Source organism: Thermobia domestica, chromosome 10 (assembly GCF_964235325.1).
Source record: "Thermobia domestica chromosome 10, izTheDome1.hap1.1, whole genome shotgun sequence".
Lineage (NCBI taxonomy): Eukaryota > Metazoa > Arthropoda > Insecta > Zygentoma > Lepismatidae > Thermobia > Thermobia domestica.
This window is the reverse complement of record NC_137463.1, coordinates 129,039,242-129,111,330: the sequence shown is the minus strand read 5'-3', so window position 1 is coordinate 129,111,330 and position 72,089 is coordinate 129,039,242. Positions and strand designations below refer to the sequence as shown.

General features: G+C 37.4%; 1 long non-coding RNA gene across 2 annotated transcripts; it reads left to right on the top strand.

The window, feature by feature from the left end:
• Window positions 1-29,079: 29,079 nt before the first annotated feature.
• Window positions 29,080-40,322, top strand: LOC145662081 (uncharacterized). Of its 2 annotated transcripts, none has more exons than XR_014126973.1 (3): window positions 29,080-29,301; window positions 38,737-38,882; window positions 39,861-40,322. It is a non-coding gene; the product is annotated as an uncharacterized LOC145662081 (long non-coding RNA). The 2 variants fall into 2 exon arrangements; XR_014126974.1 differs by lacking the exon at window positions 29,080-29,301 and adding an exon at window positions 30,979-31,052.
• Window positions 40,323-72,089: the final 31,767 nt, after the last annotated feature.

Sequence of the window (72,089 nt, the reverse complement as noted above, 5' to 3'; positions counted from 1 at the left end):
TTAATCTTAAATTTAGAAATATCGATTAAATGACCAATGTCCATAAGCCTCTTTTGTACGTTGCGGCGTGCGTCTGCCTCCGTAGGAGTGTACAACTGCCTGACCGTATTAACATTAAAGGAAGAGTCTGTGTCCGCTAGTACGGACCCGATAACTAAAGGAGTGCCTTTCGTCAGCGTCTTGGGATAAGGAGCTAAATTTACTACCGGGAAGAGAGGGTGTTCCCCGTTTACTGCGGTGTGCACAGTAAAACAGCCCTTAAGGGATGAATTGATAGGGGTATGGAGGCGGTATGAAGAATGCGGTGCACGGAAAGGAAAGTGCAAGGGGATAAGTGTGGCTGACCGGGGAGGTATTGTGCAGGTTCGGGCTGCAACAAAAGTGTACTGTGGCTGCCTTGCAAAACGTTGCACTAGAGCAGGTGAAAGTGTCGCCTGAGAGAGGTTGTTTTGTTGGGCTCGCGGTTTAAAGCCATGGTGGGATATTGTTAGCGTGCTATTCGAGTAATCTATGATGGCGTTATGAGCTCGTAAGAAATCATTTCCAAGTATAATTGGAAAGCCTTTAATTGGTATTAGTCTAAAAAGTAGTGTGTATTGTTTATCGTCCAAGAAAATTTTTAGAGAAACAGCTTCCGTCAAATGAACTGGGTCGTGGGAGATACCATTGAGTGTAGTATCCAGAGAAAACCGTTTAGCTTCCGTAGGCAATTTGTCAACAGGAAAAAGGGAAGTCTCTGCTCCGGTGTCTAGGCAAAATTTATAAGTTCGTCCGTAGGTGGAACCTGATATAAAAGCTAGTTCACGGTGATAGATAATTGGTAGTTCGAGGACCTGAGGGGTAGGGAGGGCCGCGGGGTTAGAACTACAACGCCCCGCGGGAGTTATGAGTTTTTTTGATCAGATGGAGGTTGAGCATTGGGGAGCGCGGGGAGCGAGGCTGGAAAAAGGAATCCGGGATGGGCGACTGGGGCGTAGGAATAAGAACTGTATGGGTTGAATGGGAAAGGAGGGATAAAAGGATGTTGAAAGGAAACTGCGCGGTGATTGGTTCGCCTTTGGAAAGGGCGTTTAGAAGCACGTGGTTGATGATTGCGTTGAGGATTGGTTGTGTGTGGGGGTGTAGTGTTGGAGGTAAGGTGTGAGGGACAGGTTACAGTGGACTGACATTTACAAGTTGAGTCTGGGGGGTGAGGTGAAGGAGATCGTGGAGTTTGGGTACAGGAGGGGCAGCGGTGAGAGCAAGGTTGCGTCGGGATTCGATCGCGTCTAGATTTACGGGAAGCGTTCGTTTGACGGGAATTGTGAGGGGAGAGGTCACGGCGATCGTGAGAGTCAAAGGAAGAATCGCGACTGCGGTTCGGAGTGGAGGAGGTAGAACGCGGAGAGCGGGACACGGTGGGAGGTTGGGCGAAGGCGACTACGGGTGATGGGGAGGAGGCGGAGTGGGAATTAATGTGAGTGTGAACCTGGAGTTGAAGGTTTTCGAGTTCAGTAGCCAAATCGTTCAATAATTCTTCATTAGGGGAAGGTGAGACTGTATAGTATGGCGTAGATGGGGAGGATGGTAGGGGAGGCGAAAGTTGCGCGAGGCGTTTTTTCGCCAGATGATCAGCGCGTTCTCGGAGCGTAGCAGCCTTAACAAGTGCAACAAAATCTGTAATGGTGTGCTGTGAAAATTCAATTATGAATTGAGGCAGCATGCCTGTGATAGTATCGGCGAGGAAGTCGTTAAAGGGCTGATTCGGTATAGCTTTATCAGCAAGGTACTTCTTTTCATAAATATAATGTGTTAGAGGTTCATCGGGTTGTTGAACTCGTGAACGATATACCTCAATAGCTGAAAGAGGTACTCTCTGCGGGCCGAAATGCTGAAGAAATTGTTTTTTGAGTTCAGACCAGGACAGAGAAGACAGAGAAGATGAGTTTGTTTCGTACCAGTACAACGGTGGGCCAGCTAAACAGAGCACAAAGATAGAGGCTTTCTTCTGATCAGACCAATTATTAATGGCAGCTAGACGTTCAAAATTAGTTAAGAACAGATCAACTTTTTCATGGGGGGCTGCAGAAAAATTTCAAGTGGAACGGATTGCATCATGAAAGGGTTGGAGTATTGGGGCGTGGTCTGTGAGGAAGTAATGGGAAGGGGCGTTGAGATGGGTGGGGAAGATGGAGTAGAGCCAGGAGGTGGTTGGGGGGTGGGAGTTAAACGGTTAGTTAAATTTGAACGGCGATGGTTAGGCATAGTGCAACGTAAAAAGAAACATGAAAACAAACCAGACTATATAAAAAAAGAAATATATAGGAAAAAATTATGATATTGCTATGGTGAGTATGAGCTGTGAATTAGGATCTAGTTTACGCCGGGGAGCTATGTTTCGATCCTTTAAATTATCTTTTCAATACTCGAAAGAGACAATTACAGAAACTACTTAAGTGTCAATGTTGTCTACTGAAAGGAATTATTTTAATTTAGACAGTAACTGGTTTATTGGCTATTGTATTACAGGTAGTATAGTGAGTTACAGTAGGTTATCCCCTCACGGGATACCGACTTTGCTATCCAAATCCACAGCTCATAAATCAGAGAGAGGATAGAGAAAATGACTTACACTGCAGGTTTCAGTCCCATACTCCAGGAAGGTCAGCTCTTCAATCACTTTGTTGAGAAGATTCACTGCGAAGAACGGCGATGAGAGTGAGAGTGAGTGTGAGATGCCCCCGCTGCTCCCACCCACCTTTTTATTTGGAATTTTATCTTTGTTTTTTCGTTTTATCTAGTTACTAAAACACTTTAATAGTCATTTATTTGAAGGTTGGGTGTTAGCATGCGGGGTCAGGTTTTATTCGGTTGCATACTGGTTTCCGTCGTTTTTAGTCATTTCCATATCTAGAACTGTTTTAATGCTTAGAGATAACAAAGAAAAAGATTTTTGTTTGTCCTTCCTGGCGGGTACGTGACAGTTGATTCATTTTGGCATCAAATCAATGCCTGCAGTAAAAATGAAGGGTACCATTTAATACGAACTTAACATCCTTTTTCATTACCGAGACATCTATCTCTTGTAAAAATACATTTCAGATAACTTTCTTCCATAGATTCAGTTTGCAAAATCTAAGGTTCTCATACGCAATTTCACCGTTTCTTCCCGCTTCACCCACTTATGGAGGGAGGTTAGAGCAATAATTTTCTAGGATTAGATTTCCTAGTTTGCATTCTGGCATTTTTACTCTAATCATCTCCTCTGTTGCAACATTCTCGAGCCATGGAATGATAAATAGCCTCTGTGATTTCCTATTCGAATTTTTGTTCTGTTCATTTATCTTTAACCGTTTTCATTCTATGAGCACTGGACGTTCTATCTGATACAGGTGCGTGTGTTGGTGGTCATTTTGAAATCGGTGACCCATATGAACAATCTTTTGCCAGAGCGCTCTTTAGTTTTTAAAGATTTCTCGAACGACGTATCACTCGGCCCATGTTTCCATTTAAAAATTTAAATTTGGGCCCTGGACTCCCATGAAGGGCGGCAATAGAGCACCGCAACAATACTATTCGATGTACCTCATCGCATTCCCTATTTGAGTTTTTTGTTCGATTTATTTATGTTCAACCGTTTTCGTATTAGCGGTACTGAACGTTTTATCTGATACGGGCACCATATCTTGGCGGCCATTTTGAATACGGTGATTGATATAAAAAATCTTTTGCCGCAACGCTTTTTAGTTTTTAAAGGTCTATCGAACGAAGTATCACTCTACCCTGTTGCTATTTGAAATTTTGAAATTGGCCCTGGGCCCTCATGAAGGACGGCCCTGGGGACAATGGCGATTACACCATTCGATGTGCCCCATGCCATTTCCTATTTGAGTTTTTGTTCGGTTCATTTATGTTCATGAAAAATGCTTTCGATTCAAAAAATATGATTTGAGTGATACCTCCAATCATTTATTTATTTTATTAACTTCGCGTTTTAAAATTTACTTTTTTCTTGTGAATAAATGATTAGAGGTATTACCCAAATCATATTTTAGAGTCGAAAGCTAGCTATCTTGCAAAATCCGCATTTTAACTACTCTCAAATGATTACGGAAGAAGTCTTGTAGATTTAAAAGTTCTCGTGTTTGATTCTGTCAATGCTGTAGTTTCATAAACATTTTTTGTTCAGAAATTAAATAAATCATAATATAAACAGCATTCAAATTATATTAACAGATGTGGTAAAGTAGCATAATTTCTTTTTCAATTTCTATAAGAGTTAGAGCTGTCATATATATTAGAAAAATATTATTTTACAATTATGCTTAGAGCAAACGAAGAATCGAATGATTTCCTAGAGTAACAACCAACACGGTAGCTTTCTTTTCCAGTAATTGAAAATCAAAATGTAGGAAGCTACATCAAGACACAATTTGCTAAAGAACATGCCTGGCGCAAAAGTGAAGTGCAATCACAATTAATCTTAGGTATTGAAGATGCAGTTGGCTATTTCTGGGAAGGGGGGGGGGCGGCAAAGCTTTTCGAAAGAAATACTATTACTCGTAACATATAAATATCAGTTGGGAACCGTTTCCCATTCGTATGTTGCATATTAGTTAAAGTGAAGAAAATCTTTTTCAATACCAATAGTTAATAAAATTTCGTCATCTTTAAAGATTAAAAGATTCTTATTGTCGATGTTCGTACCGTGTTGCGAATGTATTACATCGCTGGTATTTTCGTTAATCATTTTAAATATTCTTGGTTTTCTTATTTCCGATATCACATTCATGTACTATTCATGCTTTACTTGTCAACTTTATATGCCGTCTATGTTTCGGTGGTCAATGTTATAGGTATGATATTTTGAAATCGATTTTTGGTTACCCATTTTGGGTGCCTTGCTCTTTCATTGTTTTGATTGTCAATGATTTAGATGCCGAAGAGGGTTGTCGATGATTTGGTTGTCGATATCTTAGGTGCCGATGAGTTGGCTGTCGCTGATTTAGTTATCGATATTTTAGGTGTCGATATTTAGCTGTTGATGAATTGGTTCTCGATGAACTGGCTGTCAACAACTTGTGTATCAATGATTTAGTTATCGACGAGTCGGCTGTCATTGACTTGAATGTGGATGTTTTGTGCGTCAATCAGTTGGCTGTCGATGGTTAGGGTGTCAATGATTTGAATGTCAATATTTTAAGTGTTGATGAATTAGTTGTCAATGATTTGGCGTCATACCCGTTATCTGAGGTACACAAAACTCCAGAGATAGTGTACAAAACTGCACAAAATGAATGCTAACGATTGATGTGACTATTGCCCTAAATAGTGTTATGCGAACTCCAGTGCCTGACATACGCACTATTTTCAAGGGACTATGTGGACATTGAAAAAAGCTGAAATATCCAAACTGGAAGCATTTGAAATATCGTGTTGGCGCAGAATGCTGCGCATATCATAGATCGAAAGAAAAAGGAATGAAGACGTACTGAAATAAGCTAATGAAGGACGACAGATCATGAAGTTAACAGGAAAAAGAAGAAATAGCATTATTGGCCATCTTATTCGGGACTCTGATTGGATCACCGTGCTGATAGAGGAAAAGCCAGGAAGACCAAGGATAGAATATTTAGGTGCAATTACGAAGAAGAGGCCTTATCAAAGTATAAAACAGCTCTTCCAAGGGAGAGAGAAGCTTTAAAATTTCCATGTGGCCCTCCAACCTATGGTTGAGGTGAACAAGCAGAAGATATCTGTGTTATCTAAAGTGCACAAAACTCGGAAGTGGTGCACAAAATTGCAGAAAACACATCCTAAAGATTGGTGTTTTTTTTTTTTTCAATTTCACGGCAGGACAATCTCAGGCCTGGAATACAGTTAAAGAATTTAAATTTGAAAAATTTGCAGTTTCTTAAAGTGCACACAATTCGAGATGTGGTGTACAAAATTGCACAAAATTTGGTATAGGTTTTGTTGGGATCGGTTTCAAGCGAACTCTAAGGTAACGGATATTTCTAATACTGCAACTCAGAGAATGACTGGGATTCTTTGTGTTACATTTGCCTCTCTTTTCTGTATTAGGAAACCACTTGTTGACCATTACTGGATACTTGTGGATAAGTTTGCAGTTCATTTCATGGAGTTCAGCACTGTAATACTTACAATGATGGTTTCATCTAAACGGGAAGACATTATGAATATCCCCACTCCAACATAGACAACGATACTAGTAACAATACTTTCTGCGAATTGAATTGGAAACGATTCTTGATATTTAACACGATCCAACTACTGCCCTGTAATAGTAGATCCGTTTTTCAACAGAAGCCACAAATCGATTATTCCGTAACTCTGAGAATTGCTATCTTTGTTGCTAGGTGTCAAGTATTGTGGCACAGATAAGCCCAAAGTTCTCCCTTTACCAATTGCGCAGAATCACCGAACGACAGTGGTATGGTGTATACCTAATTCCTTCATTCCTCTGCAAGTGCACGAACTCCAAAGAGTCAGGCTAAACAAAATTACTAACGAGCTCATCAGAACACGCTATCAGTCGGAGGTCGTAGGACTAATTTTTAACATTTTGTCACCAGCAGGAAATTTAACAAATCAACGACGTATTGGACGTTCATTAACTACTTCCGCAAGAAATGTATTGTTCATGTTTCTCGCGGTTAGATTTGCAGAATATTCTAGTTTAGACAAGTAAAAAAAGCCCTCGAAATTGTGTGCTCTTCACTGTATACTTGCAAACATCGGTGTCCTTTGACTGACTTGGCACCGCAGCTTGTTTTCTGAACACGTACGGAGTTTGTGACTGTGTAGCGCAAACTCAGTCCATCCATTGGTTGCGTTGCAGAGGGTCGTTTCCCATCAGACGTAAAACCGTATATTTATAAGTTGTATACCCCTACTATATGATGAATATCCCTGTAGGTTTCGAATGGTACGTACATTTGTTCGATTCTTTGATCATAGATCTCTGACTTAGTGAGTTTTTACTTTCGAAAAAGAATTCTGAAGTGGTGTGATTGCGGTCTACAATTATTCATAAGCTCTCACATAACAGCGCATTGTCTACAAAAAAGACGTGGTTTGGATTGCACGTTAATCAGTAGGACTGTCTCATATAGCCTCAGTGCTGAAAGAGGCGTTAAAACTTAAAATCGCTTCACCTAACCTTACAGAAAAGAGAACTGCGAGATTGCCAATAGCGAAAAATATGCAGACAAATTTTACAAGCAGTGTAGCGTTATTTTGTTGAGGCAAAACACGTGGATTTCCCAATGCTGCAGTCACGTTCTGAAACAAGCTGAGAAAATGCTTTCTTACAGCCCTGACCATGACCTAACGAAGAAACTTCTAGCATCTATGTAATCCGTTCCGCTCGTTGCTTAAATAATAACATACGTTCTCTTCATCACGGTCACCTTTTCTGTCAATCAAATATGCTTTGTCTTATTTCTTATATAATTATTAAGTTTCACAATTATAAATTGCTGTACACTTCCTTTCCCACCTTAAGAATAATTAGATCTCCCCTTACATACACACAAAATTTTCAAATATGTACAAACCTTCTTTCATGGTACAAAAAAATCTATTTATTTATTTAAGATACTGATGTCGATTTATGTATGATAAAATCGGCGAATATATTTTGATATTTAATATATTGTTGGCAATATCATTTGGCACCAATTAAAAAGGATTTTTAACTAAAACACAATCTGTTAAACTTGCTAAAAATCTGCTGCAACTAGAAAATAATCTAGTATAGGTAGTTCCCTGCACTTCTGCCTTTCAATCCTTGTTCTCAAATGAGCTCTCTCGTAGCTACATGTTCTATAATAGCTGTACGCTTCTTTGGCATGGGAGACTTGGATTCGATTTCTGGTGGGAGCCCATGTGGTTCGCATGCCCTGTTAAGCAGTAGGTGAATATCTCATATAGCCTCGATGCTGAACGGACGTATAGTTCTAATCAATCAATCGTGCTCTCAAAAAGGTGGAACGAAAATACATACATTTGTGGCATCACTGGTATGCAAACCTGAAGAGTGAAATTAATCCGTGTCCATAAACGAATTACCTGTGCATAAAGGCTTCATTTAATCGACTTTGTCTTTAAGGAATCCAGTACGTCATTCTGTGTAGTCGCTCCTTGTCAATTCAATGGCTTAGATTACGTGTTGACAAATTGTACATTGAGGACGTTAGAACTGATAAGTTGCGCCCAGGATTTCGTAAATACTGAATTCAGAGCATAAAATACGGATCTGACCTGGGTTGCATTTAAATAAAATCAGACATATACAAAAGAGACAGATTGTGATGTCAAAAGGGGTTGAAATGGGTGAGAAGGGAATAGCGATCGGAATCGGTTAATCTACTAGTACTTACTTCTAAACCTCGGTGTTTATTCCTCGATGAATCCTTCAATGGGTCGATGTTCGTCCATTAATCTCTTTGGATTGCTGAGCGTCCAAGTAGCCGGGAGTTAAGGGGCAGCGAAGTCCAAACAAGAAAACTAACATCACGACGACGATTAATCCAATTAAAACCGAAATTGCTTCGTAATGAGCAGGGCCCGGATCTTGTTGACCTAAAAAAATTTAAAAAGTGACCTATAAAATGACACTAAAATTCCTGTAAAACGACCCTAAAAATCACAAAAATTGACCTTAAAACTTACGTTTTCTCAAACTTTTATTTCATTAAACATTGACATTTTTAAATATCCATTGGATTTTTAATTAACATTTCTCACTCATATTCAAAAAGTTTTGTTTCAGTTAGTTGCAGTTAAAAATGCAGTTTTTCCACTCCAATAGTCAGGAAGTAAGAAAAGAGATTATTCAATTTCGTCTTTTCCACATCCGTAAACCGTGTTCATTTAAAGATTTCCTTATGTAGAAAAAAGGAATAAAAAGACCATAAGTGACCTAAAAGTTATCTTAAAATATTAAAAAAATGACCTAAAATTTCAAAACAGCAAAAAGAGACCAAAAGTTGATCCTAAAAAACTATATTTTTAGAACCTAGAGTTGATGGATAACGTTTTTACTTGAACTGGCCTTCTCCTATGCGTAACAGAAGAAAGTTGACTTGTCAACAAGATCCGGGCCCTGGTAATGAGTAACTCATTGTGGTCAACAGCTACGCAACGTTAACTGAGACAAATGCTCTCTACGCTAAAGGAAGGTATGACTTTTTGGTAAGTTCGAAGTTGTAGTTCATGTTCTTACATCTCTCCTCGTCTGAAATTCAATGTCAACTACCTCTTCCAAAACTCTCTCAACGATTTTGTTTAACGTCCCTTCCGGGTTAATATCCTAGATCATTGACTTTCTTCTGTCTCATTGAAAAGTGCATACTACATAGATTAACCAAAGGTGAGGTGATGATAGGAATGTGAACGGAGAAACAATCTGTTGTTTTTATTAATTAAGAAATTACATGTGTAAGAAGGAAATGACAGATAGCAAGAAAACTTCCTTGTAGGAAAAATAAATGAACTGAAAAAATGAAATGTGACTCAGCATTAAACAGACGATGATGCTTTTCACTGTTGAATTTAAAATGAAATGTCCCAAAGTTCAAAATACAATGTTTCATAATGTATCCAAATACATACATCCTCACATCCCCCCCCTGAAATCAAAGTCCCGAATGAAAAAAATTGGAGACAAAATTTCACTTTTTTTCCTTTTTTTAAATATAAAAAACATCTTTGTATTTCCATTCAGTCTTCATGATATAAGTCACAGCAGCAAATATAGTCTGGAAAGAAATTATTTGGTAAGAAATGATGAATTTAGCTTAAATATTCACAACATGAACAAAGTTGATAGCAGGGTGGCGTGTTGTTTGCCAACACCACGATTTTGTAACAGTATTTGCATTCTGCTCTTATCGGACCTCATTATCGTAAAGATTCACACACACCTGGTTAAAAAGGAAGAGTTGTCAGGCACTTGTGTTTGTGATCTCCTGGAACAAGTGTTAAGTGTTCTTGCCTTAGGGGCGAGAGGGATATCATTAGACTCACTTCTGAAAGACAACATTAAGCTGCACACAAGTGAACACAAAACATCATTAATACCACAATAACTTAGTAAATTCTTATAATTGTATTTTCTCATTGATTATTGATACATAATGTATATAATTGACAGTGGCGTATTTAGGGGGGGCTTCCAGGCTTAATCCCCCCCGAAATCTTACTATAGTAAAGTATAGGGATGCGCACGAGACGAGTCGAGATGGAGTTTTCCTGAAAAAATTCGAGTCGAGACACAGGTCTTCCAATAGATAAATATATATTTTTCGAGTCGAGACGTCACTTTTACAGCACATTTTTGAGACGAGACAGCCTAAAATCTTGTTTCGTGCGCATCCCTAGTAAAGTACATGAAATATCTTGCAGAATTTACACATTTTCAGGCAAAGCCCCCCCCCCGAAAGTTAGCAAAGCCCCCTCCGAAACAAAATCGTAAATACGCCACTGATAACACTAGTTAACAAAGGTTTTGTTACATAAAAGGAAATACCTGTTCTTAAAGGAACTTTTTGCGCTGAATTCGAATATGCACTCGGTTTTTCTCCATCACGTACGATTTTCCCGTAACAGAGAGATTTTCGGGAAAATCCCTCAAAAATTTCCCTTTTCGTTTATTTTACACCCCAAGATCTTGTCCCCTTGCATATACTAACATAGAAATTATACCTAAGTATACTTTGATTCATATTTAACAAACCCTCCAAGTTTCGTAATAATCACTTTATTCTTTCTAGAGAAATAAATATGTTTGTATGTATACTGTGTGTACTGTTTATTGCACCTTATAGTAATGCTTTCAGATCTCTTAAGTTGAGGTAAAACGTTTTGCTTTATTACCACAAACACATATATAAAATATAATACAATATAATTTACAAGTGTGACAATTTACAATAAACAATAATACAAATGTACCAAAAGGTCATGAAAAGACAATCAAAACTATCACAATATATGAAACTTCCATTGGGTTACAAAAACGTACACTACTTCCTTCTTTTGTAAGAAATGTTGCATTCTCTAACAAGACCCCAACAATAGTCCCCCATCATTGAAGGATCCCATCGTCCCTGGTACCTTTTCTCCATTGCCATTATATCTTGGTGGAATCTTTCCCCCTGTTCGTCGCTGAGAGCACCTAGGTTAGCAAAAAAGAAGCTGAGGTGGGAGTGCAAAAAGTGGATTTTTAAAGACATCCTACAACCCAACTCTTTGTATTTCTGTATTATGTCCTGTACGATTTCTGTGTAACTCTCAGCTTTGTTATTGCCCAGAAAGTTGCGCACAACACACTTAAATGCTGTCCAGGCAGCTAGCTCAGCACTGTTTAACTTGCTGTCAAAGCTATCATCAAGCATTAATTTCCTAATTTGGGGACCAATAAACACTCCCGCTGAAATCTTAGCATCACTCAGGTTAGGGAACTTATCTCGCAAATATTTGAAACCTTCACCAGATGTGTCCATGGCTTTGACAAAGTTTTTCATAAGTCCTAACTTGATATGAAGTGGAGGTAGTAATATCTTATTAGGATCTACCAAAGGAGCGTATTTGACGTTGCATTCTCCAGGTACGTAATTCACTCTAGGTTCCCATTCCTTCACTTCATAATGTTTGTCATCAGCTCGGCTATCCCATAAACATAAAAAACATTGGTACTTCGTGTAATCGCACTGCAGTCCTAATAAAATACCAACTACCTTGAGATCACAACATATTTGCCAACAATGGTCCTTGTAATTTATAAGATTTAGCAAAGTTGACATGGTGTCATAGGATTCCTTAATCTTCACTGAGTGCGCAAGTGGTATAGAAGGTTTTTTATTTTCATTATGTAAAAGGACAGCTTTAAGGCTGACCTTTGACGCGTCGATAAATAACCTCCATTCTTCTGGAACGTAAGGAATTCCTAGCTCCGCCATCAACCCATTTATATCCGTACATACACACACATTATCTTGCATTGAGAAATAGCTTGAAAATTGAACATGCCTTTTCCTGTACACTGATATGTTCGTTTCTGCATCCAATAAGTTCCACTGCTGGAGCCTTGATCCCAGAAGTTCCGCCTCTTGTTTTGTCAGGTGCAAATCACGGACTAGGTCATTAAGTTCACATTGCCGGATGAAATGTGGCTCGCGAACACAGTCAGGGATGAACGTTGGATCCTTGGATGTGCATGTTGATGTCGATGGTTCATCAAGGTCATGATCATCATCAGAGTCTTTTGGCCATATCTCTTCCCAGTTGGTAGGGGGCTCGGGAAGTGGAAGTTCATCCCCGTGCGGAATAGGTCTAATTGCGGATTTAACGTTGGGATAACTTATTGTGTATTTGCTTTTTTTTTAGAATGTCCCTTAACTACTGTGAGACAAAAATAACAATCATCCAGATGGTTGGTGGGTTCTCTCCACACCATTGGTACAGCAAATTTCATGAACCTCCGTTTCCCTTTGGCCCATGCAAGTAAAGTGACGTAGCACGACGCAAAAATTATGTTTGATAACATAACATAACATTTGATAACAAATATTGATAACCATTTCATGAACAAAACGAAAAAACTTGGAGAATTGTATATATATGTATTAAGATATACATATACTGTACGTTTAAAAAAATATACGTTGGAAGTACATTCTATTTTTATACACGTTTCTAATTTACAGAGAGCAATACAAGTGTGTTGTTGACTATTGTAAATATTCATTTTTATGTCTGTGTTTGTAGTAATAAAGCAAATCGTTTTTACCCCAACTCAGGAGATCTGAAAGCATTACTATCAGGTGCAATAAACAGTGCACACAGTATACATACAAATATATTTATTTCTCTAGAAAGAACAAAGCGATTTTTACGAAACTTTTAGGGTTTATTAAATATAAATCAAGGTATACTTAGGTATAATTTCTATGTTACTATATGTAAGGGGACAGGAGCTAGGGGAATAAAATATCTGAAAAAGGGAAATTTTTGAGGGAATTTCCCGAAAATCCCTCTGTTACGGGAAAACTGTACGTGATGGAGAGAAACCGAGTGCATATTCGAATTCAGCGCAAAAAGTTCCTTTAAGATCAGGTGATTTTTCTCATGTAACAAACAAAAAGTTTAAATTTGTTAACTAGTGTAATTGATGTAATTGGAGTTCTTAATATTACCTCCTGTTACATAATGTTCTTTTTGCTATTATTCTACGCGACTACAGAACTGGATGTTATATATTTAAAAAATGAAATGAAATATTTCAGTTTCACGTCCCACGATTACGTCGTGTAAGATATAAGGATATGATGATGATGAGAATGAATGAAAAATTGTGTATTGAAAAAAGTGGGGGGAAACTGAAAAACCCCGAGAAAACTCACGCACACGGTGTTTGTCCGCTATAAAGCATTCTGAATTCTTATAGAAGCTGCCTAGAATTATGAACCAAACATGATGTGAAGTTATAATCATCACTCTACTGTATTTCATGCTTCTGGGTGCATAAATTCTACTCTATAGTATATTAAGTATGTAGAAAGCCTGATATTAGAAACGGGTTAGAAATAGCAGGTGAGCTATATGGCATCAACTTCGAGGTTCGTAAATTAACATATGTGTTACAGTTGACATTTTGTAAGTTTTCCTATTTGCGACCGCCTGAACTATTAAGTATATAGGGGCAAAGGGGCTCAGTGGTAAAGCATTCACCTCTGGTGATTGAAGTCTCCGGTTAGATTCCAGCTCGTATATGTCACCGTATGAGCCACCACGAATATCTCAATAGAATTAGCCTATACAAACTCATTAAAACATAAATTAATAATCGATCGAGTACTGTCTATTGTCAAACGATCAAAAGCATAAATCCACTAAAATAGCTAACGGTCCAAGTCAGAGTATACGAAATGGAACATTCAGACATAATTTAAATTTTGAGAATAAACTAAAATACTCCTAAAATACCTTTGGAGAGAAATGTCTAATGAATACTCAAAACTATGGTTACAGAAAAGAAGCAGTAACCGTGTTTGGGACCGTTTGTATAGTATGTACTCTGTTTATAAATAGGATATATACTCTAATAGATCTGATTGTTATAATATAATATCTGGCAATCCTCAGTTTATGAGTCAATTTTCTATAAATCTGGACGATTATGATATAAGATAAATCAGAGAGAACAACACCGTGGCAAACACCACCAAAATCGAGTCGTGGCAGACAACACGTACTCGATAGCAGAACAGCCAAGGCCAAATAACGTAAACACAGCAACGTCGATGTTGTAAACACAGCATCACTAAGCACAAAAAGTAGGACTGGAAATCACAGGTACAATGTCCTTACACATTTCATAACTGGAATGTTCATTCAGTACAAGTAGATGATAGGAGTAGGGTAGACAGGTTTATTATAGTAACATCACAAAAATTAGGGAATACAATCAATGACTGCCTAAAATTCGTAAGATATGAGAATGGGAAAAATAATTGGATAAAATAATGGAATGAATAAAAATCAACGAGAAATGAGAGGAAAAAATAAAAATTGCTAAAGAAATAATTAAACCCTAATCCATACGTACTATCTTTATATATAGTAAATGAAAACTCCATTTCCAATAAAAATTTGAATCTAAAAACAAAAATAATTATTACGCGGTAGAAGAAAATTAATCTAGCTACCCATAGAAAAAACAGATGAAACAACACAAAAGAATGTTGATTTCAGGTTTTAGGAAAAAAGAATTGTGGGGAATTTAGTTCCACAATGACCGAAGTATTGGTAAAGTTATAGCCCCCTGCACTGGCTATTAAAACCTTAACGAAATCAACAAGACAGGCTATCACCAAACACATTTCTAAATCCCTGACTAAAATATGCGATAAAAGAGAAAAAATATCTTCTTTCTTCTTACATGAAAGCAGAGAGATGTGGATCCACAAGAAAATGTGGAATCAAGTCTATTCTTCAAATATACAGAAATGCATGTTATATAAAACACAAATCTTCATCAATCGTAAATCCCAATCCTTCTTCATGATGAAATAAGTAAGTTTACTATATACATTGTAGCAATGAAAAATTGTCCATTCAAAAAATCACTAAAAATCACACAAAAAATTACGACAGTATATATTCCTTTCAAAAGAATACATTGACTTAATATGTTTCAAATAACTAGTAACAAGTCTTAGGGATCAAATCAAAATAATCCAGGAAAAGAAAACTTTATTCTTTTTCACATTCACATTTGAATCATAAGATGCCTCTTGAAAAATGCGAAAAAACGTAGGAAGTCCTTCTTCATTACTATCATAACATGGATAGCATACAAATATCAATTCACAGTTGCGTCTGTCTCCCTTTTCTTTCTTCTACAAAGCATAGTATGTCAATAGGATGTTGATTTGGCGCCAAAATACTAACTGTTCAGGTTATAAGCTGTTAATGAGATAACCAAAAAACGTGTTCTACAAAGTTACCCAACAGTTCTAAGTGACTGAGAAAACAATGATGTCTGTATGAGTACTCCTTTCTCTTCTTTTCTTCGTTGTAATTGTTATTGCCGGAAAGAAGAAACACAAACAAAAAATCCACAATGACATGGCCAGTGTCAAAACGAAATTCACCAACTGCTCAGATGTTCCTAATCCATCAAATCTTCCTTTGAGAACCGTCTTTTTTTAAAAAAAAAAAAAATTCATTGCAGATAAACAGCTTCCACTTCTTTTCCTTCTTCCAAGGGAAAATGCACAGGTAAAAGACGCTGATAGAGATCCCAATTCTCCTTGTCCAAAATACACAACACAATACGATCTATCGTTGTCCAAATGATCCTCTAAAAATTTTCGTGCACTTAACAATGCAATACTCGCAGCAGCTTCCTTAGGAAAATGACATGCACCAGCAGCTATGCAGGAAAAAACTACAGTCAAAAAATTATTTTTCAACACAAAATCAAAACAATTATTATAACAATTTTCCAAAGTCTTCTTGGTCACATTTATGAAACCACACGTCAACAATACATGATCAGCGGGAAGATTATATTCTGGAGCAATTTTCACTTGTCACGGTTTCAAAGAACGTATTTTCTCACAATCTTTACGAAATTCTTCTCCTGCAGCTTCTTGGATACTTCTATCTGATCCCCCTAGTGGAATAAGTAATTCATTCGTAGGGTTTACAACGGCATCAGCTTTAATTATAACAATGTCCCCACGAAAAACACTAATTTTCTTATTGATTGCAATATTGGCCCAAACTTCGGTTTCAAACCAGGACAATTCTTCCCTGTTTCAGCCCAAGTGGGTAATTGCTTAGCAATCACTACTTCACAAAATTTCACAGATGGAATATCTTCTTTTTCTATCATGTTCACAGCAGGATTGAAACCAATTTCGCAATATTCTTCTTCTTCTTTCTCTCTCTCTCTCTCTCTCTCTCTTCTGTTCATCTTTCTGTACTTCGACACGGCAAGCATTTGTAGTAGCATCCTCCACGTCTTGTATATCCATGTCGACGTCATCTTCTCCCTCTTCCTCGTTTTCCTTCTTCTGTTTCTCGTAGTACTTTTTCAATTTTTGTACTGCAATCGAATCGACCTTGAAACTTCCTTGCGCAGTCTTGAACTTGACAAAATAGGAATTTGGTGACCAATATCCTGAATAGTTCCTGGACCAAAATAACGTCCACTAAAAGCTCGGGTGGATCCTTTCTTCATTGTACTGTCCAAAGTCCATACCTTGTCTCCGATTTTGAAACTGGATTTGAATTACGCTTGTCATAAAATTCTGTCTCTCTGGAACCATTTGCCATGGGCTTTATCATGTATCTCTTCAAGTTGCCGCAAGCGTTCAAGGTTGTCCTGAAATTGACAGGGGGTGTTCACAATTGCTTCGTGGAGCATCCTACATCGGTATCCAAACAAAAGTTCAAAGGGGCAGTATCCAGATGATAAATTGACAGTCAAATTGCGGACCAACGCAACAGATGGCACAAGATCAACTCATTTTCCTTGATCTTTGTCACACAACGCGCATTTCAGCCTTTGTTCAATATTTTGGATGGCTATCTCGGCATTCCCGTTAGCGTAATGTGCTTGAACACTAACAAATCGAATCTTTGCTACAATCATTGCACACAACTCCTTAAACAAGTTATTAGTAAAGCATGGACCTTTGTCTTTTACTATTTCCTTAAAAATACCATATTTCAAAATTACGTTCTTATAAAGAAAACTACTTACAGAAGACACTGTAATATCTCCTAACGAACCACAAATAGTATAACGCGTAGAAGCATCAACTACAATTAAATATTTATTTCTCAAATATTACTCGCGGAATACACCCCTCCGATATCCAGAAACAGGCGATAGAAGGGAGGTACTTGTGAATACGTTTGGAATGTACCATAAGCAGAACCAGGTTTTTTTTGGTCGTCTGACGGATTAAACATTTCTGATAAATGTATTGTTTCATATTAGGGAAATACACAGATTTCACTAAAATATCACACGTCTTTGAAAAACCTCCATGACTTGAACCAATGGCAGAAGTATGTGCAACATTAAAAAACTTTATAACTTAATGAAACAGGTGCAGAAACTAAAAATTTCACACCATTAGATGTTTTTTGTTTTCTATACAAAATCCTTCTTTAACCGTAAAATAAAACCCTCGTCTTTCGATTTTCGGGTTTTTCTTTTCCTTGTCTTCTAACCAATCAAAAATATCCTTATAAAACGGGTCCGTCATTTGTTTGTCTCTAAGAGAGGGTTCGCCACTTAACATATTATTACACTCAGTAACAGTGGAAGAAAATATTCGAGGATCTTCCTCATTCTCTTATTCGTCAGAAATATCCCTGGAGGCACGAGAGAAACGTGAAAGGGCATCGGCATCTACATGGAAAATCCAGATATATATGCATTACAGTAAAGCTATATTGCTCAATGAAACTAAGCCATCTCGCAAATTTGCCTACATTTTTAGTCTGTTTCAGAAATAATAAGCTCTTACAGTCAGTTTTCAAGTAAAAGTGACGTCCCAGTAGAAAATAACGAAAAGATCGAAAGGCATATATAATGCTCAAAAGTTCAACTTCATAAGGATGTCTAAATTTTTCACTTTTACTTAAGATACGGCTACAGTAAGCAATGGATGCTAACTCTGGGTCATCTGGATAACTTATATGTTGTTTAAGCACAGCAACTAAACCACGAGTTGATGCACTACAGAACGGATATACAGGGTGTTTCGGATTGTAATGCATTAAATATAGCGACTTTATGATAATGTCTGTGATCTTCTCAAAAGCATTTTGTTGTTTTTGTGTCCACTTAAACGTTACATTCTTCCTAAGAAGCGAATTCAAAGGCTCCACGATTTCAGAAAAATTGGGTAAAAATCGTCTCACAAAACTAGCTAATCCTAGAAAACTTTTTACATGTTTTATCGCCTTCGGACTTTCATAATTACTAATAGAGTCAGTTATTCTCTTGGAAATTCTCAGGCCATCGTACAAAATATCGTGTACCAAAATTGTTAATGAAAGATAAGCCAATTTTGTTTTTTTCTGGGCAAGTTTGAGACCACGTTCCCTAATTCGCTAAAATAACTTCTTGGTGAGATTGATAACGTCCTCAAAAGTCTTTCCACCCCAAAAAATCATCAAGGTACCCAAAAGCTTGTTCAGATTCTAGTCCTTCTACTTTACTACTCTGTTTAAACGAGGGAAACTTGTGACAAGACCCTGTGGAAGAACTCGAAAACAAAAAGGACCAATTCCTGGGATTGCAGAGGCAGTGACATGTTGAAATTACTCAGCAATCCTCACTTGAAAAAACACTTAATAAATCAGTACTGCAGAGGTAGTGACACTTACTAAGACGCGAAATAATGTCCTCTATCGACAGTACTGGATAGCAGTCAGGTGCTATATGGCGGTTAATCCCTCTACCTTTCAAAATAAACCGAAACGATCGAGAATTCTTTTTCACGAGAAGAGTGGGTGAACTGCAACTAGAAACACATCTAATCACTCCTTGTTTAAGCAAAGCTTCAACCTGTCTTTTAACTTCTTCTCCTAAGTGGAAGGGAATAGGAAACTGATTCCTATTGACCGGGACGTTATCTAGCATTTTAATTTCATGTACGTAAACTTTAGCCACTCCAAAATCATCCTCTGACCAAGAAAAACAATCCCTATACTCCTCTATAACAGAATAAACCTTTTGCTTCTGACTATCAGAAAGTTGAGGGTTAATGTCCACACGCTTAACGTCAAAACCAGCAGGAAAGATATTGTTTTCTTGTTTACTAGCCAAATCATGATTTTGAACACTATATGTATCATTTGGGTAATGTGCAGCCGGCCTAATGTCAATAGCAGCACCTAAGTGAAGATTCTTCTCTAAATACAACTTTTTGTTAGTAGGGTTGACTACTCTTATGACAGGATTGGCAGAATCCACTCTAGATTCATTCACAAAAATTTGAGCCTTGGAGCAGATATTTCCATTTTGTTGCAAAATATTCTTAACGTCCACTAAATCATTAATTTTACGAACAAGTACAGAAACACTAGATTTTCGTGGTAAAGTAACAGATTTTGCCGTAATGAAATACGCTTGCATTAAGTTCGCTGTTTGTTCGGAAACTGTCAGAATCTATAGCATGACTCTCATGTAACATGTATTCAGTGGGTTTCCGAAACCTAACTATGAGAACACGTGAATGTCTTGGTTGATAGTGACATGTTCAGGAAGCAACCAATCATTCCCCAACAGAACAGAAGATGCAATTTGTCTACCATTCTGAAGGTGTGCATAAAAACTAGCCGTCTAATAGTACGTCTTTTAACAAGTTTGGTATTAGGAGGAAGAAGCTCCCTAGTACAGATGGAAGTTTGACTGCCAGAATACAACAGTGCCTATACTCCTTCTGTCCAATATTAATTTTGACGCAAGGCAGAATCCTATCCCTAAAAATTAGGCCTAGTAATGACCTGGGTCTTGAAAGTGGGTCTCTCTCTATTTCCTGAACTATTTTCTCTATTTAAAACATTACACTCATCGTTACCATTAAATTGAGCTATGTTACACACTAATATTTTGTTCGGGCAGTGTATATCATTATTTGCGTGAGACGTTCTATAATTTTCGTTCCGCTTGTTCTTAACAATAACAGAAGTATTCGCAGGAGAGCTCATTTTGTCATATTTATTATTATTCATGTCGCTCTTACATTCAGATGTATAAAACGAAGAGTAACAGTTACATTTCTGTTGATCAAGCGAGATAGAATCTACAGACTGTTGATTACTGCATTCTTTCCCAACGTATAAGATATCATAAGCCTCTAAAAGTGCAAGCTTTTTTTTCTTTGCTGTTGTTCATCAAGAGGAAATGAGACATGGGAGTTATCACGCAGCGAAACATCAGCTATCTTTGCGATAAATTCCGGTGTGCTATACTGCAAGAGTTGTTCTTTAGACTTTGCTTTAACAAGCGTCTTATAATTTACAATTAACTCGACTGACTTTTCTTGTAATAGAAATTCACACAACCCATCAACCGACGTAAACGATTTATTACATGTCAGTTTAAAATACTGTGGCAACAACCCTTTGACTAAAAAATTGATCTGTTGCTGTAAAGGCATGGCTTTATCGAAACTAAGTATAAGATCTACATTGTCATAAATATATGTTATGATGGATGCCCTTCTTTCTGGTCTTTAGATCCAATGGTGTATTCCGTCATTTTCTTAACTACAAAGCCTCCAAATAATGTAATCATACATCTCTTAATGTCTATATACGATAAGTTTCACAAATTCGTCTATCCTAGTTAATGCTAAAAACCACGCCAGGGCCCCGTCCCGTAATAGATAGGGAAGCAAATCGTCGTCGGCAATTCAAAACCTGCTATGTGACATTTTCGCCCATTTCAAGATAAAGTACTATCTGGTGCAGCTTTTAGACTCTTTTAGACTCTATAATTTATTATTACTTGAGAAGGTATCAAGATACGTTTAGCATCAAATATTACTTATAACATTACTTTTATAAAGCGAAAAATCTAACCAGGATACCGTTTTTCGTTTCACCTGAATAATTTATAAAAATGCACATAGCAGGTTTTGAATTGCCGACGACGAAATGGCGTTTCTTGACTGCGTTAAACTAGTAAATTACGCAGTATGATTCAAAATATTCAGAAAACCGAATATCTTCCCCATACTTGCCATGAAAAAAATGTGGGGAGCACTATTGAATCTAGTGGCGTGAGTCAAGCTTGTGTCATAACACCCGAATACACCATTTTCACAGACTATATCTAAAAATAATGTGTCTAAAATACACACAAAAAACAAAATTACACTGAAAATCGAGAGGGTGGAGGGAGGGTGGTAAAACAATAGAATTTCAAGAAATTCAAACGGTGGGCGGAAAACAAATTAATGCAAAAATAAATTCTAATTTTGGTCAGCTCGATATGAAGAATTGCGATAAGGGATGAAAATCACATTTCTACCATGTGCAACAACTAAAGATTAAAGATTATAAATAAGGCGTAAGCCTCACAGCATTCCACCATGTGCAGTTGCCCCTTGTCAGTTCGCGATAAGGGATAACGCGTTGACAGATAACGAGCTGACAAATTGTACATTGGGGATGTTAGAACTGATAAGTTGCGTAAATACTGAATTCAGAGCATAAAATACGGGATCTGACCTGGATTGCATTTAAATAAAATCGGACATATACAAAAGAGACATATTGTGATGTCAAAAGGGGTTGAAGGGTATGAGAAGGGAATAGCGATCGGAATCGGTTAATCTACTAGTACTTACTTGTAAACCTCGGTGTTTATTCCTCGATGAATCCTTCAATGGGTCGGTGTTCGTCCATTAATCTCTTTGGATTGCTGAGCGTCCAAGTAGCCGGGAGTTAAGGAGCAGCGATGTCCAAACAAGAAAACTAACATCACGACGACGATTAATCCAATTAAAACCGAAATTGCTACGTAGTGAGTAACTCATTGTAGTCAACAGCTATGCAACGTTAACTGAGACAAATGCTCTCTAAGCTAAAGCAAGGTATGACTTATTGGTAAGTTCGAAGTTATAATTCGTGTTCTTACATCTCTCCTCGTCTGAATTTCAATGCCAACTACCTCTTCCAAAACTCTCTCAACGATTTTGTTTAACGTCCCTTCCGGGTTAATATCCTAGATCATTGACTTTCTTCTGTCTCACTGAAAAGTGCATACTACATAGATTAACCAAAGGTGAGGTGATGATAGGAATGTGAACGGAGAAACATTCTGTTGTTTTTATTAATTAAGAAATTACATGTGTAAGAAGGAAATGACAGATAGCAAGAAAACTTCCTTGTAGGAAAAATAAATGAACTGAAAAAATGAAATGTGACTCAGCATTAAACAGACAATGATGCTTTTCACTGAGTTGAATTTAAAATGAAATGTACCAAAATTCAAACTAAATATCTCATAAGGTATCCAAATACATATGTCTTCACATTTCAATAAACATTTCTAAGTTCAGTGTATTTCGAGTCATAAAGGTTTCACTGTTTTAAACGCGATCTATGTTGATTTACGTGTAAATTATATCTTGAAAATTAAGAAAAATGAAATGAAATCTTTCAATTTTACGTCCTACGATTATACCGTGTAGGCTTAAGGAGACAGTGATGGTGGAAATGAACGAAATGGTAGAATGATGAAAGTGGGAGGAAACGAGAATATCCTGAGAAAAGCCACGCTTACGGTATTTGTCAACCAGAACCATGAAAAGCCATACTACAAAACCTACTTGAAAAATAAAAATTGATTACAGATATGAGATAGCCGAAGTTATGCCAAGCGAGTAACCTATAACCAAAATCTGTTAATGAATTATTTGCTTCTGTCTTCCTCAGAATTCAAAATATGTTAATGTGATGCATAAATCTATTTATACTTCTGGTCTAAGCTAAAAAGAGTTTTTTTTTTTTTTATGTTTACCAGATAGACAATAAAGTTCATTATTGTCTAACACAAAAACTTTCAGAATATCGAATAGTATCTAAATAAATAAATGAAACCTTGTCAATATTTAATACCTACAAGGGAAGACAACAAAGTTTGTATCCTCAACATGATAAAGATATGCTAGTAATGTACTAAAATTACACAATTAATTGGCATCTTACTAATACGTGTACTAAGTTGTGTCTTTACAGATCGTGTTGATGTTAAAGTCATAAAACTATGTACTAATAGCGTGTTGGAGATGGCAGCTGTGTTTAGTGAAGAATGCCACTCTTATGATAAAGTTAAACGCTGAAAGAGAGAATTTAAATGTGGTCGCAGAAATCTACAGGGTAGAAAAGGTCGTCTTTCAACGGCTACACAGACCCAAAAGTGGGGGTAAAAGTTAAGCAGCTTGAAGGTAGATACGTGACTATTAATTGTTTAGCTAGAGAGGTTAACACTAATAGGGGTTCCATTCAAATCATTTTACGTAACATTCTGCATATGAGGAAAGTGGCAGCAAGATGAGTTCCCCAATTGATGACATCTTTTCAAAAACAGCAACATGTGCAATATTGCACAAGCATGTTGGACCTATACCACAAGGACTGTGATGCTTTTGTAAACAGATTAGTGGCTCTGAATCAATTCTGGGTGTATTTATTAGACCTTGAAACCAAAGAAATGAGTACGATACGGAAAAATACTTCCCAGTGGCGTATTTAGGGGGGGGGCTTCCGGGCTTAAGCCCCCCCGAAATCTTACTTACTATAGTAAAGTATAATAAATATCTTGCAGAATTTTAACATTTTCAGGCAAAGCCCCCCCCCCTCCGAAAAAGGAAAAGCCCCTCCCGAAACAAAATCGTAAATACGCCACTGACTTTGCCCTCATTCAAAAAAGGCAAAAGAGCAGAATTTGTCTACCATGGTCATGTCTGTGTTTGGGGACCATAAAAGCAATTGTGTAATACTTGTACTAGAATTTTTGATATGTACTGTCCGCAGCAAAAAGCCTGCAACATGAGCATTAAGTTTATTGTGAAACTACGCCTAACAGCGCAGGGAATCAACATAACGTCTAAGTGGCACGAATCGCGCAAGGAGAAACCCCAGCGTTCTCCCCTGCACACTTAGTTTGTGCAAAAGACTTCGTCGTTTCACAATAAACTTACATGGTCATGTTGCAGTTTTTTTGCTGCGGACTGTACAAGCTCTACTTTTTAAAAAAATAGCGTATATCCACCCACATACGCCAGTTCTTCCGTAAATTGATTATAAAATTTTAGATGTGTATATGACATATACTTTCATATACTCGTCATTACATTACATTCCTGCGTAGGGGATTGAACTCGATGATTACTTACTAAAATGTGTCAGAATCACAGGAACATCTTACAGGAACATGCTGCAAGCTACAGGATGCTACAAAAGCAAAGAAATGGAATTTGCTCTCGGAAGATATGTCGCTGATAGCGGACAATACATCAGTATAGCGAGAAGCAGAAACATTCATTTTTGCTGCATGTTCACCTGATATGACTCCGTTCTATTACTTCCTCTTCCCAAATATAAAGGTAACCAAGAAAATTCTACCACTTTTTCACTCACTAACTTCGAACATCGATGTGTCACCTAAGTCGTACATAGAAGATCAAAAATAGTCCCCATCAGCATCGACAACCTTCTGCCAACGTTCTGGAAGGCTATGGATTACATCACGGTAGAACTTGGTGGATCGTGAAGTGAAAAAGCTATCAAGTGCATTTTGGACTTCTACTAGGGATTTGAACTGGCGTCCTCTAAGGTGATTGTCCAAGGAATGGAACAGGTTATAATCGGACGGTGCAATGTCCGGGGAGCATGGTGGATGCAATAATGTTTCCCATCCAAGGCATAGAATGATGTCTCGGGTCATCCTATAACAGGGGGACCCCTTCGCGATTGAGAATTGGTGGCTCCAGAGTTTTGAGTTTTTCTTGAACACGGTTCAACTGCTGACAGTACATAGTTGCATTGATGCTCTAACCAGCTGGTAGCAGTTTCCGATGCATGATACCGCAAGCAGCCCACCAAACACACAAGAGGATTTTCTCTTGATGCAATCCTGGTTTCAGCTGTTTTGGAACCGGTTCATGGGATGCTAGCCAATGATGACGATGCCGTGGAGCTTCGTACAGGACCAACTTCTCATCACATGTCAATACCCTTTCCAGAAATGGCACCTTCCTCAGACGAGACAGCAAAGAAGCACAGGTGTCTGCTCGTGTTGCCTCCTTTTTCGTAGTCAAATTATGTGGAACCCATCGACCCAACTTGTAGTGCTTCCCAAATCGATGGAGGTCCTGCAGAATGGTTTCTCCACTCACACTGAATTGTAGTCAAAGTTCCACACATATCTAGCTAGTGTTCGCCTCAATTGCTGCCTGAACATCTTCATTTTGTGTAAGTGTTGTCTTCCGGCACGTGGTGCGTCTTCGAATGTTTTGTCACCGTCCTTAATCTTGTTAAACCACTGCTGCACTGTCCACATAGTCACGACACCCTCATGAAAGGTATGGCATATCTTCCGTCCCGCTGCATCGGCGTTCGAGCCCAGTTTGAACTCGTACAGCATACATGTCCTTATGACGCTCTGTGGAGGTCCCTCATTCACTCTGTCCTTACGCAAGTTTACGGTGTAACTGAACTACCACAACCAGGTAGTATGTTGGATATATCCACACCAACAACTGACCTTCACTTTATCTCCGTTCGCATTCAATGCACGGTATGAGGGCCAATGGAACACAGACCTCCATAAAAACGACAGAACTTTTTGTTTACCTTTATATGAAAAATATTTGCGAGGTAAGCATTTTACAGATGATAATGCGGCAGGCACCTGTTTAATCTCCAACATCACAGATTTTATCCGGATTTTATTGATAGACTAATCCATAGATATGAGAAATGTAAGGAAGTACGAGGTGAAGGACGCATCCGTGAGCCAAATTGCAGATCCCTAGCTCATGTCTATCATGGTAAGAGTATGAAGTTTCTATTCCTAGCCTCCCCTCCTATCTATGTTTAATATCAAGACCAGGATCCCAGCTAGAAGAGAACAAGCGAGGCAAATACCCCAGAGACGTCTAAAAGGCCAAAAGATATACACACAGAGAGAGAAAGAAACAAAGAAAATGATTGAAAAATAATATCAAATCCATGTGATTTTATGCGTTTACAAGGTTAATAAGAAGTTTCTAATAAATAAGCATAACATTCAATGAAGTATAGCTACATCAAATTAATGGAAATTTTATGCAGAATGCAAATTACGTTACAAAAGCTACCTATACCTGCAACAACAGGTGATAATTTACAATATGTGATGGTTATTGTTAACGGAAGTTGAATTTAGGTTTGTAGAAATTAACTACGTCTTGAGCTAATACTTAATTGGATATTCGCACAATTTTTAACTAGATTGCACCGTTTTGGCACTGAGTTCACTAAGGTTTGCAGTGTCTCTAATTGAATGCAATGTTGTCAGACATCATTTATCGCTTCAATTAACTGATTTATAGGCGTTCTTGCACGAACCACAAGCTTCAAATCGTAGCATAAATTTTCAAGAGAGTTTAAGGCCGGCGAATTACCGGGCCAAGAAAGTGATGACAGAATATAATTTTATACAGTTCTGGCACAGAGGCAAGAGCAGAATCGCCTTGAAAAATAAAGGGTTCACCATAAATAAATCTCCTCCCGAAGGTTTCATTTTAGTTTGAAGAATCATTGAGTACGAGGGTTGATTGGAAAATTCGTGGCCTGACTATGAAGGAAGCAATTATTTTTATGTTTGTATTCATTAGCTGCGTAGTTATATCCGTTGGTAGTCACTGCGTAAAATTTCATTTCTCTAATGTTTCAGGTGAGGAGTTTATAAGGCGCTAAGTCAGCGAAAGTGACGGAAATTTATGATATGGAGAAATTGGTTGTCATTATGTATCACAGGAAATTCATATGGACATGGTACAAACCAGTGTTGCCAGACACGGCAAGCAAAATTACACACACCTTCCGTCCAAATTGCACAATTTTACACACAAGCTGGAAGACAGTGCACGCAACATTACACAATACATACCCACACAGCAAGGAATATTTTCTCAATCAAAAGAAAATATTTTCCTTGGTTTCCAAAAGGTTTTCCTTCTCTGGAGATTTCCATCCTGGTTCCCCCAATGTATTCCGAACATTTTCCGAAAATATTTTCCCAAAAATGTTTGTAAAACATTTCAGAAATTACCGGGAGTACATTTTGAGAATGCTTGCCGGAAAGTAAATCCAGGAAAATATTCACAAAATATATTAGAAATATTGTTTTGGATCTAATTTAATATGTTTTCACTGTTGAGAAGGGAAATATTTTTGAAATGATACTAAAAATGTTTTCCATATGTGATACGGAAAACAATGAAACAAAATATACTCCACATATTTAAAAAATGTTTTCTAATACGTTATTTGGAACATTTTCTATTTTTACGAGAAAACGTATTAAATATATATTATAAAAACATTTAGAATATTTTAAAAATAAATTATTTCATAATATAAGAAATATTTTTTAGTAATGTTTTAAAAAGGTTTACTTAATTTTTACAAAAATATTTTGGTAAACTTCTCCTATAACTTAAATGAAATATTTTCGTATGATATTTTAGTATTATTTCCAGAATATTTTATCAAAATTTGAATATAAAACTTTAAAACAGATAAAAGTAAACATTAAAAATGAATAGAAAAATGTTTTCCATTCTGTTTTGGAAAATATTTTGTGTCTTTAGTGAACAACATTTTCTGATATAGGTCTATTATAGAAACATTTTTACATTGTTTCCAGAATATACTCTTCCGTTACTGGAGAAAACACATTCCTTGTTAGATCTGAGAAGTATCCCAAATATATGCCGGAAATATTTTTTAAAATGTGTTTGGAGAACATGTAATGAAGTACAGGAAGCAGTGGCGTTAAATAAGCTTTCCGGGCTTAAGCCCCACCGAAATTTGTTTTACTATATTAACGTAAATGAAATATCCTGCACAATTTTCACATTTCCAGGAATAAAGTTAGCAAAAATTCCCTCCACAAAAACAAAATCGTAAATACGCCACTGACAGGATGTGCATTTTTAGAACGTTAGTAGGAAAATAACGTAAGGAAAATTTTCACAAATTGTAATAGAAATATTGTGTTGCATGTAATGTAATATGTTTTCAATGTTGAGAGCAGTGGTAAAAGTGGATCTGAAAAGGTGGGGGGACGGTAGGTAGCGGATGACGTCACGCCGTTGCCCCTGACTATCTTTGACCATTGTATTTTTTTTAGGAACTGGGGAGACGCCGTACATATTTTTTCCAGGTGGGGGCGGCGTCCCCCGCACTTTTTACCCCTAGTTGAGAGAGAATATGTTTTCGAAGTAACACTAAAAATGTTTTACATAGGGTCTACATGATAAAGAAAACAGAATAGGCCTGTAAACACAATAAAATGTTTTCCAACATGTCATATGCAATCTTTTCTATTCTTACAAGAAAACATATGAAATATAATTTTTAAAATATTTCGAATATTTTAAAAATAAATTCGTTCGTAATATGAGAAATATTTTTAAAACGCCTATTAATTTTGTATGGAAATGTTTTTGTTACCTTTTCCTGTAACTTAAATGAAATATTCTCATGCAATATTTTAGAATTATTTCCAGAATATTTTATCGAATGTTGAATAAATTCTCTCACAAGAGTATTGTAGTAGCATTATTACCAATCACTAGCAGCATCAAATAAATATATTTGTTAAAAATTTGAAATTTATAATATTTTGTGTGACAAGCCATTTATTTGAGATTGCAAAATAGCATCGCTACATCAACCGTCATTTGTTTATCACAAGTACCAGCATTCCTGGCGCGATATGTTGAATTTGAATGATGATCTGTCTCTGTCACCTTATCCCCACCTGTTCTTACTGCTTATTATCTTTATTTACAAAGATCTACGTTATTTAGCATCTTATAAGCATCTCTAAAGATTCATTTCAATTCCTCATCTTTTTCTTTTGATCATAAAGTCTATAATTGCCGGGAGAGCGATCTTCGCTAAGGCAAGTTGCAACCATAGAAGAAGAAGAAGCTGTCTCTGTGAAGTTGTGACAACAAGAACTTACAAGAAAAGTCGGTAAGTAGAACGATTACATAAAATAATTTAGCTTTGTTGTCTGTAAAAGTTATGACAAATGGCAATAGTTAAGAACAGCTACTTCTCATCTCCCGTGCACGAGGATACATCCTACTGTTGCACTACCTAAACACCCTAAGTACAAGGGCAAGAATTTCAGTCTATTACCTACTTTTTAACATCCTAGATAGTCAGTGAATAATTCCTGAAAGTATGGCGTTTCTCGTCCTTCCCTAAATGGGAAGTACGGCTCCTTAACTATAACCTCACAAATTTATGTTTACAAATTAATAAAGGTCGTGGGAGACTAGATTTCTACTTTTTAAGTTTATACATAAAATACCGTGCAGGTTTCTTTTGGCTCACCATTCGAAATAATTGCTGAAAAATTGATTATTTTTATAATTTTCTTTTTATTGTCTCCTAAGTGATTTTCGATAGGCGATTTGAAATACGTCACATGGCATAGATTAAATTCAAAGGGAGCGTCAGAAGTAATTTTCGAAAAATTACAGTTATTATTTTATGATTTGCGTACATATATACGGGGCCGGATGTATGACGTAAAAACTACAGTGCAAAAAATACAAATCAGCCTGTACTACGTGGCCACTAAAAAGCACCAATAGGCAGGGCTCTAGAACACAGGTCTCTCTTCCCATTTATCTGTAATGTAGACAGAAATCAACGTGTCCTGCGGGGCTCTAACCCGCTTTCACTTGCTAACGCTCGCTCGGCAATACTATGTGAATTAAATATTTTACTTTGGTACAGAAAAAAATCTATTAACCTATATGGGGACCTGTGTTCTAGAACCTTCCCGCACCAATACTATCTGAATCAGAGTAGGGCGAAGGTGGAGGACAGCAGGAGCAAGTGGATGCTTTCCAAAGGGAAAAGATGTGGGCAAGTGTACTTTAGGCAAGGCAGTGGCAATAACCAATTCATCTGAACCTGTTCCTGCACTTAGTTACAGTTCCCAAAAAGGAAAGACAGAAAACAACGTGCACTGCCGGGACTCTAACCCGCCTTCACTCGCTAACGCTCGCTCGGATATTTGTACTTTATAATGTTACTGCCTTGCCCAAAGTAAAGAGTTACCAGCTGTATATTACCATTTTAATGACAGTTTTACTTCTGGCGTGCCACTGGCGTGTTTCTTTCAGAAGTAATGTTCCGGGTGCATTGCTAATACTATTCTAGTTATTATTATAAACGTATTGTTTTGGATGCTCCGGGGGGGGGGGGCACTGCCCTTCCAAAAACAGGTCTGGAAGAAACACTGCTCGAAATACTTTGTGAGATATAATTCTTTCACCACTTTCTTTCTTGTGTATTCAATAGTTTTCGCCAAGCGAAGTATAAATTTTTCATTTGGCATAGATAAAATTCAAATGGACCGTCAGAATTAATTGTCGAAAAGTTACAATTCTTTTACGATTTGCGTATTTATACTGAGTCCTGATGTGTGGGTAAGAAGTACAGTACAAAAAATAGAAATCAATCTCTTTTAGGGGGCTACTAAAAAGCACGAATGCCATCTAACCGAGTCATGGAGGGTGAAGGTGGGGGCCCAAGGGAGTGCTTCCGAAGGGAGCAGGCCCGTACTCTTCTATTTTGATGACGGGATAATGGCGCGTATATTACCATTTTAATGACGTATTCACGATTTTTTTAGGGGAGAGGAGCTTGGCTAAGTTTGTTCCTGGAGATGAGAAAATTCTGCAAGATGATTTATTTACTTTAATATCGTAAGTACAATTTCAATGGGCTTAAACCCGGAAGCCCCCCCTTAAATACACCACTGGGTTATAATAATTGTGGGGTTCGCTCGAGCAGACGTTTACACCGAGAACAAAATTTATAGGTAAAATGTGAAATATTTTTCGTGAAGGAATAAGAGTGTGAATGTAAGTTATTTGTGTCATTGCACAGCTTATTGAAATGGATTTTGAATGCAAATAGAGTAGAAGTAAGCGGCGGGAATTTCCGGTTCATACGTCAGTTGTGAACATCTGCGATGGCCGTAATGTTATTTTTTTAAAAGAATTGTGTAATAGAAAGAGAAGGATTATAAAGTTTCTGCAGAGTCATGGTATAGTGAAGCGCGTAAAATCAACTGCGCAAAGTGTGGAAAAGATGTATTCACAAGGAAAAATTCAGAACAGAGGCATAGCCCTACATACACTATTTTCAGTCGTAAAGGTGAGAAAGAAAGGGGGTGTAACACACGTGTATTAGCTGTGAAAGGTATTTTTTTAAAGCATCGAAATTAAGTGTTTTTGAAGATAAGAATAATTACAAATATTGTAAATGACCATTCTCTTTTATGCGTACCCCTACCCCCTGTCGCTGACGTGCCTGCTCCCTACGCTGTCGCTCGGGCCCCTTGCTGTGTTTCTGCCCTGACTCGGTGAAATAGCGTTCTTGTTTTTTACTGGCCACCTAGCACAAGTTGTTTCGCTTTTTCTTTTAGAGCTCCTCATTTAGTGCATAGGGGGCGCGGTTGCTTAGTGGTAGAGCGTTCACCTCCGGTGCTTGGAGTCCCTGGTTCGATGCCAGCTCGCGCCGTGTCGACTTTGTGGTGAACAAACATCGTGCTCGTGGGTTTTCTCGGGGTTCTCCCGTTTCCCCCCACTTTCTTCATTTCACTCATTTCTCATTATCACCGTCTTCTTTTAGCCTAAGCGGCATAACCGTGGGACGTTAAACTTAAGAATTTTTCATTTAGTGCATGTTCTGCAAAAAGAAACCGGAAGATGCAAGAAATGCGTCAAAATTTGGTAGAACAGCCTGCTCGAGTATTGCCTAATTCTGTGTGCAGGTTTACTATTGGCGTGCCGCTCGAAATATTTGTTGAAAAATTATAATTCTTTCGCTAATTTTATTATTGTCTCTTAAATGATTTGCGGCAGGCGAATGTAAATATTTCACTTAGCATATATAAAATTCAAGGGGGCCATCAGACTAGATTTGCCGAAAAATTGTAATTATTCTAGCATTGTATTGTATTCAGGGTTTGCCCAAGTGGGCCCAGCCCGGAAAAAAACACCGGTTTTTTTCGGGTTGGACCCACCTGGATTTTTGAGATTTTCGTTAGTATATTATTGGTGCAATTAAGGTGATCACATTGGAAGTGATTCGTATCAGATTTTGGACTTTCCTTGGGTAAATTAGGTGCTTTCACGTTAAGGTATACAACATTCAAAGTAAGGCCTTTATAAAGTTCTGAATGCATTTTAAAAAGCCGTACCTTAGATTGAGATAATTATAGAACAAATTAATGTATGGAATGTGCTTATATCCTATTTGAAGTAAAATATGCAATTTTATATTGTAGAAAATACTTTCCGTGAATAGTGTGCTCGCTTACTCGGCGACGCCGAAGGACATTATCCCCCATACATCTTATGGGTTTAGGGCCATAGGTGCTGGTAGTACTAGTAAATATGTAGTGTATTAATAAAACTATTAGTATTATTTTTTATAATCTTTGATGGTAACACTGGTATTCTTCAGTAGAGTTTGTTTTCCAACAACAGTTTAGTTATTTGTTGCTACTTTTCAAATAAGCTTTCTGTAGGATCAACACCAGCAATAGCGTAAAAATTCGTGTCAAATTTAAGAATCTTAATGCTCGGAGTTTCGAAGAGTGCGTAACGCTTACTATTTCAAGTGCTGCCTTCAAACTTTGTACTAGTGGAAGTTTGGATTTACAGTAAAGAAAGCTTGCATTTTCGGAAAATAATAATAAACCTTCGTCGCGAAAGAAGTGCTCGGGAAATTCCCGCAATTAAACGCACAAAGCATCGGAACTGAATACTTCAACAATAAAACTATTTGAAAAAAATGAAATGAAATCTTTCAGTTTTACGTCCCACAATTATGCCTGTTAGGCTAAAGGAGACTGTGATTATGAGAAATGACTGAAATGGTGGAATGAACCAAGTGAGAGGAAACGGAAGAACCCGAGAAAACTCACGAGCACGGTGTTTATCCACCAAGAAGTCGACACGGCGCGAGCTGGAATCGAACCAGGGACCCCAAGCACCGGAGGTGAACGCTCTATCACTGAGCCACCGCGTCCCTAATAAAACTGTTTATTTTACGCTGTAAGATATTTAGTTTCATTTAAGACATATTGAAACATTTACTTTATGAAGTTGAATTATACAGGGTGTTTCAAAACAACACCGACAACGTTTTTGAGATTATTCTTGACACCAAGATAAGACAAAAAGTATAGACCAACCTGGGTGCACAATTGCTTCCTTTCGGACTTGTAGGCTGCCGAAAATATGAAAAGATGAATTTTAAAGGTCTATAGCGCCAAAACTATGGGACCTACCGTAGTCATGTCGAGACTTCACTTAAAAACTGAGATGTGCACTCTCCAAAAATACACGTTTCAGAATCCTGCGGTACTCACGCAACAATTTTTATAGAGTTAACCTTGCTACTGGCATATTATTTGGAGTACTGGCCAATTACCTTTTGTTCATGTTTTCGGCAGCTTATAACTCCGAAAGGAAGCATTTGTTCACCTAGGTTGATCTATACTTTTTGTCTTACGTTGGTGTCAGGTATCACCTCCCAAAGCGGTGTCGGTGTTGTTTTGAAACACACTGCATATATGTTAATTGTTTTAAATTAATTTTCTGGGAGAACGGTCTTGCAACAAGTGCTCGGGAAATTCCCGTAATTGAACGCACAAAGTATCGGAAGTGGACTTCAACAATAGAACCATTTATTTTACGCTAGAAAATATTTAATTTTATTTAAGACATTTTGAAACATTTATTTTATAAAACATGAGTTATAGATTGATTTGTTCTAAATTAAATTAATATATTTGTTTTCAATTAATATATTTGGTGTTCATATTTGGCGAATGTCAGTGAGGGTATTAGGCTGATTCGTTCTATATTTGTTCGTTCGTCTGCCTGTACCACACGTACAGCAGGGTACCACTTTCCGTCTTTTAAGTTTAAATTTTCAGGGTACAAGTACGAGACAAACTAAATTTCATGTTCAGATTTTGGCGGCATACCAACCTAAAATTTCAAAATGGCGGATATCCACGCCGCAGTTTTCAGTTTTTCAAGTTGAAATTTTCAGAGTAGAAGCACAAGACACACTAAATTAACTGTATATATTTTGGCGGCGATCCAACGTAAAATTTCAAAATGACAGTCATTTTTCAAAACAGCAGTGAATACAAAATTGTTGCAAGTTGTGACAATCATAATCTTGAAATATAAATCACATTCTAACACTTTTACCCTAATGACATTGGAATATTTTTAAAAAAACCTCAACTAAACCCGAAAATACCCGAAAAACCCCATATGGGTCCAGGTGTGTTGGGCTTTTTCAAAAAAGTCAGGGTTTTTCAAACCCTGATTGTATTGTATTTATTTTCACACGTTTTCATACAAATTTTTCACAACGTGAACGTATGAGTTGGACACGTCACAAGAACATTGAATGTGTACATATTTATACATTTAAATCTACATCCAATAGTAAAATAGCGTCAATTTAAGTAAAAGAGGTACAATTTTTCATTATTCTAATTTACATACAACGATATAAAACAATATAACAGTTAATAAAGCATTACATTATACATATGCAAAAATATATATACACTTTAATCCTTATTTACTACAGACATTTTTAATATAAGTGATTATAGATTTGCGAGATATTCTCCTACAGAATAGAAGCAGTGCTCGAATAGTTAGTACTTGATTGCTTTATTGAAGCCGGATGTTTTGTTTTTTAAAGTGGAAGGAAGCTTGTTATAAATATTCACTGCCATAGGAAATGTACTATTCTTATGCACATTTAAACGTGAAGACTACATTAAGATCCGACGCTTGTATTGTATTATGCATATGAATATCTGAGTTCAACCAGAAATTGCTTGTTATACCTATCTATATATCTTTTTTACAATTTTAGAAGTTCATATATATATATAAAGATGGAAGAGATAAGATTTCAAGAAATTTAAATAGAGGTTTAAAAAAAGTTCGAGAAGAACTACAGTGCCAAGAATAAAAAACAACCAAAAGTCATACTAGTAGTGCTTCTCTTGTAAATATAAAATACAGCTTCTGTACAATGTGTAGGAATACGGCGCCGGTGGAAAATAGTATCTTATACAGTTGTCTTTCATATGCACTTACGTATTTTATCCATCGTAAAGCATTTATAATTATTTTACACTTGTAACGCTTCACTTATAAACCTAAAATACATGTATATTACTTTGAATTTAATTCTATCGCCTGCCGAAATTTATTTTTTATAAATGTGTCTTTTCGTGCATAGTTTTGAATTTTACCTGCATATCTTCCAAAATGTGGTGCGCCGAAAGTAATCCAGCACCTAAAATTTAAAGGTCTGAGTGACGACTGACTGATCCTCGCACAAGACAAGCCGATTAATTTAAAAACTTGAAATTTCGACAGTACATAGGATTTGTGACGTATGGTACCACTAAGGAAGATTTTTTGGAAATTCTACGTGAAAGGGGCGGGAAGTACTTTAATAAAGTGGCTATATCTCTGAATGTCTTAGGCTTAGATGCTTGAAGTTTTATTTGGACTTCTCATTTAAAATAATTTGATACGTTTTTAAGGGTTTTTTGATATTTTAGTAAAAATGGGAAGATACGAGGGGAAAATGAAAAACAGGGGATGGGTTTGCAATTATTATAATCAAATGTCGATATCCCGGAAGATTTGAAGGTTAGGAACATGGAGTTTGGAATTCGGACTCATCATTTAACATAATTAGACACGTATTTCAGTTTTGAATTATTATTATTATTATTATTATTATTATTATTATTATTATTATTATTATTATTATTATTATTATTATTATTATTTTGACACAACTTAGAATGGAAGAAATAGGGCGGATACGCGGAAAGGGGTGAAAAGCATTTTAATAAGATGGCCACATCTCCGAATCCCTTAAGCTTAGAAACTTGATAATTTGTATTTAGGCTCCTCATTCAAAATAATTTGCACGTGTTTCACTGATTTTTGATATTTTAGTAAACATTTGAAGAAAAGAGGGGCAAAGGAAAAAAGTTTTGGTTTGAAGGTTAGAAACATGAACTTCTAATTTAAAATAATTAGATAAATAATTAAGCTTACTTATTTAAATATATGTCCTAGAAGGGAAGAAGAAGGGTGCTGACGGCGATGAAGGGAGAATGGAGGTGGTAAAAATTATGAAATGAAATGAAAATGAAATCTTTCAGTTTAACGTCCCACGATTATGTCTATAAGGCTAAGGGAGATTGGTGGTAAAAGTTAGTAGACACGTGTCCGAGAGTTTTTGAAAATTCCGTATATTAGAGTCAAAGAGGCTCAATTGTTGGTCTGACAGTGAAGCGAGTACGTTTAGAACTAGTTGAAACGTTTAGAAAGTACGTAGTTCATCTCTGCTGCATGGGGTCCTTGGTTCGATCCCAGCTAGCGCCAAGCGGGCTTTGTGGTAGACAAACCGTGTGCATGTGTTTTCTCGGGGCTGTCCCGTTTCCTCCCACTTACTTTATTCCACTATTTCATTCATTTCTCATCATCAGCGTCTTCTCACCCTGGATGCATAAACGTGGGACGTTAAACTAAATGTTTCACTTCATCTTAATTTCCATGTACAAGTACCTGCTTCTTGAGTTATACATAATATTTTCAATCTGTGAACAATGTTAAACTAGTGTATTAATATAGGTTGCTGACGTTATAGTGCCTACAATTCTCCGCAGAATTTGATATTTATGAATTCTGATAGAACAACTTCGTGTAGGCTTTGCTTTGGAAGTAATTTGGAAATACGTGACTTGTTAAACAATGCATGCTGGAAAGTATCTCTCATCCATGTTCGCGAATAGTTTGTTTTCTGCATTACTACTCCCTGAATACAGCGTGGGTGTAAAGTCAGTTCTTATTTGTAACAATGAATATTTTTAAAACTAAACAAACTATCACAGTTTTATTTTCATCGAATACATTATTAGAGTGCACCATTTGGTTATTAAGTTACATTTCAACCTATGCACCCGCATTTTCCACAACTTCTAAAATGTTAACAGTATCACACGCCAGCTAAGCTGATGCTAGTTTCTAGGATAATCTAGATTAAAAATAGGTATTGACTTTACAACCACCGTGTATATTCTGAAACTGTCAAATTATTCCTCGTCTTCCTGCTATTTTTTATAGATACATTGCTTTCATCAATTTCTAATTTACAACGGCAGGGTTGGCTGGTTTACACCAGCTTTTTTTCTTTTTTTAATAAACAACTGGTTTAAACCAAAAAAGAAAAAAGAACGAAAAATGCTTTAAATCTTGTGAACTTCATGGTAACGTCTCCACATATCACACCATCTGCATTACGTTTATCTACTTCTCACCTTTTAATCAAGGGTTCCCGTGTTCAATTCTCGGTCGAACCACAACCCATCTTTCAAGTGTAAACCAAGTAGCGATTCGAGGTGTCCCTTTAAGCGAAAGTCTTCTCCGTGATAACTTTGATATTTCATAAGGATAAGCCTAAACATACGAAACGAAACCAAATTGTATATTTCTACTTGCCTGAATGCCTGTTGTTTTATAAAGAAACCAAGGTTGCTTAAATATATTGATAGAAATTGGCAAAATGTATCAACTGCCTACGTAGCTTCCAACATCAGCTTGGATTCGACTTTGTTTTAATTTTGTTGAATGTTATCTACATAACAAATTTGTTATTTAATATGATACGTTGACCTTAAAATTTTACATACAAATACATTTAAACTAATAATAGGATTTTCCCAATGGCTAAGGCGGAAGTTTCACGATTTAATTCTGTAAAGTTTTTACTTCTGTAACTACTTATCTTTTTGTCCTTCTGAAATGACTCTTGACAATTATATGAACAACTAGGCCTATGTAAAGATCAGTATAACGTATTTTTATCAGGAGTCCTTCGTGAGTGAGTCGACAATCTCACTTCTGACCAATTAGTCCCGGTTTCGTGTCGAAATGGACAATTTCTCTTGGATGTAAGCCGAGAAGCGGTTTGGATTCCCTTTCAGCATAATAACACCAAGACGAAACAAATTAATTTCTGTCCATATTTAATACAAATACATAGAGTAAATTATTTAAACAAAAAAACTGTTTTTTTCAATAAAAACCATGGTTTTTGCCAACCCTGTACAACTGCTTGAAAATTAGTATGCAACTTTTCTTTTATTGGAAAAATAAAACGTCAGTGCAAATATTAATTTTTGAGGATGCGCCAATTGCAACTGACTCTGTGACACTGTCGTCTAAAATCAATGTAATTTGTTTAAGGGCATCAATTGTATGCTCTAAATTTCCATTACTATTACTTGAGTGCTTAATGTGTATTTCATTACAGGTCTAAGAAATGAAAAACTGGGAGGTCACAGCTTAGAAGCCATCACAAGAAACATCATGAAAAAGACAAGTGCAATAGCTGAGCAATTTAGTTGGCACGGTGCAAAAGGAAAGAGCTTTCCTCGTTAATCACCAACGCAATAATAGGTAAGAAACTCTCCCTACTGTTCTTTAATCTCATTTTCAGAGTGGAAAAGAATATAGAAGTTGTCATTTGAAGAGGGATACACTATGTTTAAAATATTGTTTAAAAAAAAAAACAGGAAAACATTCTGGTGCCCTTTTTATTTTCTTCGCTTTAAATACTTACTATTGTGCCATGAATACTTCTCAGAATCATCTTCCTGTAAACTTTATTTCCCAAAAGCATATACTGCAACCGCTGTTATAACATTTAAAAGGCTTTGGAAATCCTTATTTTGGCAAAATGTGCAATTTTCCTGTCCTCAAGTGACACGTTACATTTAAGTGTCCGTAGAAGAGAGAGCTGAATATGTATAAAATGTAGTTCATCCTTTTACTGAATTGTTCTGTCATGTTGGTAGTTTTCTTGAGCATTTCACGATTAATTCGTACATTATCAAAATTATTCATTTGTATAAGGCAAAGTAATATGCATGTCCTGCTCCGTGGCAAAGAAATCGAGCAAGGTAGCGGTCATCAAAGCCTTAGTAACCATCTCGGAATTCATCTGGTGCGACTGAGGGAAAAAGAATGATCGGGCCCAGATTTGAGATCGGAGCCTTCGGAATGAGACGCTAGTTCTTCATCAACTCAAATGCTGCCACATGTTTTCAAATTATTATTATTTTTAATATTAGGTTTAATATTTATAAGATGCTATACTTTTTAAAAATAAAAGTGCGACCGCTTCAACATGTTACAACGTCCGTAATTAAGCTACAGTCTGACTTATGTCACTTTCAGCTTTAGCTGTTGTCTTCCTTGCCCTTTACATTTTCTTCAGGATGTTACTTTTGTAACACATTATTGTATTCACAAGCTGCTGTAGGTCCTACACAAACATTTTAAATATTTTTGTAAGTTTAAGATGTAATAATTGATCTCTAATCATTTCCTGCTGTTATTATGTTATTAAACACTGCCTATTATTTTTATTTTCAGAAACTGCAACACGAGAGAAACGTAACTAACGATGAGATCGCGTAGATTATTGGGATTTAGCTTCAACATGCCATGCAGAGAAGAACAAGAAAATCAGTTAAGAATTCAGCTGCAGTTCCACAGAACTTGAACTGACAATTCGCAGCGTCGAAATTAGAGTTAGTTGTGGTAATCAAAAGTGAGATTATACAGAAGCAAATAAGTATTAGCGTGTCAGTGACATAATTTTCTAGAACAAGTTTATCAAGTTAAAATGTGAATTTCTGATATTTGAGAAGATTGTTCTTAATGTATAGAAACAAATAATACGAGCAGCATGAAGATTCTGCTGAAGAGAATTGAAATAAATAAAGCCAGAATAGTGTACATTTATATTTTTATTTAACTACTAACCGATATATATGTATATTTATTATAGTGGACAGTGTAAATTATAACTACATAATGTTAGCTTGCTCTCATAATTTTATTTTTTTCCCCTCAAAATCTTATTTATGCACAGAATGTTTCTGGGTGTTCCACTGCTACTACTGGTATGTGGCCACGCCGTGTATGTATGTTGGGGTGTCTTATGTCATATTGCGTGGTTCAGACTGCAAATTAGTCTTCACAATCATCGCGTGCCAGTTTTCAAAGCGGCTATATTGGATTTATTATTTTTAAGATAGGAAAAGGATTGCCAACAATTGTTTCTTGAATTGGATGTCTAAACCTCAATCTCTTCTTTTTTTTTTTAATGGATCCAATACAACCGCTTTCAAAACTGGCAGGCGACGATTGTGAACACTCTGATATCCAGTTTGAATCTCGTAAGTCACATAAGAAACCCCAACATATATGCACGGCGTGGCCACATACCAGTAGCACCAGTGGAACACCCAGAAACCATTTGTGTAAATAAGATTTTGAGTTAAAAAAATGCTTAAAATTATGAGAACAAGCTAACATTATGTAGTTACAATTTACACTGATTATTATTATTATTATTTTTATTTTTATTTTTTTTTGTCTTTTTGTCTGAGTCTGTGGGCCGCAATGGTTTCTCGTCATGAAGACAGAGTGAGGCAAAGGCGTCTATGCAGGTAAAATTGGACAGAAGAATATTATGTTTTCTTCCAGCTGCTATGTCACAGTTTGGCCGCCTTGTTTTCAACCCGCTATTTGTTCCCAGCAAGAAGCCATTAGATATATATAGAGTGACGCAAAAGGCCGGAGCCCATAGGCCAACTCGGTTACTATTGCAGATGTGAAAACAAGGTAAGATATGTAAGGACATTTTTAAATTCCAGCAACACTTTTGTTTTTGTACTAGTGTACCGCTCAATAAAGAAAATGCGTTACCATACATCATGTTGGGCTACACGAATAAAAGAATGTGTGGTTTAAAATTACCTACACCGAGAAGAATTGAAAGGAGACACAGTGAAGGATAAACATGCAAATGCAATATCTACGGCAGTGGCGTAGCAACCACGGTGTTGGGGGGGGGGGGCGAGCAGATACAAAGGAAGCGAAATTGGGTCTTGCACTATATTTTTCATTGTGTCTTTCCGTTCCCTTTGGTCCAAATAATTTCAAACCACACTTTCTTTCATTCAGTGTTATCCAACAGTGGCAGCGTTGTACTTCTCGTTACTATTGGGCGATATACTAATATAAATACAAAACTTGCTGCATTTTAAAAATTTCCTTCTATATCTTACCTTGTTTCCGTATCTGCAATAGTAACCGAGTTGGCCTATGGGCTTCGGGTTCTATCATGTACAGAAAATATTCCCTAAATATTTTGTCATGCACAGAAACTATTCTCTAAATATTTTCTGAGATGTACAAAAAATATTCACTAAATATATTTTGGCATATATAGGAAAATATTGTCTGTGTTACTGGTAAATAATTTTAAAATATTCCATGAGAAACATTTTAAAAACCATTCCGTTAACATTGTATAAAACGTTTCAAATACATTTTCAGTAATGTTTGGAAATTGTACAGGAAATATTTTTTGGAAAACTTCTCTAACGGCGTATAAAATATTTCTAAAACGTTTTTGAGTATATTCAGAGAATGTTTACAGTATTATGTGGAAAATGTTTTCAACAACATATGGAATATATTTCCTTAAGGGAAGTAGGATACATTTTCTGAAGGAAAATGATGGCACGTTTTAGAAACGTTTTGAAAATATTTCATTGCTGTGTGGGTAACTACCTATCTATATGTATATTGTCTGATGACGTACATACCTATACGTACACTCATATCCAAAATGACTGTCGCATATCTATAACAGGCTTGTTGTGCAAATATATTTGGATAATGATATCGCAGGGTATATTTAACACTCTTACTATGTGTATAATTGGCAGATACATGTATGTGATAATTTTCATGTCAAAAGATCTGTAAATAACAACAATATAACGAAAAAAACATGTCCATTTAGTAACATTTTGATGTACTCATTCTAATTTTCGTATTTGTAATTTTTTCTATGAAATTCAGCACAAATATACATTTCCCGATTATACACATAGTAACAGTATTAGAAGTACCTTGCGAGTTCATTATCCAATTATATTCGCACAACACGACAGTAATAGATATGCGACGATCATTTTGGACATGAGTGTACATTGACCAGCCATTGTTCAAGGATTCAGCGTTTGATTTATTATTATTATTATTATTATTATTATTATTATTATTATTATTATAGTAAAACCGTCACCTTCCCGCCCATTCTCACTTCCATTTTACTTTCAACCATGCGCGCCGATTACGTGGGTGCTCCAGCCGCTCCGGCACCCACATAAATAATCTTGTGGGTGCAGCACACCCACAAGTTTTTTAGCTTGGACCCGGGTTTGACTCAGTTTCTCTTGCGTTTAAATCAGTCGTGTTAACGACTGAGCTAGGGCAGCCCCAATTTATCCTTATAGTTCTGATATATTTTACTTTCTCACAGCACAGGCCTTTATGACAATGTTCATAAAATATTTTAACTAAAAATAAATCAATCAAACATCGAGACTTCCCTGAAAACATAGGCTAATATGATCCGCCATTGATATGCACCCACATAAATTTTGGAAAGTTTGCGCCATTGCTTTCAACGTACTTAATGTTCTTAATTGGACATCGGCCACTCTGTCGTTCATCTATTTGCAAAATGGCATTTTCTTCACAAGTGGTGAGAAGACAGAAGACTTCTTACTCCCTCTGCCTAATGTTCTGGACACATCGAGGGTCAACATTCATTCACATTGCTTGCTTGAACAAAGCGTCTTTGCTTGGGGATGTTATGACACCCGCCTCTGAAAAACAAGAAATGAGGTACCAACAGGGCCGGATTTCCCAATAGGCCCGGGCCTATGGGCGCAAGCTCCCAGGGGGCGCACGGCCGAGAGAAAAAAATTAAAAATATCTAGAAATAAAAATAAATAGCCATAACTTAAGTTTTTTTTGAATTTATTAAAAAGATCAGGCTAATAAAGCATTCTGATTTTGAAGTTCATTGGAACAAATAATTGCTGGTAAAGTTAAACTATTTTTCAACATTATACATCAACTTCGTTACAACATTGATCTCAAAAATGTCATTTTTTATACTAGTACAATTTACTATTTGTACATACAAAATATTTAGTTTTACTTTAAAACACAGTTTTTGTGCCACGTTATCAAAGTACTTCATGTAAGCTGTGTTTCTGAGATTAAAACTATTTTATAATGTATTACAGTGTTTTTTTTTTATTTGCCCAAATGGCTAAATTGAACAAAACCAAAGTTATTCACCAATCTTTTGTTAATACATTAACGGTATTTTAAGCCCAGAACCAAGTAAATTCCTCAAAAAAACTTGCAATGATAAAATTGCATCGTGGAGTGGTGTTTAAGCAGTTAACATATAGGCCTGATATAATTTTTTAATAAAGGTTTTTAGGAAAGTAACTTTAACCAGACTAGGGTCCGGAAAAAATTATTGGGCCTAGGGGCGTCGAAATGCTAAATCCGGCCCTGGGTACCAAGAAAGCAAGATAGGTTTTATCGTAGAAAAAAATAAGAGAATAATAATAACAAATAACTTGTTATTTTCTCTGTGGTTTCATTGCGCTGGCCTGGAGTCAGGCGTTGGAGCTCGTAGTTTTTAGAAGGCAATTTTCAGGGGAAAAAAATGGTGGAAATAATGAATATTTGAATGAAAGGAACTTCTTAAAAATCATCATTGATTAAAATTTTGAATTGTGCCAAATTGCACACAAAATGCACACAGATTAGCATACACACAAAATGCACTCACAGGCCAAAATTGCACACATTTTGTGCAATTACACACACATTGGTAACCCAGGTACAGAAACTAGGAGATTCTGCAACCTCATATTCCATGGTGGATAGTTGAATTTAAGCATGATGGAAACAGCATTGAAGATGAGCCCCCCAGTGACAGGCTTTCAACGTCGACTAGTACAGAAAATGTCAATGAAATTTGTGACCTGGTTTTGAATGACCGCAAAATCAAAATCCGAGAGATAGCTGGGACTGTAGGTATTTCCTATGAGCGAGCAAAAAACATTATCGTAAACGAATTAGGGTTTTCCAAGGTGTCCGCGAGATGGGTATCCAAACTGCTTTCAGTTGAACACAAACACAATCGACTCACCCTTTCCCGTGGTTGTTTGGAAGTGTTTAAAAGTGATCCGTAGGAGTTGATTAGCAGATTTATGACTATGGGCGAGACATGGGCACATCAGCATACACCGGAATCAAAACAACAATCAAAGCAATGGAAACGACCTGAATCTCCTGCTCCAAAGAAAGCCAAACTAGTTCTGTCGGCAAACAAGGTTAATGGTATAATTTTTTGGAGATGCTAGGGGCATTCTCCTGACTGATTTCTTGGAAAAGGGAAAAACTGTCAACTCTGAATAGTTCTATTATTGCACCTTTCTGCGACGTTTACGTGAGAAAATCAGAATTAAAACGGCAGGAATGCTGCGAAGAAAGACGTTGTTTCAGATGTTTCCCGCCAACTCGTTGGAAGATCTTATGACTGAAATCTGTCTGCAAGGCACAACCGCTGCAATGCACTGTTCTGTGTAGGAGAGGATTTCACTTTTCGATCATATCTGCCAATTCTTCCAGTTTTATTCACCTCGCTTCCCGAAACTTAGCTAACTGCCTACCTTATATGCCGTGCTTGTATTCACTTTCCTAATTCCCGTAATTTCAGCATTGGCTTTGCCACACTCACTTATTGTTTGAATTTTACTGACTTTTATTGGTGTTATGTCACATTTCCCCATTCTATGTCCGATGTAAATGAATCGTATGACTTTTCTTTTTAATGCACTCAGTGCAAAAATTTAGGAAAAAAAAAACATGGTATAAATTTGAAATTCAGAACTAACAACGTTTTACTACACGTTTGAGAACTCCAACACTCCATCTACGTAATCCTCAACACCTGTATAACGAGAACGGACAGAAAGATTGGTACTGCACAATTGATGGGATGATTAAATAGTCGAGCGCGTATCTCACAGTAAGCTAGACTGGGTCGGGTAAGCCATGAAATAAACATCCAGAAAGGCTGATTTGTATTTGAATTACGTCACATTGTGTAAAGTACAGTGAAACCTGTCTTTAGCGGAATCGAGCGGGACTTGCAAAAATTTCCGTTAAAGTCAGGTTTCCGCTTAGTGGAGGTAGACCTTTCCTTTCTTTCTTCCTTTTTTTTAAAAATACATGCTTATAAAGGGGCATACTGAGAAAATATATTGCTTTACGTACATTGTTCGATTACGGTACTTCTTTCTTCTACGAATAAATGCACAAAAAAATTAAAATGAATACAAAATATACTATGCACACGTTTTCTTTATTTTTCTAATAGCCAAGCAGGATTTTCTGTGTACATTGCTGCTTGGCTGCTTGACTTTCCGCATACACTTTAGCCTGAGAAATTATACTAAGTGAATCAGAATCATTTTTCCGTAAGGCAAATTTTTGCAGTTCCTTTAAACTTCTGAGAGCATCTTGATATATATTTCTTCTACACTCTTCTTCGAACTCGGTATCGTATTCCTCTATCTCGTTTACTTCTTTCCGACATTCCGTATGATTCTTGATTAAGTTGCGGGGATTAAAGACAATTTGTGGGGGTGAATATGAGTAGTGGTTGGGGAAGGTCAACACCGTCCAGAAATATTTAACAAAAGAACGAACATTTTATCGCAAACAGAATGTCTAAACATCTAAACGCTGTAGCCCAGAACACATAATTTTCCGTTAAATGTTTATTTTTCTTTCCGTTGTCCGCGTAACACAGTTTCCGCTTAATAAAGGGACTTTTACACATTTTGTTCTCCAAAATTCATGGGACCGTGAAATATTTCCGTTTAAGACAGTTTTCCGCTTAATAAAGGGTCCGTTGAAGACAGGTTTTACTGTATCATCCATTGTTGCAGATATAGGCAGAGCCCTAGCTAGATATTTCGTCGCTCAAAGCGAAGTAGAATTCGGCGCCCAGGGCGAAGTAGAATTCGGCGCCCCCTACACTAGCCATACCAAACTTTTGTCAACTTTTTTTCATATAAGAGAAGCAGCTTTTGTTGTTATGCTATGCTGAATTTTTATCAAGCTGCTTGGACAGGCCATTGCAACAGCCAAAAACGATCACTATGCATTATTTTACAAATAAGAGCTGCTTCTAAGACGCTTTTTTAGACTTTTTGTTAAACTTCACGAAACTACTTACACAAGAAATCCAAAAAACACCTTGACACAAGCTGGTAGTGACGTCGCATGGCCGCAGTGACGTCACTAACTTGGGCGACCATCTGAAACTTTAAATTGTCATAACTCAGAAACCATTAATCGTACGGACTTGATTTATGCATTGTTGGAACCGGAATCACAATCTCTACAAATCATTATATCAGAGTTTTATTCGTAAAATAATATCTTCGTGGAGAAATTTGAATATTTACATTTTTTGCATCCATTTTAGTTCATATTTTTGCATTTCAATACATAACGGGCTCAAATTAATGGAAACACCCATTACATTTATAATAGCTTATAAAACAATCTTTCTAACAAGACCAAATAGGTTATTGTGATTTTATTACTTCCTAACATATTCATTTTTTATAACATATTTGATGTAAAAATAAGGTAAAAACCCTGAATGTGCAGAAATTTCAAATATTTCAAATATGCATATGCAGACACTATTGATCCGACACACTTGACCCATGCACCGTTGGATCCGGAATCACAAGCGCTACAAATCATTATACCAAAGTCATATTCGTAAAATAATATCTTCATGGAGAAATTGGAATATTTTCATTTTTTTCATCCATTTTAGTTTACATTTTTGCATTTTAACACAGAACGGACTTACAAATCAGAATATCAAAAATCTTCAGTTACGAAAACTAAAGCTTCCAGTACAAGAAAAATATGAACAGAAAATAAAAACGAAACTACAATTTTGTTACATTACGCTACGTTTTCTTATTTACTTACATGTAAATATTTTTTTTAAATAGAAGTGATATTACTTTGTTTTTAGCAAGTACACTAGACATGGACAAACGTCTGCAGATCACTTTATTCCCTTGTAATATCTATTACCAATTTCATACAATGGGGAAAAAAGAGCGTAAATTATTCCCTGAACACTGAGCAACGCATGCACATAAGGCTGTACAAGGGACAGATTGCTTTACACACTTCTAAAATGGTAAACCTTTACGGATATCTGATGACATGCAGTGGGCTATAGCATGGACTGGAATGTAGTTCTTTTTCTTTCCAACTCCAAACTCTATCTACAATTCTTCCAAATTTGGTATGAAGTCATATGCAAACACTGCTAACATTACCACGCTAGAATCTACCGTTACTATCATAATATGAGAATGGTCAACAGCAGCAGCATCTTTCACGTGAAGTAAAAATCTGGTGTCTGCTTCCTCATGGGTGGTTGGTGATATTCTGCTTGTATGCAGAACATTTGAAGAAGTTTTTACCACATCATTGTATGTACATATAATGGATTTTTCATGAGGTTGTATCTGCACACACAGTCAGCCAGCAAATGAAATAACTGTTCTTTGTTTTCATTTACTGATAAGAAGCTGTTGAATTGTTTTGGCACGCAAGTCGTTGAACGCACTAAAAAGTTTAGATCGAAGTCGTTATCTCACGAGCACATGCTTTAAGGTTGGTTGTTAAATACGTATCAAGCCCAAGATCTAGCCTTGATACATGTCTTAATCGTTGCTCAACATACGAGACAAATATGCCAGAAGCATATTCAGCAAATGTTTTTAATGACTTGGTTTCAGCATGTGTACTACGGCTGCTGCATCAACCATTAGTGCAGTTGCCTTGGATAGGTCATTAATGAGGACGTCGGTTGGAGATGCTGCCTTCTTCATGCATTCGATGCTATCTGATTTGTTGAATGTTTTTCGTCCAAACTCAGATATGGATGGTGCATAGACATGATTTTCGTGTGCGAAGAAGGCCTCGATGTCAACATCACGCTCCTAACAGGCAACATAGACCTTGCAAAGAATGTTCAAGTCATGGAGCAGGGAAGACTTTTTCCTTTTGCTTGGAAAAAATATAGCTTCGTTTCAACTTGAAGAGCTGCAGATTGTTTCGCTTTATGATATCATGTATGAATTTGTTGAGTTTGGTAAGTCTTTCCCTTACATATGTATCATACTGCTGTTTACCCACTGCTTCTGTCTGACGAACATACATCTCTGCTTCAGTTGACATAATTATTTTGGTAAGAGCTGTCATACAACTATCTTCTTCAAATGGATTTCCTTGTTCACGAAATTAATCTAATACATCTGACAAGTGTTTTCGGTACCGCAAATCTAACACATGTATGTGTTCTGTGTTCTCTGTGTCCACACCCGCCTTACCAATCAAACCAACCTTCTGCTCATAGTCATAAATAATACTTGCGATTGCTGGGTCAGCCACCATCTATTTCAGAAGGGAAAAAGATTTATCTAAGGTTTATCCAACATATCTACAGCGCCACCATCGGTTTTCATAATTTTATTATTTTGCTCATGTAGATGATCATCTGCGATATGTGGAAAAGCCCTCTCACTTTTTCTACTTCAGAAATGACCTAATTGAAACTCGGAGTACACTTGGGGATGTCTAGCTGGCAATTCAAGAAGATTCTGTATGAATACTGAAATCCACTTGGCATAGTGAACATGGTCGCAGGCAAAGAATCCAGACAAACCTGAAGAAGAGTGTCAAGGAATAAACTGAAATTTGCCAACTGTACATTCTTCACAAACTGAAACAGCAAAATTTCAAGTTCTAGTGTTTTATTCCAAAACACGAACTGTGACGATTCGCCTATTCTCTTACTACGCTACTTATCAAATGCAATATCTTAATCACTAGAGGCTTTACAGTAACGACTATACGTTTCTCGCTTAAGAATATACAGAGCAGCTGCTAACACTTGAACGTATCTAGTTCTTTTAACATGAGAGGCTTTCAGAAAAGATCCGGCCCTCCCTCATGTAGTGACATCAGCCTTGATTAATATCTGACCCCATTCCGATCCTTCTAACTAAGTCTCAATCGTACTCACGATAGCCATTCAGTATTAAGCCCTCCCATCATTACCAAAATTTTGTCTTCTCCATACTTCTTTGGACATTTCCATTGCATTTGTTTCATTAGGGCATACACTGGTTGATCACCTGTAATAACTGGTGTCTGATGAGAGTTAAGATGCGAAAGTACTGATGAAACAAAATCCATTGCTTGTAGAACCATCGCTGGAGAATGAACGGCTTCCTCCAGTGAAGGTAATAATGCGTGTTGGGATTTTGAAATACTATGGTTCACATCCTTTGGAGTGGTAGGCTGCCCATGATATCGTCTCATCAGAGGATTTGGATTCACTTGTAATTGCTGTGTACACAGAATCAAGCCAGTCTGTTGCTGCATTTATAGGATTCGAAGAAGCTGGGTAAATAGGGTTAACTGTTGACATATGTGGATCACATATGACAGTAGGAACTGTGGTATATGAGTTTGGAAGTCTTTTCTTTATTTTCCTTCCATATTGAAATGCTGGTATCGTAGAAACTATCTGTTGCCGTTGAAGATAAAGGGTTGTTGTCAACACTGTATATAGGAGCAGTGGTGAAGACATCAGTGAGATTTGGACACACAGCTTCATAGTTTTCAAATAATTTACACACTATTAGTTACTGATGCAGGAATTTGCTGCACTCAGTTCTAGGAGACACAAATTCCATGTTCAGAAAGCAAATCTATAATGTCACGTTGTCTAGTTCTTTCATGGAGCATAAGACCTATGTACAAAGAGAGTGATGTTCCTCGTTCGATAGAGTGATGCTGTGATTTTGTAAGATAGTGACGTTTACGTTTAATACTGTCAAACGAATCAACTGTGTTATTGACAAGGCAGCTGATTTTGGCAAGTTAGCGTTTGTTCGCAACCAACGGATGATCCTTCCAGTAACATCTGGACAAAGGACGGCACTACGTTTGGCACTGATGTGGCAGGAGTGAATTGGTTGGTAAAGGAACCGTCAAAGTTGGGGAAATTGTTAAACATATGACCACGAACGATATTTACAGCTCAAGCCAAACACATGCCATCACTCATTGAATCAAAAGAATGAGCATCAGGAATCACATTTACAACATCATCTTCAAGTTTTTTGAAATGATTGTAATTGAAGATTTCTTAGATATTCTGATTTGTGAGTCCGTTGTGTGTTGAAATGCAAAAATATAATTCCGGTTCCAACAATGCTTCAATCAAGTCGGTACAATTAATGGTTTCTGAGTTATGACAATTTAAAGTTTCAGACGGTCAGCGACGTCACTACCAGCTTGTGTCAAGGTGATTTTCGGACGTCTTCTGAGAGTACTTTTATCCTGAAAAATTTCCCGCTTGTAGCCAGTCATAAAATATTTTGGCACTATTCTACCGCAGGGGTTGCGGTGGCTCAGGTTATGGCGTATACTGATGATGTAAATCAGATAGGAGATGGTAGGAAAACAATAGAAAGAAATGCGGAGGCCTTATAGTAAACACTTGCAGGTTTAGAAGTAAATGCAGAGAAAATGAAATACGTGGAAGTTCTTTGGGATCATAATACAGCAAAATACTAATGCATCAAAGTATCAAATAATATTTTCGATAAAATGGATACTTTCAAGTATCTGGGATCAATATTAAGAGACCAAAATCATATCCATAAAGAATTAAGTGTCAACTAAAACAAGGGAATTCGTGTTATTATTCAGTTCAAAATCTTTTGTTTTCATGAATCCTATCGAAGAATTTGAAGCTTAAAATATATCAAGCGATCAGTGGTGTATTTAGGGGGGAGGGCTCACCCGGCTTAGCCCTCCCTCCCAATTGAGTGAAGGTTTTAATGAGATAAGGGAAAAACTCACGAACTTGTCACCGAACGTCTCTTGTCGAAATGCAGAACAAAAGCAGCATATCTGCAACACAATGACCCATCCCTCTTCACCTCCACCCCACTCCCCGCCACACAAACTCACCAACAAACACTTTTAACAAGCGAATATGTTATTGCAGCGGAACACTTTAAAGCCCCACTCCAATTCGGCTCTCTCTGTTCTTGGCACTTTTCTCCTGCGCATGTTTGTTAATGTGTAAGTACAGTATATATATATATATATATATATATATATATATATATATATATATATATATATATATATATATATATATATAGTGTATGTGTGTGTGTGTGTAATAGGGATACTTCCATATCCGAATTCATGTTCAACACACAAAAATAGGCCTAAGTTGTATTCAGTTTGACCCCAAAATTTTTAGCCCCCCATTGAAAATTTCTGGATACGCGCCTGAAAGCGATAATCATGCTTGTTGTTCTGTATGGTTGCGTACTCTAAAAGAAGAACGTAAACTGAAAGTGTTTGAGAACAAGATTCTGAGACGAATAATTGGACCCAAAAGAAACGTGAATGGGAAATGGCAGAAACTTCATAACGAGGAACTGCATAATTTATACGGTTTATCAAACATTGTTAGGGTCATCAAGTTTAGGAGGCTTAGCTGAGCAGGTCATGTAGCTAGGATGCAAGAAAGTAGAAACGCTTTCAAAGTCTTATACCCTTAACATTGTTAGAGTCATCAAAGGATGAGGGTCTATAAGGAGGTTTTTTAGCTCTGAAAATCTCTAAAAAATGAAATGAGTACTACAACAATTCAAACTACCCATGTTAAATATATAACATACCTACGTAACGATGCTATAAATATTTGTTTCACGGCATTCAAATTTACGTTTATTTTAGAGTCCCGAACTTGAGTAGTTGGAAGATTTTTGCCAAAAGTTGCTGATTTTTCGTTAGTCTCGTGCATGTTAAGCTATGAGCGCAACGTTGATACACTTTGTTATTTATATATAATACTAGGCACATAACAACACATAATATATGTAATTAACGAAGTGTATAACGATTGCGCTCATAGTAAAAAAAAAAAAAAGGAAAAGAGTATCAGTAGGTAACTGCTGCACTGACGTCACGTCATGTAGCAGACAGTTACCTGTGAAGACCAAACTTAACTGCATTTGATCGAATGGAGTGTGCATTTGTGAGAGAATGAAGGCCATGCAGTGGTTATAGGAGACCAGAAAACACTGTAGTAACGTGCGAATTTATAGAGATGTATGTGTGGTGCAAAATATTGAAGAGTCAAGGGAGACTTACTCCAAAATGCCATATTTCTTACAAAGCAAGAAACAGCATACCTTAAATGAATCGAACGCGTCAGTTACATGTATTAGGTAACTGCATTTAGATATTCTGTCCTTGGTCTTTCCCTTACTCGTTTATCTTCTGCCTTTCCTTCTATCAGCACAGTGATCCAATCGGAGTGTCGAATAAGATGACCAAGCATGCTGTTTCATTTTCGATTATCTTCATGATCTGTCGTCCTTCATTAGCTTCCTTTAGTACGTCTTCATTCCTTTTTCTTCCGATCCATGATTTGCGAAGCACTCTGCGCTAACACCTACATTTCAAATGCTTCCAGCTTGGATATTTCAGCTTTTCTCAATGTCCACGTCTCTGATCCGTACAGCGATACGCTCCATACCAGTGTCTTATAAATCGTTTACGAATGTCCAGCGACACATTTCTTGATGTTAGTAGTCCTCTTTTCCTAATGAATATTTGTTTAGCCTGTGCTATTCTGGAACTTACGTCTTTTTCACTTCTTCCGCCCGAGGATATTAGAATTCCTAAATAGGGGAACGTCTTTGATTTCCTCTCCATCTAGCCATACGTTTGCCCCTTCTTGTCCTGCTCTTGTGCACTTTATCACTTTGGTTTTCTTCTTATTTATCTTCTTTTGCATGTCCTCGACTTTTTCCAGTTGGTCGTTCAAGTGTGAAAGTGCTTCCTGCATGTCCTCATCGTTCTCCGCTATCAATGCTATGTCATGAGCAAACCTTATTGTGCTCAAAACTGACCATTTACTTTTACGCCTTTCTCGTTTTTATCCAAGGATTCTTTCATAGCCTCTTCTATATAGACATTGAACAGGAGAGGTGAAAGTCCACATCCTTGCCTCACTCCTTACTTATTCTTGCTTCCTTCTGATCTCTTCCGTCTGGTTCCTATAAAGTTGATATATTATTTTTCTTTCTCTGTGCTCTACTTTCAGAGTCTTCAACGCTCTGAACATGATATTCCAATCTACGTTGTCAAAAGCTTTCTCTATATCTACAAATGCTATCACAATTGGTTTGTTTATTCTGATGTGCTGTTCCATGATCAACCGTATACTCAGTATTGCTTCCCTTGTTCCTCTTTTCGTCCTGAATCCAAACTGGTCCTCTGATAACCGTTCTTCGATCTTCCCCTCTATTCGTTGTGCGATAATTTTACACACTATTTTTGATGCGTGGGAAAGCAAACTTAACATTCTGTGTTCTTCGCATTTCCGTGCGCCTTCCCTCTTCGGGATAGGTACAAATATGCTTTTCTCGAAGTCTCCTGGTATTTTTCCCGAGATGTATATTTCATTAATAACATTAAATAGTCTCTTCTTTGTTGTTATTCCGAGATTCTTAATCACTTCCGTTGGTATTTGATCTATTCCTGGTGCTTTACCATGTTGCATTTTCTCTAAAGCATTGTGAAATTCGCACTGTAAAATTGATAGTCCTAATTCATTTTCATCCACGCCTGCTTCCTTCTCTATCTCTTCTTCGTTCACTCTATCTCCTTTGTAGAGTTCTTCGATGTATTCCTTCCATCTTCTTGTTATCTGCTCCACTTCTATTAGCGTTGTTACGTCCATGTCTATGATAATCTGTGCGTTTCTTTTTCTCACCGAACTGTTTTCTAACCTTTCTATATGCCGTTTCTGTATTGCCTTTGACTATATTTACCTCAATTTCTTTGCATAAATTGTTCATCCAGTTTTTCTGGCCTTCTTTACTTCTTTGTTGATGTGATTTCTGCCCCTTCTGTATTCCTCTTCTTTGTTATCTTGAACTGTCTTCTTTGCTCCATCATTGCCAAACTTTCTGCTGTTATCCGGGGTTTATATTGGGTTCTCGTTTCTCTTCCTGTGCTCGTCGGCAGCTTTTGTAATTCCTGCTTTCATGGCCTCTCATTTCGAGTCAATGTCCACCTGCTAAAGCTATCGTAGACGTCTCTTTGTCGCATTTGCAAATTTCCTTTTCATGTTTAATCTCTTCTTAGCTTGATTGTGTTCCATCTTTTGTTTGGTGCTACCACTTGTTTCCTCTTTAGTCGGAGTTCGTTCATCAAAACGAAATTGTGGTCTGAGTCAACGCCTGCTCCTGGGTAACTCATACTGTTCTTCACTTGATTTCTAAATGCTTGTCGGACTAGTATATAGTCTATTTGATATCTTTCTTTGTCTACTGGTCTTGTCCATGTGTATCTTCTTAGTGATTGTTCGAAGAGAGTGTTCGTTACAGTCAGATTATGGCTTTTGCAGAACTCAATTAATCGTGCACCTCTCGCATTTCTTTCTCCTAGGCCGAAATTACCAGTTACATTCTCTTCTTTACCTTCGCCGACTACTGCGTTCCAGTCACCCAAGATGATTACATTGTCCTGGTCTTCAACTTTCATCAATACTTCTACTATTTGATCATAGATTCCTTCTACTTCCTCAACTGTGTAGCTTGATGTAGGCATATATACTTGGATTATCGTCATATTTCTCGGTTCGGTTGCTATCTTCAACATTATTATCCTTTCATTGTATTTCCAAATGCCTATGACTTTCTGTCCTATCTTCTTATTCGACAAAACCGACTCCTGCCGTACGATTTGCAGCTCCTGAGTAAATCATTCTGAAGTCCCCGCTCCACATGTCTCCTCCATCAGGCCATCTAACTTCGCTGATTCTCAAGATATCTATCTTTATACGTTCCATTTCTTTCTTCAGGTTTTCCAGTTTTCCACACTGTAACAGCAATCGCACATTCCTGGTTCCTATCCTGCAGGGGTTTCGTTTGATGACGACCGAGGAAACCCTGCTGTGTTTCCCTCCACTGCCGGGGACGGCCCTCTGTGAAACAGTAGTGTCGTATTTCCTAATATTAGACCTACATTCTCTTATTTCTCTTTCCATGTTGTTTTCTGGGGACTGAGTAAAGTGGTGCTGTCATTCCACCTCGCAGTGAAACAGCCATAGAGGACATTTTGTCCCTCCCTGTTTTTGTCCACATCTGAGCATTGCCGATGTCAATCTTCTTCAGCCTCAATGTGCTAATGACCTCAGTATGCTGCTGCCCACTACCATAAGAATCCGAAAACTGGAGAAAACGCAAAAGTACTTTGCACAAGATGTTCGCCGCCAATTCATGGCTAGTATTGCGATTGCAAGGTTGGTGCACGGGTGATTGGGTATTGTGCACGTATAGCCTCTATATTGTGGTATTTGGGTTATCAAAGATATTTACAAGCATCAGGTCCTTCTTTACTTCCACACGCCTCCTGTATCATGGATGCTGACGTTTCTCATTAGTCTGAAAGTGCAGAAAGCTGTGACGACGGGTCGGACTAATTACTGCGTAGGTTTTCACATAGTTTATTTTGTTATTGTACAAGCTACAGCAATGTTTTACGTTCTAGTGATTTGTTGCACCAAGAATGTTTTAGTGTATTCAGCTAGGTTATAAACTTTTGGCTTTAATTTGTGTACAGAGGTTGTTCAGCCTACGTTTGGCCGATTTCGTTTCTTCCCCCTCCCGGGCAGAATGGACTCACCCGACCTGGCTCCTGGCGTCCTGCAGTGTTGTGCAGTGGTTTCCTGCGAACGGAGTTGTTTTTCCGCGCGGACGACAATAACGCACAAAACAGGACCATTGTTGTGAGTGTTATGTTAAATTTGTTTCCAAGTGTGTGGATTTCCGTTCTGTGACTAAATACCACCCAAACCAAGCCGGGTTTAGGAAGGCTATGTTGCGGCTCTTTATGACGCCCACTTTAGTGTTTCTGTCATTAGAAAACAGTGCAAGAAGAATGGTTGCAACATCAGTTTAAGTCGAATAAAAAATGTTATTAAAAAGTACAAGGGCAACGAAGCTCCACCATTTGGATCACCAACGAAGTTGCCTAGGAAGCATGAATGTACCAAGGCCACATCCACCATGCAAAATGGTAATGCAAGAAAATCCGCCAACACAAAGGTGTATGGCTAATCGTCCTGACGTGTCTTTGGGGACTGTGAGCCGGCCGTTACACCATCAATTCAAACTGGAAATAGTAATGAAAGCTCGCGGCCATCTTCTCACGGATGCCCACCAAAAGGAACGAAAGTGTAACGCCCGGAAGCTGTACGAACGGCATCTGGCGAAACAAAGGTAAATGTACTTCGTAACGCTCAATGAAGCATGGATTTACCTTTCCGACTGCAGCAAACCGAGAGCCATCATGTACCGAGAGAAAGGCACCAAGAACTTCAGAAGGTGGGTCCGTGTCTGTAAAGAATCCTTCCCAAAAGGGTTCATGGTCGTTACTGGCTACTGTTACCGAGGTAAACTGAAGATTCGTAGGGTGGTGAAGAACTGCAAAATAACTTCGCAGTATTTTCAGGAGCAGATCATGCGGCAATTCTACAAGCATGAGATTCCAACAATGTACGGAAATGACGCCAATCTGGTGTGCATTCACATAGACAAGGCCTCATCACATACCTCACGATCGTCCCTCACATTCTACAGGGAGATGGAGGAGGCAAGTGGTATACAGGTACCTTTCAATGAGGTACCTGTTAAATCTCCAGATGCAAGTCCTTTGGACTATTGTGGATTTGGATATCTGAAGCGAGCTTTGGGAAAACGGCGTGTGACAACCGTGGAAGGACTTTGGAAAGCCGTGCAAAGGGAATGGAACAAGATTCCCCTCCCAGTTCTTCAGAGAAGTCTATTACAGTGGAAATTACGCTGTCGGGCTTCTGTTAGAAACCAAGGAAAACACATCGAGCACTTACGGTCCTGGCGCCATGGATTCTTCTAAATTTTTAGGTAAGTCGAAATTGGCCAAATGTAGACTGAACAACCTCTGTATACAGTATTTTCTTATACTAACGTTCCTACTTTATAAATACACAACTCATAATATTTAACTCCTTAGAGCCAAACCTCCCCCTTATGGACCCACATCCTTTAGGAGGCTCAGGGGGGCAGGTCATGTGCGAGAATGGAAGAGAGTAGGAACGCTTTATGAGTTTTGACTGGAAATCCAAGCGGAGAACTTCCAGTAGGAAGACCTAGGACCAGATAGGAGGACAATATTAAGATAGATCTCGCAGAAATAGGAATACAAAGTAGAAGCTAGATCCAGTTGGGTAAGGATAGAGGTCATTGCGGAGGCTTTATGAACGCGGTTGAACCCCCCGGATTCCATATGCCACAGAGTTAGTTAGTTAGTTCTTTTATGGTAAAAAATATTTTGTGAAGTATAATGGAAATTCAGAAGGAGCCTTCTTTGTGAATTTCTAAATATTGATCGATGGAGGTGAAGAATATTTGTATTGTTTGTGTTGTGTGTGAAGAATGTTTGTATTGTGTTGTGAAGAATGTACTTAAAATCCAAAATATAGTTTGGCTACTACATACATTTGAAATTATAGTAATTACTTAATTTCTTAATGAGTGAAAGTTCTGAATTATAGATTACTTATTATTAATTAACATATTAAAAGTACACTAACATACGTTCACCTACACACGCACACACACAAACATATATATATAATGTTTTGTATGTATGTAGAAAACACAACTAGATACCTATGTACAGAAAAAAATCCTGGTGATTCAAGTAGTTGATGGAGAAATGATCCCAATAAATTCCTTCAAATTGGAAGCATTTCATACGTCAATGGAATAAAGAAAAATCATTGATACTGATCAGTCTTTTTCAAAGACGAAATTCGTTGGGTTAAGTTCTGACCCGTATGCTTAACGCTTCAAGTTCTACAAGTGCTTCAAGTTCTACAATATTATTATTCCCCTTTTTTACCTTCATTTTTAATATTCTCGCGACAATAGCAGCTTGCGTGTCTCTCTTCACTTCTCTCATTTTCATACCTTCATTCTTACCATCGTAATTAATCTGATTGGGTAGAAAAACATGATAATCTAAGCAAAATCATCACCATCACAACGCTGAACACGTATTTTAGACTTTGACCGTTTCCGAGCTTGAAACCGGTCCTGAGTATACTATAACTCAGGTCCGTTAACTTGGAGTTCGTCAGAAACCGATTCAAACAAAACTTATACCAAAATTTTGTGCACATTTTGTGCAGTTTTGTGCACCACATCTCGAGTTTTGTGCACTTTAAGAAACCTAAAATATTTCATATTTAAATTTTTCAACGGTATGCCAGGCCTGAGTTCGTCCAACCGGAAAATCAGAAAAACATATATAAATTAATAGACCGAGTTTTGTGCAGTTTTGTGCACCACTTCTCGAGTTTTGTGCACCTCAAATAACAAAGATATAGCCCCTTGAAAATATCGAGTATGCCAGGAACTGGAGTTCGCCTAACACCGATTTCGGCAAAAGTTACATCAATCGTTAGCATTTATTTTGTGCAATTTTGTGCACCACCTCCCGAGTTTTGTGCACCACAAATAACAGAGATATAGCTACTTAAAAATAGTGCGTATGCCAGGCCTGGAGTTCGTCTAACACCGATTTCGGCAAGAGTTACATCAATCGTTAGTATTTATTTTGTGCAATTTTGTGCACCACTTCCCGAGTTTTGTGCACCTCACATAACCGAGATATAGCTCCTTAAAAATAGTGCGTATGCCAGCTGTGATATTCCGATAACACCGATTCCAGCAAAAGTTACATCAATTATAAGCATTTATTTTGTGTAATTTTGTGCACCACTTCTCGAGTTTTGTGCACCTCAAATACCAGAGATATAGCTCCTTAAAAATAGTGCGTATGCCAGGCCTGGAGTTTGCCTAACATTGATTCCGGCAAAAGTAACATCAATCGTTAGCATTTATTTTGTGCGATTTTGTGCACCACTTCCCGAGTTTTGTGCACCTCACATATCAGAGATATAGCTCCTTAAAAATAGTGCGTATACCAGGTGTAGAGTTCGGATAACACCGATTCCGGCAAAAGTTACATCAATCGTTAGCATTTATTTTGTGCAATTTTGTGCACCACCTCCCGAGTGTTGTGCACCAGAAACAACAGAGATATAGCTCCTTAAAAATAGTGCGTATGCCAAGTGTGGAGTACGGATAACACCGATTCCGGCAAAAGTTACAACAATCGTTAGCATTTATCTTGTGCAATTTTATGCACCATTTATCGAGTTTTGTGCACTTCAAATAACAGCTATTTTGGTCTAGGAATTAATTCGTGCGGGTGGACAAGAGATGGCGCAACGAACGGAGCGTCCCACAGTTCCGTGTATCCACACATGTGTTGCAAACCCCTGTCATCGCGTATCGTTCGTAGTATAGGGCAGTGGATTAAAGCGTCAACAACACCAGTTTGTAGTTAAGTGAACATGGCGCAATTTGTGCCTGATAAAGTGTTTTTGCGGGGTGTCCTGCTGCATTACTTTAACATGCAGAAAAGTGCGACTGAAAGTCATCGTATTTTGGTGGAAGTGTATGGTGACCATGCTCTAGCTGAGCGAAAGTGTCAGAAGTGGTTTGCACGGTTTAGAAGTGGTGATTTCGGCTTGGCAGACCAAGAGCGAGCTGGACAGCCAAAAAAATTTCAAGACGAAGAATTGACAGCATTGCTCGAGCAGGATTCGTGTCAAACGCAGGAACAACTTGCAGCAGCATTAGGCGTTGATCAAACAACAGTCTCCAAACGCTTGAAAGCCATGGGAATGATTCAAAAGATGTCACATTGGGTTCCACATGAATTGAAAGATAGAGACGTTGAAAGACGAAAAACCATTTGCGAATTGCTGCTTCAACGACAGAGCAGAAAGGGGTTTCTGCATCGAATTATTACGGGTGATGAGAAGTGGATCCATTACGAGAACCCTAAACGAAAAAAGGCCTGGGTGAAACCAGGTGAACCAGGTCCATCACAACCAAAACGAGATATTCACTGTGCAAAGGTTATGCTGTGCATATGGTGGGATATGAAAGGTGTGGTGTACTATGAGCTGCTTCAACCGGGTTAAACTATGAATGGAGAACGTTATCGACGACAATTAATGCGTTTGAAGCAAGCTCTGGCCAGAACACGACCAGAATGGGAGAACAGATATGATAAACTTATTGTTCAACATGATAACGCTCGCCCACATGTCGCAAAACCGGTCAAAACCTATTTAGAAAATGTCGGATGGGAAGTTTTACCCCACCCGCCGTATTCACCAGACGTTGCTCCTTCGGACTACTACTTGTTCGATTGCATGAACAACGATTTGATTGGACAGCGGTTTACTTCTTCAGAAGATATCGAAACATGGGTCTCTGACTGGATCGCTTCCAAGGATGAGGACTTCTTTTGCCACGGAATCCGTACATTGCCTGACAGATGGGCGAAAGTGGTGGCTAGCGATGGACAATATTTTTCTTAAGGTATTTATGTATTTTGTGTTTGTACTACAGCTTCAATGTGTGCGTACCAACCGCACGAATTAATTCCTAGACCAAAAATATATAACCACTTGAAAATAGTGCATATGCCAGGCACTGGAATTTGCATACCACCGACACCAGTTAAAGTCATATCATTCGTTAGCATGCAGTACGTGAAATTTCCTGGACGATTAACCAAAATTAATACACATTAGGTAACTGGGATATAACCACTTGAGAATAGTGCGTATACCAATACCCCAAGCGCATAAAGCGCCTTACTATGTCATATTTTAGTACTCCTTATGTAGAGTTTTGTGCACCATGTCCCGAGTTTTGTGCAACTCAGATACCCGAAAAATAACCACTGGAAAATAGTGCGTATAACGCCGACCAAATCTCTTACTATCTCATATTTTAGTACTCCTTCTGTAGAGTTTTGTGCACCATGTCCCGAGTTTTGTGCAGCTCAGATACCCGAAAAATAACCGCTGGAAAATAGTGCGTATACCAATATCTCAAGTGCGTATAACGCCGACCAAATCTGTTACTATGTCCTATTTTAGTACTCCTTCTGTAGAGTTTTGTGCACCATGTCCCGAGTTTTGTGCACCTCAGATACCCGAAAAATAACCAGTTGAAAATAGTGCGTATACCAATATCTCAAGTGCGCATAACGCCGACTAAATCTCTTACTATGTCTTATTTTAGTACTCCTTCTGTAGAGTTTTGTGCACCATGTCCCGAGTTTTGTGCACCTCAGATACCCGAAAAATAACCGCTTGAAAAGAGTGCGTATACCAATATCTCAAGTGCGTATAACGCCGACCAAATCTCTTACTATCTCATATTATAGTACTCCTTCTGTAGAGTTTTGTGCACCATGTCCCGAGTTTTGTGCACCTCAGATACCCGAAAAATAACTGCTGGAAAATAGTGCGTATACCAATATCTCAAGTGCGCATAACGCCGACCAAATCTCTTACTATGTCCTATTTTAGTACTCCTTCTGTAGAGTTTTGTGCACAATGTCCCGAGTTTTGTGCACCTCAGATACCCGAAAAATAACCACTTGAAAATAGTGCGTATACCAATATCTCAAGTGCGCATAACACCGACCAAATCTCTTACTATCTCATATTATAGTACTCCTTCTGTAGAGTTTTGTGCACCATGTCCCGAGTTTTGTGCAGCTCAGATACCCGAAAAATAACCGCTGGAAAATAGTGCGTAGGCCAATATCTCAAGTGCGTATAACGCCGACCAAATCTCTTACTATGTCATATGTTATGTGAGGTGCACAAAACTCGGGAAGTGGTGCACAAAATTGCACAAAATAAATGCTAACGATTGATGTTACTTTTGCCGGAATCGGTGTTAGGCGAACTCCAGCCTGGCATACGCACTATTTTTAAGGAGCTATATCTCTGTTGTTTCTGGTGCACAAAACTCGGGAGGTGGTGCACAAAATTGCACAAAATAAATGCTAACGATTGATGTAACTTTTGCCGACATCGGTGTTAGGCGAACTCCAGTTCCTGGCATACTCGATATTTTCAAGGGGCTATATCTTTGTTATTTGAAGTGCACAAAACTCGGGAAGTGGTGCACAAAACTGCACAAAACTCGGTCTATTAATTTGTATATGTTTTTCTGATTTTCCGGTTGGATGAACTCAGGCCTGGCATACCGTTGAAAAATTTAAATATGAAAAATTTAAGGTTTCTTAAAGTGCACAAAACTTGAGATGTGGTGCCGAAAACTGCACAAAATGTGCACAAAATTTTGGTATAAGTTTTGTTTGAATCGGTTTCTGACGAACTTCAAGTTAACGGACCTCTATAACTCTCTACTTGGAACTATACACATTGTATACTACATCACATTGTCATTAACAAATGAAAGTAATAAGTAAAACTTTTGTGAATTTTATTGAAAAGTGTGAATTGCCAGCGGAGCAAGCAAGAAATTTCTTAACAAGTTTATTGATTTGCAAATCGACGACAATATTAATTTAATAGGGCGCCAATTATTATACGGGACGCCGCGTCGTTTGCTCTTTTCCAACAATTTATCTCTCTTCTTGCTCGTTCGGCGCCCACTTGCTATCACCACCCGGACGACCGCCCGCTCGCACCTCCCTAGCTACGGATCTGGATATAGATAACTTCTTCAACTTAACAACAACTTGCATTCTGCATAAAATTTCCTTTAAATTGATGAATCTGAGGGTCACTACGAAAGTTTTGAAATACGCATTCTTGTGGCACAGTATTTGAATTCCGACAATTGCGTTCGGTAGTGGTATCCAGAGCGAAGAAGCGAAGCAAGTTTCAACTCGCCTCGCTTATCGGCGTGGCCGTATCGCCTTCACTTGTTTCTTGATGTGAGCAGTATTCGGCTGTCTAGAATAGAGCTCGAAAGGGAACATTTTCGGGCAATGATCCTTTACGATTTCAAAAGTGGTTTGAACGAGACACAAAGCCTTGACCGTTTGCAGGAGGCATTTGGGGATCTTGCTCCTTCCCATGCTACAATTTTTCGGTGGTTTAGTTAATTCAGAAGAGGCCGGACATCGCTTAAAGATGAAGAGAGAACTGGACGTCCGGCAACAGCTGTGTCAGATGAAAACATTGCCGCTGTGAAACAAATGATTCGAAAAAATCCTCGAACAACTTTCAAGGACATTGAATCTACAGTGAACATTGGATCGCCAACAGTAACAAAAATTCCTCATGATCATCTTCGGCTCAGGAAGGTTTCATCTCGTTGGGTGCCTCACATTGACTGAACAGCAGAAGCGCATGCGTGTGGAATGGTGTGAAGAAATGCTTGCAAGATTTGATAGAGGCAATTCTCGACGCGTCTCTGATATTGTTACTGGTGATGAGACTTGGATCTATCAATTTGACCCTGAAAACAAACGCCAGTCTACAGTTTGGATCTTTCCAGACGAAAATCCACCCACGAAAGTGAAGCGACCGCGAAGTGTGGGGAAGAAGATGGTCGCAACTTTCTTCTCCAAATCTGGCCATGTTGCAACTGTTCCACTTGAAGAACAAAGGACTGTTACTGCTCAGTGGTACACCACTGTTAGCCTAACAAAAGTGTTCCAGAAGCTTTGGGAACGACGTCCAAGAACTGGATTGCGTGGGATCTTGCTTCATCATGACAACGCGTCCGCGCACACGGCCAACATCATAATTCAGTTTTTAGAATCTACGAAGGTCAAACTTATGACTCATCCGCCGTATAGACCTGACCTGGCCCCGTGCGATTTTTTCTGTTCCCCAGGATCAAAGATCGCATGCGCGGGAAGAGATTTTGCAGCCCTGAAAAAGCTGTAGTGGCTTACGAGAATGAACTTTCAACACTTGAAGAAAAAGACTGGCAACACTGCTTCCAAAAGTGGTTTTCGAGGATGCAAAAGTGTGTACAGTGTAATGGTGAATACTTTGAGAAAATGTAAGTGTTAAATTGATTTTAAGTATGTAAGTTATTTCACATCTCAAAACTTTCGTAGTGATCCTCGTATGTATTTCATTGGGGGCGCCGAGTTTCTTGTTTGACCGGGTGACAGATATCAGCTGCAACAGCTTTACAAAATTTCTTTTTAATCGTAACGAGTAAATAGTTCCCATTCTGCTTATAGCCAAAAGGAAAACATCACTACAACTAATCACACAAGGAGCAGGAACAATTCGAGATTATTGTTAATGAAGTGTATATACTTTTTTTTTTACGCAAACTAAAATTTCTTCTTTTCAAGTATAAAATTTTAGTAGCAATCAATATACCGGTAATTTTCGAGATGAGACGTTATTATCTGACATTAATTTAATTTACTTATTTATTATCCCCAACAAAGAAATTCGTCGTTTATGTGTAAATAATTCGTTGCACATCAATAATGATAAAAGGAAAAAAAGTAACAGAAAAGAAGTTCAGATAACAAAAATAATTGAATTAAAAGTTTAAGAAGCTCGATTTCATACTTGAAATTAACACAAAATTAGTAATGAAATTCACTAACGGTCTCTAATTGCTTATAAAGACTTTAAAAGGATGGAACTCGATGAAGTCAAAGCATTGTAATGACGAGGCCAACCTTCCTGCATCAGTCATGGCCGCTACAGCTTTACTGAATGTTGACAGCGCGAACGACAGAAGAATACATGACAAAAGCATTACCTTGTATCAGTATTTGTAAGATGATGTAATGATTGGTAGAACAAAAGGAAATGTGACTAACACTTAAGACCTTGAATATTTCGATGAAATTTAAACAACAGTTATTAGAAGATCTTTGAAGATTAAATGAAATATGTTCATTGTCTTTAATTTCTCATTAGGAATAAAAGCCATATTGGTTAAAAATTACAGTACATGCTCCGAAAGACGATGAGGGAAACTGAAGAATGGAATGGAAGGAAATTGGAGAAGTACGGGGAAAATGTTTTATGTATATGTAATAATCATTAAGATACATATAAAACTAACAACATAAAAAAGAAAGATGAAAATCTTGTCGATTTTTCTAATAAGGAAAGAAATGTATTTGAAGACCTCATGGATTATAAGATGCCTTTGTACAGTTACAAAAGAATAGTTACTAAGATTTGATGATAATGGCTTTAAAATGTTGGAAATTTGTAACCAAGATAAACAGAATATTGAGAGTGACGGCAATTTCAACATAAGACGTGGTGGCGTAATCAGTAGTCTACATATCAACGGCATGGCTTGGAATTTCTCATTTTAGCTCGTTTCAACGCAGCTCAGGGATTCACTCAACCTTTTTAAAATAGGTGGCTGAGAAAACATGACAGGTATAGGTGACAGGTGAAGCCTTACTTCCCTCCGTTCGACAACCTCATTGTCCGTCTGTAGACAGGTATCAGAACAAAAACGGTTAGGGCAGCGCAATAACTTAGATTTTTTCTGGGGGGCAAGCATTAATATTTGGGCCCCCTAGAAAAAGTTGTTTGGGCCTTCGCGCAAAATTCGAAAATAGGCCCCATCTTTCTCTTACTCTTTCTGGGGCCCGGAGCCTGGGGGCCCTCCCTCACACCCCTGGGCCCATTTCATACATGATAAATTAATAAAGGGGACAACATTGACAAATGTCATAGCCATACGAATAAATATTATTTCTAGGGCCCCTAATAGTAGACATTTTTTTTTTTTTTACTGAAATGAGCCCACGACTCATTTTTGTTTTATTTACCTTTTGTGTGCTGTTTTGTTTATGTAATGTAGTGAACCTGTTTGGTCCTTCATTTATAATTTGATGATTGTTTCATATATGGAGTAAGAAACTTTTATCTTAAAGTGGGCCCCCTTCGAACGTCAGGGAGCTCTCCTGGGGGCAGTTTCCCCCACAAGTTACGGCCCTGGGTTAGGGATATCGAGATGAGTTTTTTTTTTTTTTCAATAAATTCAGCATTCCAAAGATTTGTTTCAACTCCTCCTTTAAGTTTCTATTGAAACTGCAACTGGTTCAAATTAGTATTTGGTCTAGGAATTAATTCGTGCGGTTTTACAAAAGATGGCGTAACTAGCTTATTGTCCCATAGTTTCGTTGATCCGAACATGCGTTGAAAACTACTGTCATTGAGCATCTTGTTTAGTATATGTCAGTTGCTTGAAGCGGAAACAACAACATTTTTTCTTCAACTGAAAATGGCGCATTTTGTGCCTGATAAAGTGTTTTTGCGGGGAGTTATTCTTCATTGCTTTAACATGAAGAAAAGTGCTACCGCAAGTCATCATATTTTAGTGGAAGTGTTTGGTGACCATGCTCTAGCTGAGCGAACGTGTCAGAAGTGGTTTGCACGGTTTAAAGGTGGTGATTTCAGCTTGGAAGACCAAAAGCAATTTGGACAGCCAAAAGAATTTGAAGATGAAGAATTGAGAGCATTGCTTGATCAGGATTCGTGTCAAACGCAGGACGAACTTGCAGAAGCATTTGGAGTTGAGCAAACAACAGTTTCCAAACGTCTCAAAGCCATAGGAATGATTCAAAAGATGTCTTATTGGGTTTCACATGAATTGAAAAGAAAGACGTTGAAAGAAGAAAAACCGTTTGCGAATTGCTGCTTCAAAGACAGAAAAGGAAGGGATTTTTGCATCGAATTGTAACTGGTGATGAGAAGTGGATTCATTACGAGAATCCTAAACGAAAAAAGGCCTGGGTGAAGCAAGGTGAACCAGGTCCTTCACAACCGAAACGAGATATTCATTGTGCAAAGGTTATGCTGTATATATGGAGGGATTTGAAACGTGTGGTGTACTATGAACTTCTGAAACTTGGTGAAACTATTAATGGACACCGCTATCGACAACAATTAATGCGTTTGAAGCAAGCTCTGGCCTGAAAACGACCAGAATGGAATACAGGCATAATAAACTTATTTATCAAGATGATAACGCTCGACCACATGTCGCAAAACCGGTCAAAACCTATTTGGAAAATGTCGGATGGAAAGTGTTACTCCACCCGCGATATTCACCAGACACTGCTCCGTCTGACTACTACTTGATCGATTGCATGAATAACGATTTGATTGGACAGTGGTTCACTTCTTCAGAAAATATCGAAAAATGGATCTTTGATTAGATTGCGTCAAAAGATGAGGAATTCTTTCGACACGGAATCCGTAAATTGCCTGAAAGATGGGAGAAAGTAGTGGCTAGCGATGGACAATATTTTTGTTAACGTATTCATTTACTTTGTTTTTGAAATAAAGCTTCAATTTTTATTAAAAACCGCACGAATTAATTCCTAGACCAAATAATTTCCGGTTTCAACGTTTATCACCATACAAGGAAAATGGAAACAGCGATGAGTGCTTCTTTGCAAAGGACACACCGTCTCAAGAATATATTATGACTATTTACAACAATCTAGAAAAACAGGAAGTAGATCAAATTTACTATTACTTCCGGTTTCAATATCGGCTACAATGCTTATCGCATTAGAATGAAAATGATAACAGCCAGCCAGAAACGTTTTTTGCAAACGATTCTGCGTCTCAAGGTAACATACCATAACCAGGAGCGTCATTTCAGGTTTTGCTTGGGCGGGGGGCAAGACCCCTTGATTTAAGTAAAATTTCTTGTTTTTCACTGATTTACTACTATTCTTTTGATAAAATCTACATAAATCTCAAACTCAGGGGGGAAATTGCCCCCCTAAATGACGCCCCTGACCATAACTATCCACAACAATCTACCAAAATCGGAAGTGGTTCAAATTTACGATTACTTCCGGTTTCAATATTAGTTTCCGTAGAGAAAAAGGTGTCACGTCAGAAGAGCCCGGACAAAAGGGCGAGGACAGAAAGGCCCGAGTCAAAACGGCACCGCGTCAAAAGGGCCCCGGTCAAAACGGCCCTGCTCTAGAAAATTTAAGTATCTTATATTTCTTAATTTGGATAATACATGGTTTCTTTTTAGCAATTCTACCATTATATCCTTCCCGTATTAACTCTACATGGTATATACAATACACTGACCAGACAAAACTTTGTTACCACCCACTACTATTTGAACGAAGTCGTTGAGCTCTACCAAATATTCGAAACTGCATATTAAAAGCATTATATTGCTTTATAGCCCTAAAGTAACAATTAATCATAAATATGCTTACTATTAAAATATATTATACTTACCGTTAACATATGTGGAAACTTCACAATATTTTACAAACGCAAGCAAAGGAACAGAAACATTAAGAACACAATGAATCCCTCTTTGGGTCATTCCATGTCAAATCACCTAATTTTAAAACATGACCATGCTTCAATGTCTCAGATTCTTTTCAAAACTTTTTCATATGTAAGTACCAATGAAATTATGCTAAATTATTTTTTCCGATTTTTTGGATGATAAATGGGCCAGGGAGAATTTTTTGAAAAATGTGAATTTTGCTTCAATTTCACTTTTTGGCACTCAGTATCATGGATCTAAATTAAAATAACTTCCTCATTTTTGAAGTTATTGGGCTCAGCCAGGTATCAAAATGAAAGCTTAATTTTTGCTCTTTCAGTTAATCTTAAGTAACCTTGCAAAAGGCTAAACTGTCAAATATTAATGGGCATACAAACAAATTGTAGGTTTTTTTTTTTTTTTTTTTTTACAAATTTTGACATTGCTCAAAAGTTACAACTACGAAACTTTTGAAACTTTTTTGTACATTCATCTTAACATGTACACTCATGTCCAAAATGATTGTCGCATATCTATAACTGTCTTCTTGTAAGAATATAATTTGACACTGATTTTGCAGGGTACTTTTAATACTGATACTATGTGTATAATCTGGAAATGTATATTTGTGGTAAATTTCATAGGAAAAGAATTATAAATACCAAAATTAGAATGAATAAAACAAAATGTCGCTAAATGGACAAGAAAATTTTATTTTCGGTTTATTGTTCTTATTTACTGCTCTTTTGACATAAAATTTGCCACATACATGTCTTTGCCGACTATACACATAGTAACATTTTAAGAAATAGCGAGCGAATTCGTTATCAAATTATATTCCTTTAACAACATATTTATAGATATGCGACAATAATTTTGGACATGGTATAGTTAAAAAATAAATTTTTTTTGTATTTTGTAATTATTTTTTATGTACAGAAATATACAGTTTTAAGTTTAGTTACAAATTGTGTCATTGCTCGTAAGTTTCAACTATGAAACTTTAAAAAAAAATAATTGTAAAAGACCCTACAATTTGTTTGTATGACCATTAATGTTTGACAGTTTGGCCTTTTCAAGGTTACTTAAGATCAACTGAAAGAGCAAAAATTAAGCTTTCATTTGACACCTGGATGAGCCCAATAACTTCAAAAATGAGGAAGTTATGGTAATTTAGATCCATAATGCTGAGTGCCAAAAAGTGAAATTGAAGCAAAATTCACATTTTTCAAATATTTCTCCCGGGCTTATTTCTCATTCAAAAAGTCTAAAAAAATTAATTTAGCATAACTTCATTGGTATTTATGTATGAAAAATTTTGAAAAGAATCTGAGACATTGAAGCACAGTGTTCTAGGTGATTTGACATGGAATGACCCCTTTATTAGTTGCGTGTCCAAATACTTTCTTCTACTAAAAACAAATGTCAAACGTAGCACGCACTATCTCGTACATGAATAGCGGTCGGTCAAAGGCGGTTCAGATTATCGTTTGTAGGAAGATTCTAGCCTAAATTTATATGACACAAATAACCCTTTCTATTTGAAAATATTGTATGGTATATAATATGCGGAATTCAAGTTGGCTGCCATGATCATTTGACGCAGTTTTAACATCAATACCAACCTGTAACATTTAATTTTCCTTTGTCCACTTGTCTCTTTGTTACTGCTCTCATGATACTTTATTCTATAAGATATATATGTCAAACACCCTGTCTCATAAACAGACGGCTATGTGTCAAAAATGAGTTCACATTTTCATTTGTGGGAATATAAAGCCTAAATTGAAGTGTAAAATCACACCCTTTTCCATTAAAAAAATGTGCTATCTGCAATATAGCGGAATTCAAGATGGCTTTCACGGTGACCACACTCCAAATCAATGCAGTTTTTACAATAATACCAATTGCAACATTTGATTTTCCTCCGTCCACGCATATCGTTATTATTCTGTCCCAATACTTTTGACTAACTCTGTATGGAGATCCATATGTATATTCTTACAGCAAAATTAAAGAAACGTTTTCAAGATAATATTATTCATATAATATGTGTTTTTATACTTTGATTCAGGGGCAGAAATGGAATTTTAGAACTAAGGGAAGAGTCATTAATAGATAAAGTCTGATTGGACTATGTCTCGAGAATACAAACTCAGAGAGACACGGATGAAAGCAAACTTTCATCGAGAACCGACTTAAGCGATAGCGATTGTTGCAGAACAAACAGCAACCAAACAAAATTAAGATCACAATTCAAGTTTCCTTTTTGTTTCTAATAACCACTGATATTCTTCCTTCTGTTGGACAAACACTTCTACTTACTAAGGGACACTATCCCCTCGTGCATCTTTGATTTCCATTCCTGTTCTAATTTCAGGCTTTCTGGCCATGGGACCATTTCTACCCGGGCCCTTTTCACTTGAGCCCTTTTGACGCGGGCTTTTCTGTCCTCGCCCTTCTGACATGGAATCAGAAAAAACTGTAAATGCTACCAAGATACGTTTTTTTCGAATCAATTCAGCATTCCAAGGATTGGTACCACCTCCTCAATAACTCTTTATTCAGACTGGAAATGGATCAAATCAGTCATTTCCGGTTTCAACGTTTATCGTCATAGAGCGAAAACGATAACAGATATTAAGAAGCATTTTTTAGAAAACGATTCAGTGTCTCAAGGTAATAAGCTATCATGACTATCTACAACACTCTACTAAAACCGGAAGTGATCCAAATTTAGTATTGCTTCCGGTTTTAATACCGGTTTCACCGTATATCGCCAAAGAACGACCGCAGGACCAGATAGCGAGAAGCAGCTTTTAACAAACGATTCAGCGTTTCAAGGCAACATATTATGATTATCCGTAACAATCTACCAAAACCGCAAATGGTTTAAATTTCCTATTACTTCAGGTTTTAATATTGATTTCCTTAATGTAAAAACGATAAACACTCTGAAAATAGTTTCTTGCAATCGATCCAATGTCACAAGAATAGGTTGCATCTGCTCCGTTAATCTTCTTTTCAAACCGGAAATGGCTAAAATTAGCTATTTGCAGTTTCAACGTTTATTGTCATAAGGGAGCAAAAGTATTTTTTTTGGGGGGGGGGGCAAACCATTCGGAATCTCAAGGTAATATATTACGGCTCTTCAGAAATCTCTATCAAAATCGAAAGGGGTTCATATTTACTATTAGTTCCGGTTTTAACATTTATCACCATAGAAAAAATGGTAAGAGATAGCGAGAAGCAGTTTTATGAAAAGATTCATCCCCTCAGTGTAACATATTATTACTATCGACAATAATCTGCGAAAACTGACGTGATTCAAATTTACTTCTGG